Source organism: Pavona decussata, unplaced genomic scaffold (genome assembly GCF_977016875.1).
Source record: "Pavona decussata unplaced genomic scaffold, jaPavDecu1.1 SCAFFOLD_509, whole genome shotgun sequence".
Taxonomy (NCBI): Eukaryota; Metazoa; Cnidaria; class Anthozoa; order Scleractinia; family Agariciidae; genus Pavona; species Pavona decussata.
The window spans coordinates 1-67500 of NW_028145826.1; the positions used below are offsets into that span (position 1 = coordinate 1).

The 67500-nt window shown below is 38.2% G+C and overlaps 3 protein-coding genes and 2 pseudogenes across 4 annotated transcripts in view; 2 read left to right on the forward strand and 3 right to left on the reverse strand.

Moving 5' to 3' along the window:
* Positions 1-5: 5 nt before the first annotated feature.
* On the forward strand, positions 6-8564 carry LOC146450113 (A disintegrin and metalloproteinase with thrombospondin motifs 9-like; the record flags this gene model as incomplete). The annotated part of the gene is made up of 8 exons (XM_085100734.1): positions 6-162; positions 627-824; positions 1806-1982; positions 2454-2627; positions 3297-3495; positions 4276-4336; positions 5921-6092; positions 7404-8564. Coding segments are annotated over 8 exons (1251 nt in total), but the record flags the coding sequence as incomplete, so codon positions are not given.
* LOC146450114 (fibroblast growth factor 1-like) lies at positions 7583-13372 on the reverse strand. The gene is made up of 3 exons (XM_085100733.1): positions 11852-13372; positions 10683-10786; positions 7583-9649 (listed from the first exon to the last, which is right to left on the reverse strand). The coding sequence occupies exons 1-3, from the start codon at positions 11994-11996 to the stop codon at positions 9188-9190; spliced, it is 711 nt and encodes a 236-aa protein (XP_084956859.1). The 5' UTR covers positions 11997-13372; the 3' UTR covers positions 7583-9187.
* A 311-nt stretch (positions 13373-13683) lies between these two features.
* On the reverse strand, positions 13684-54020 carry LOC146450115 (uncharacterized). The gene is made up of 29 exons (XM_085100731.1): positions 53970-54020; positions 52234-52464; positions 51275-51438; positions 50387-50816; positions 42886-43151; positions 42048-42162; positions 40837-41100; positions 38322-38436; positions 36053-36457; positions 35473-35583; positions 34912-35022; positions 34218-34412; positions 33576-33692; positions 33103-33216; positions 32365-32478; positions 30701-30883; positions 30355-30468; positions 29238-29393; positions 28300-28413; positions 27602-27715; positions 26644-26757; positions 25956-26069; positions 24434-24547; positions 23841-24023; positions 23474-23587; positions 22776-22889; positions 21243-21425; positions 19158-19321; positions 13684-16459 (listed from the first exon to the last, which is right to left on the reverse strand). The coding sequence occupies exons 1-29, from the start codon at positions 54018-54020 to the stop codon at positions 16181-16183; spliced, it is 4863 nt and encodes a 1620-aa protein (XP_084956857.1). The 3' UTR covers positions 13684-16180.
* Positions 43540-45318, forward strand: LOC146450116 (uncharacterized; annotated as a pseudogene).
* A 9443-nt stretch (positions 54021-63463) lies between the features above and the next one.
* The window catches only part of LOC146450117 (von Willebrand factor D and EGF domain-containing protein-like), a 20781-nt pseudogene continuing 16744 nt past the window's right edge, over positions 63464-67500 (reverse strand). Inside the window, exons 3-6 of the transcript XR_014860392.1 lie at positions 67144-67430; positions 66283-66378; positions 64604-64921; positions 63464-63550 (exon numbers count right to left, since the gene is read on the reverse strand). The product of XR_014860392.1 is annotated as a von Willebrand factor D and EGF domain-containing protein-like (transcript). The remainder of the gene's footprint in view (positions 63551-64603; positions 64922-66282; positions 66379-67143; positions 67431-67500) is intronic.

Below are 67500 nucleotides of genomic sequence, written 5' to 3' on the forward strand. Positions count from 1 at the left end.
GGCAAACTGGTAACTGGAGTGACTGCTCAACGCCATGTGGCTCCGGAAAACAGACAAGAGATGTGTACTGTGCCAAGAGCGGCGGAGCAAAAGTGGACTCCAAGCTGTGCAAGAATACAAAACTGCCAGTTAATTCTCGAAAATGCTATGGAAAGCAATGTGGTAAATTCTTGATGTGTTAATCTATCAGAGACATAAATGTGTGCATTGTGGTGGGCAACATCACCTGTACGCTACGACGAACTAATAATGACAGTGTATATCACTTAGACAGTCATGCAATCATTCAGTTACTTGGCAGCGGCAAATAAATGAACTGTTGAATTAATCAGTAAATGAATGAATAAAAGCAAGACAAGCAGTCAGTCAGTCAGTCAGTCAGTCAGTCAGTCAGTCAGTCATTCAGTCAGGATGTTAGTCACTCAGTTAGTCAGTCTGAGCACAGATACACAGAGAAGAAGCAGAGAAAGTAGGATTCAGAGGCATGGATAAATGATTCAATCGATTCGCCAGTCACGCAGCTGATTATGAGCAACATGTAACACACCTCTTAATGTACTTATCGAGGGACTGCCTATCTCAACTTATTAATAAATGGAATTTTTTTTCCATGTGTCTTTGTCTAGAAAACTGTCCGATAGGTTGGCTTTCGTTCAACAGCGCTTGCTATCAAGTGAACTCACGAAGTAAAACCCTTCAGGATGCAACTGAATCGTGCCTTAATCAAGGAGCAGGAATTTTGTCCCTGAGAAGTCTGGAGGAAGAAAACTTCTTGCGAGCGGAACTGGAAAAGATCAATTTACATAACATGTTTTATTGGCTTGGTATGCAGCTTTATTGTTAACTGATTATGTAAATTATGTAAAGAAAGGCCTCAAGGCAGGTTCCACATAAGCAAGGATTTCGTAGCAATTTTGCATTCAACAAGTTGTATTTTCTCATGTATTCCGACGACATGTTGCAAGCTTTCCCGTGGCAAGTCTCTTTTTCAAAAACTGAGGGGTGAGATATTGAGCAAAGAGAGTTTGGTCGTTGACACAGGCTGTGTTTCAGTTATCAAGAACACTTGTCAAGAGAGCTTTGCGGTTATTTATGTGGGCCCTTTAAGTACTCATAAATGTTCAAAAACTGTCAAAGAAAGCTTGGCGTGCTCGACTACAAACGAAACTTTGTTGCGATCATCAAAGAAAACATATCAAACAAAATTAATATGAGAAGTGCAAGGACTACTGAGGAGGGAGTAAATGCAACAGGTAAATGCGTTTTAAAACAATATTTCGGCTGGCCAGAACAGCCTTCTTCAGGTTTAGCCTTGTTCAGGTTCAGTAACACCCAAACCTGTTCTGGCAAGCCGAAATATTGTTTTAAAATACATTTAACCAGTGTATCGGCTTTGCAGTAGTCCTTGCACTTCTCATGTTTACTTTTATCAAGTTTAGCCGATTAGATCTCTCCCGAGCTCCATGCAACGTTGACTTAAAGCAAGATCTTCGCCCTCGGTTATTGCAGTTTATTTGGTTGTTTATCAAGTAAGCTTCTCAGTCACGAACAAATGGAATTATGAAAAAAAATGTGGCCGAGGAAGGCTTTTTCCTGAGAAATCATTCTTGAATATTGACATAATTTTAACTGTCAAGCAAATCAGCCAATAAGAACCTCGGGGTTTTAATGGAAACGTGAAAATTTGCAAGACAGGAGTCTGATCTTCAAAGTGAGGGTAAAATCTCCACATTACTCTTCACTGAAATAAGTTAATGAGACGACAACAACATTATGGTTATTCTGATGAATTGTTTTCTTCGTAGGAGCAAAGTATAGCCCAAGCAAAGGCGATTTTTTCTGGCCAGATGATACAGTAGTAGATTACAACGCGTGGAATTCTGGAGAGCCTCGATTTGGGTTGGATTGTTCCTTGATGGTAAACAGGAAAGGATGGGGGACAGAACGATGCGATATGGAACGGAACTATATTTGCAAGAAAGGTATGTTAGTGTTAACACCAATCTGGTTCCCAGATTCCTCAGACTTTTTGGCCATCAGTTGGTCGCCAGGAGGGACTCTGGGGAAATCGAAAAAAAAAAAAAAACCGCAAATTGAACCGCGGGATTTCAGCGGTAAAACAATGTGAAAAGTAAATAGAAATGGAGAGCCGTTACGGTACAACCGATCAAGCAATTTATTCCCGTACCCCAGTCTCTGCAGACGACTAACCACTGGCCAAAGGGCTAAACGGGAGATTTTTTCAGTTTAGAATACTGTTACACGGTTAGTCTAGTATGATCACCTAGACTAGAGGAGACATAGCAAAACTGCCACAATCTTACTCTCTTCACCTCAAAGCAGCATATATTTTCAACTTGAATGGGGGCAATAGTTGCATAGAAGGCCGTTGGAAAGGCATCTAAAGTGCTTTAAGAGAAATAAAACCGATGTTTCTATGATTTACTGCACAGAATTGAAAAATTATAAAAGGACTGAGATCAGAGGGGAAACTGGAAAAGACAATTTTAAGTGGCACGCAGAGGACTGGAACGAGTGCCCTGTATCTTGTGGCGGAGGTCAGAGAAATAGGAAGACGTACTGCACTGATAAGAATAAAACAAAAGTGGACGAATCTTTGTGCAAAGGTATTTTGAAATTCTGCAGGTAATAAATGTTGTCAAGAATAGTCACTGTTTTCGATAATTAAACCCTTGTTTATTTGTCTCAATATTACCAACAGTCGCAAGAAAATTCCTCTAGCAATAGATATAAGATAATAAAAGCACTAACGGAAGCAACATGAAATGTCCTGTTGAAAATAAATTTGAAGTAAAAGTTAAAAGTAAAAGGTGGCCAATTTGAATAAGAAGGTATGAGCTTCATAGGCAGAGAGTTCACACTTCGTACAAACAAGCAGATTTTTAACTAAACGTAACCGCACAATTTGTAATGAAAAACGAAACAAGGATTACGCAGTGTTACTATCAGTGTGCTAACTCATTAAAAATAAAAATAAAAATAATAAATAAATAAATCAATCAATCAATAAATCAATTAATCAATCAATCAATAAATAAATAAATAAATAAATAAATAGCCCGTGAAAACATTCTTGAAGAGGCATATTTGGTACGATTTGGCAACACAAGAAAGTTCAAGCAAATTAAACCCTCCGGACCGACAGAACAATTGTATTAGAAATAATAATAATAATAATAATAATAATAATAATAATAATAATAATAATAATAATAATAATAATAATAAATATTATTATCATTAAATGCTTAAATCAAAATTATTCTCTTACATAGATGCTCCACTATTAGCTTGGAAGAACTGCAACATGAAACCATGCCCCTCTCAGTACAAATGGCATGCAGGAGACTGGGGAGAATGCAGTAAAACATGTGGAGGAGGAATTAAGCGGCGGGCGAAAATGTGTGCTGGGAACGACATGGTGTCTACTTCCTGGAAATTGTGCAAAGAGGATGCGCCAGTCACAAAGATGAAGTAAGGGAAGTTAGTATTAATCACATAGAGATTCACTAACCTGGGGCGTTACAACCACTGAGGAGACTTACTTGAGCTGGATGCTAGACAATGCCAGACAGGATTACCTGCCCCAGCTTGCCTTCTTTTCTTAACTAAGTGAACTTCTAAGAATGACACAAACCTTCCGCTGTCTTTCGACAGTGGAAACCCTAAAAGAGTTCCATGAATTTTCATGTAAATAAACATATGTATGCAATCACGAAGATCACGCACGCGTTTGATTGGCCCTTGCCAGCGATATATTGAAGGATAGTCACGTGGATGGTGGCAAAGAAGGAAAAGTCCCCCAGGGGTGGGGGTGGGGGGGGGGGTGGAAATAGCATGAATGGTCGAAATCGACCTCAAATTAGTCATTGTAAAACAAATGTATGTTTATATTTGTTGGGTCAAAAAGTTTACACTGAAAGAAAGATTACAAATCGTTTGTAATCTCCTAATCTGATTTTGAAATCAGGTGAGTTAATAAACGGATTTGTTTGAAAGCTTTGGCAGTTTATTAAAAAATCCCAGGCTACGTTTTAACAGTACCGTCGAGTAGGAAGTGTCTTGTTATCATATAAAAGAGATATTCCATTTATCTGGGCTTTTTTCCTTTCAGCCATGAAATCCCAGATCGGCAATTTTTTTTTTCTTTTCTCATTTTAGTTGACGTGTCTGTAAACTGTAACTAAACAGACTCACGGCGGATGTTTTAAAGTGGAAATTAAAATAGATTTGACACATTTGGTTCTAATTTAGATGCAATACCGAGCCCTGTCTAACAGCAAAGGCCCGTGTTTCATTAGGGTCTGATTGGAAGGTGAGTAGAACAAAAAATGTTAACAACTGCATCTACTAAGAACACGGTGCGCGTACATGTACCATCATAGTTATCGAGAATGTTCTATATGAAGGTAGATCCTGGAAAAAATGTTCGACTCGTCGTTTCGTTTTATATGGCGTTTCATCGTGTCTGCACGCCGATACTTCTAGTCGAGTCGTTGTTTTCCGAGTTCGACTCCGTCAAATGGCCAGTTCGACTCGGCGTTCTACGAAGTCGACTCATCACTTCGTGAGTTCGTCTCGTCATCTTGTCAGTTCGATTTGTCGGCTGGCCCTCTTCGACTCCTCGTTTAACGAGTTCGACTCATCACTGACCACATCGGTTTGTCGTCGTTTGTCGTTTTGCCGTTTCTTCGTTTCGTCATGGCGTTTCATCGTTTCGACTCGTCCACTCAGAGAGACTATAATTCGACGTACATTACATGAACTGCTACTTAATTCCATGCACTTATACATGACGTATTTATCCATAATTTGCTCTCTGCCGACTGAAAATGGATTCTTTGAAGAGATACCTACGCCACAGCATAGAATTTGTCTTGAATCGAGTGAATGATCGCTTTCATGAAAGTGAGAATGGAATTGGGTATCTAGTAACACACCTTGACAGAGTTTTGTATATTCTATCACGTGCATCTTCGTTATTTAACATTCCCCTTCAGCTGGAATGTTTGTTGTTATAGATAACATCATCCAATTCTGCGTCGGTTAGAGAACTGCGTTTTTCAAAGCGGAGTTGATAGTCAATGATACGTCGTCGGATCATCTTGGAAGATACGCAAAAAGTCGAGCAATTTGTTCAGGAGTAAAATTGTTCTCAAGGTATTGTTCCAGAAGTTCTCTAGGAGTGTCTATGATGGGACGACCCCTGCATCCTGTAAAGTTAAACAACCGCCTTTCTTATGAATTCTCATCACCACCAAGAACAACAAACATTCCAGCTGAGGGGGAATGTTAAACAACGAAGATGCACGTGCTAGAACATACAAAACTCTGTCAAGGTGTGTGTCAGTTCTAAAAAGGGGCCGAAACAATATGATCCATTTTACTTTTTAGCCTTAAAAGAAAAAAGAAAGCGCCACCTATTCTATTTTAAACGAGAGGTCCGTCCCACAGAAGAATTATCAAGGCACATAGAGTGGAAATATAACTGATAATTATAATAATAGAGTAATTATTATAATTATCATAAACTTATTTTACTTTTTAATGATTTCAGTTATATTTCCACTCTATGTACCTTAGTAATTCCTCTGTGGGACGGACCTCTCGTTTGAAATAGAATAGGTCGCGCTCTTATGTGTTTAACTAAAGCCGTACCAAGAGTATTCTCTACACTGAGACGGCTAGAAAGTGATGCACATCTGAACAGTAGTTAACATAATGGGCACTCCTTTAAAGAAGTCGAATATTATGGCATTAATCCTTTCAAGTATCATTTTATGAAAGTCAATTTTAGCAACATTAACAAAGTTATTCGAAAGTTTTAGCAAATTGGCTGGTTGTCAACTAATGAGCTTCCAATATGGTTCATTTTTTGTGCCTCTCTTTCTCCTCTCAGGTCACCTCATGGAGTAAATGCTCCAAAACGTGTGGTACTGGGCACCAGATCAGAGTGGTATATTGTTCCAACAGTGACAACAGGCCTTTAAAGGAGTCATCATGTAAAGGAAAAGCAAAGCCCATCGGAGTGAGGTCGTGCTTTGACAAGGCTAACTGTCCTCTAAAGAGAGGTTTGTTTTACTTTGAACCTTTTTCGTGGCAACGTGCGCTGATTTAAAACAAGGTTGATTAACTCAAGTGTACGACGTCACTAGTGTGCTAGACTGTGAATAGTCTTTTTCTACTCCCTAATTATGGCGAGCGCGCAATCTCTCCTCGTTCACTTTTGTAATTTGCATGATTTTACCTCTCATTAGTGCGCGCGTGATCTGAAAACTACGAGTACGGCTGGTGGAAGTCCAGAATGTGTGAAATGTCGATATGTGGTATATATTTAAATTAATACTCGGAAGGCTGTAATTTCTTTGGTTGCAAAAGATTTAAATTTTAGCACCATGGCCCTCTCTAAGGCCTCAATTAATTAAGACCCAAGCGATCTATTAAAATCACTGACCGCTTTGCTCCGCTGATGTTTTCAATTGCACAAAATACACTTTATGCAAAAAGGTATACATTGATGAGAAAGGAAGGGGACGAGGCAACCGATTTTGAGAAGTAAAAGAAATTACAATGCAAAGAAACATCCAAACCAGTCGCTCGGCACTTTAATCTGCCTAGCCATTATGCGTTGATTCGTACAGTGAGCCACAACAGTTAGAGCAAACCTGATCAATCTCCCAAATCGGCACTCTCAATTGGCCAGGGAAGCAACGAACGTTTTTGCCAGTAACTTAGCTCCACTGCTCACTAATATATAAACCACATGAAACCAACAATTCCTTGATTCGCTCTGACAAAGGGCTAATGCTCAAAACGCCAGCACACAAATCTCTTTATGGTGGTTAAATTCCTTTCATAAAACAGAAAACAGACAGTCGTCGCCCTTCCCCATGATCGTCGAAACGTCACAGTTTCCTTAGAAGCTAACCCTCTTACATTATACATGGCAGAAAACTAGGACACGCCTAACTTTGCGATGATACTAGTCTCACACACTATAGTCATTTGGTCTACAGTCTCCAAACCAAATCAAGTAACTAAATAGGCCATTTTCGTGATTTCTTCATTTCACTGCAACTAAGGTAGGAAATTCTTTTAATTTTTCCTTTTTCATTACATTTTATAAATCAGTTCAGATACAAACAAGAATAGCCAAAATTTCACAATCGATTAAAAATCAAAAGAGTTGCCTATCTTTACACCTTTGTCTGCTCGTAACCGAGGAAGTCTTGTTTAAAATACCTTAACATAAATTCAAAGACTCACTTTGAGAAAACAGACAAGTTTTGTGTATGAAGGGATGATCCCCTGTAACTCAGCCGAAAGAAAACCTTGTGAGATTTTTAGTGGCATTGAATCTAACGCAAAGACATTTTACAAAGTCCACAGGTGTTCTGATAAGCACGTGATGTGCAAAGTTTGGAGCAAGCAGGGAAGCTGCAAGACAAGCAAATGGGTCCGTTCAACATGTCGACGAAGATGCAAGACATGCTAAACGGCAGATCGGAACATCCTACGGAAATGATCTCCGAGAAGATTGACTACTGGTCGATTCACTGAAGTTGCGAGCTCACGTGAGAGAACTGCTGCAGTATTAAACAACAATACAATAATGAATGGAATAAGACTTTGGCGGTATTTGGTCTACGCCGTTTTACATGTAGAAAAAAATGCCATTTACCGAATACATAAAAATTCAGGAACATAATCCATACCTTTGTCAAGATGGAAGTGACAACCAATTTCTCCAAACTGACCCGCAAACTATTCTTTCAATTATAGAATCAGATGAGATCTGACGAACAATGTGTTGAAAGTGAGGTTGGAAATGAGAATAAACACTTGGGTCCGAAGTCCTGATTAGCTGTCCGGGAGAAACCTGGTCACTACCCCGGATTCACATCAAAATGAAAGTCAAAAAACATCGAATGTGACTGGACAACAATTTTGGAAAAGGCTTTTAGAACTGAGTGGTTAAATTGGTTAGTGTAGTTTACATCAAAATCAACAAGCATCGGAAACTTCGTTTTTATTATATACCAATTGTTTACACTTACATATCTGGACTTCGTCGAGTTTGCACTGACTTAACAGAGGTGATATAGTTCTACTGCATTTATAAAATTTGCAGTTTTCCTCAAAGAGGTAATAATATACACATTTTTCATTGCTATAACGTTGTTTTATTGTTCCGTTGTCGTAATGAAAAGGTTAAAAGGCTCTTGATTTACACTCCTGCCTAATATTAAAGTTGAAATGAGACTTAAACTGGAAATTTCGCTCATTAATGTCTCCACTTGGCCAGGACTATCGTCAACTTGCTTTACTTTAGATCATTCGGGTTTACTTCCATCAAGCTGAGATTTGATGGGCAGCTGGCCCAACGTCTCTCTCCGTACTGTTTCATTAAGTTTGGTTAACAAGACGGCATTAAGGACGTGGCCTCCTGGTACAGAGGTATTTTTGCACAGTTCATGACTATCCGCGGGAAAAGCAGATCTTAGTAAGGGCTACTGGAATCAAAAAAGGAAATAGGGGGTAACCACACGTCTTTCGTGGATTATTAAGCAACAATAATTCTAAAATGAAAAAAAAAAAGAAAAAAAAAAAAAAAAAAAAAACAAGGTATGGAATTTTTCCCAAAATTAAAGCGTAATTATGTCTAAAAGATGTCTTGTTACGCCTAATTTTCTTTTCGAGTTCCAATAATCCTTGTCAAGAACTCAGTGCTTTTCCCGAGTAGTTATAAACCGCTCAAAAACATTTTTGTTTTGGGCAGGCATCGCTTTTAAAGAAACCCGATATTCTCGGACCATCCCGAGGTGCGCAGAATATCTGTGAAGTAGCAAAAGGAAGCACCGTCCTAAAATACCTTTTCTGTCAAGCTTGAGTCCAATGTGAGTCAACTTGCGAATCCAATTGTCGTTAACACTCTGATGACCTGTGACTCCGTTTTGCCAGCGACTATCCGTCGTTAAGTGGCTCTGTAGATTATTCTCTTAATGATGATTTAGTACCATCATGGAGATTCAGTTGACTTAATTGTCATTTTAAAAATATCAATGCACTTTACAAGTCAGATACAGAAGCTTGCTTATATATGTTGTCAGATGTTCCACCCATTCTCTCTCTCATATTCCACCCAATATTGTCTCGCAGTTGGCGTTTAGACCGAGGTTGAGTTGTCTCCGGAACCAGTCCACTCTCCAGTTGATGCTGAACTACCAGAAATACCACACGAGGAACTTGGAGGACTAGGGGTGCTCGAAATAGTGTCTGACATGTTTCCGTTAAACTGGTAGGGGTGCATGATCCACACAACTTCAGACGAAGGAAGTCCAAAGTCTTTCTTTGTTTTCTTGTCTCTTCTTACATTTCCTTTGGTACTTTCCTTGTTAGAGGGGCAGTCATGTTCTTCTTCTTTATTTCCGCAATTCTTTATCGTTTTAACGATGAAGTGAAGTCTTGGTTCGTCGCTGTAAGATACTTTCTCGGCGCTTACTTTGCCATGTACATCCACCGACAAGTACCATCCTTTGCCATCCGTATCCGAATGACATGTGCGAAAGATATTGAAAAAGTTCTTACCAAAAAACTCACGGAATACACATTCCTTTCTTTCAGATTCCTTCGAATTTAAAAGAGAAAACAGAAGGTTAGCAGTCAGCAATTCTACAAAGTGGCAGAAGCTACTGAACTGAGCGCGCAGCAGCAGTAGCACAGTAAAACCCCAACATGTTCAGGGGACTGGGAAAATGTGTTCGTTGTAACTGAAATTCGTTATATTGGGGTTCTGTTCAATACATTGTACTTGTAACTAGGCTGAAGAATGTCGTTCGATATATCGGGTTCCTCGTTATATAGGGGTACCGACGAGCAGCTCCAGTAGTAGAAGTAGTAGTAGTAGTAGTAGCAGCAGCAGCAGCAGCAGCAGCAACAGTAGTAGTAATAGTAGTAGTAGTAGTAGTAGTAGTAGTAGTAGTAGTAGTAGTAGTAGTAGTAGTAGTAGTAGTAGTAGTAGTAGTAGTAGTAGTAGTAGTAGTAGTAGTAGTAGTAGTAGTAGTAGTAGTAGTAGTAGTAGTAGTAGTAGTAGTAGTAGTAGTAGTAGTAGTAGTAGTAGTAGTAGTAGTAGTAGTAGTAGTAGTAGTAGTAGTAGTAGTAGTAGTAGTAGTAGTAGTAGTAGTAGTAGTAGTAGTAGTAGTAGTAGTAGTAGTAGTAGTAGTAGTAGTAGTAGTAGTAGTAGTAGTAGTAGTAGTAGTAGTAGTAGTAGTAGTAGTAGTAGTAGTAGTAGTAGTAGTAGTAGTAGTAGTAGTAGTAGTAGTAGTAGTAGTAGTAGTAGTAGTAGTAGTAGTAGTAGTAGTAGTAGTAGTAGTAGTAGTGGTATTGGTGTTTACTAGCAGCAGCAGAAGTAATAAATTAAATCTTAAAAAACTGCAATGTTACAGGTTATTTGATGCCCGAGAGTGATCTCGGACAATTATTGGAGGGATTGCAATCGCACAAATAGAATGTACAATGCTACAAGCTGGCATATACAAAACAACTACGTTATTTTTTATTAACTTGCTGTTGATAGCGAGATAATTGAACAAAAAATCATATAACGATCAGATAACTGGGCATTTAATAACATAGGAGGAGAAGAGGAACAAAAATCTTACCGTCGCGAATATTTTTCCATTGCTGTCTACGGCGAGATACTTTTTAGCTTTAAGTCCCCAGATAGCAATGAGATCTGGGCCAACCGAGAGAAACTGCAAAACAGCTGCAAGGAATATGGATGGATGAGAGAAATAACTCTGCAGTTCAATTCCCACCGAGGTCGGAGATTTTTTCTGTACCTCGTGCGATCTCCCATTTCCTTAACAGGGGGAAATTCATGGGTTCACTTTCGCACTTTAACATACAGAGCAAAGCTAATTCTTTGATCCATCATTTACGTCCCTAGTGCTAGCGGCACAACATTTAGCTGAACCCTTTGCAGGAAAATCCCATAGAAATCACATAAATTCTTTCGACGGCTTTTCATCACCGATCTTTCCCATTTTGGAAATAATAATAATAATAATAATAATAATAATAATAATAATAATAATAATAATAATAATAATAATAATAATAATAATAATAATAATAAAAAGGCTGATAAAATAACTAATGTCAATCAAACTGAACGATAACACATTTAATCAAAGTTTCGCCGGTGGCAAAAATACTGCAGTGGTGAATTTATATCATTATAATTAAACGTCCACAAACAAAGCTCCAGAGAAAACAAGTTATGGAGATACGAGCTCGTCATTGAAACGCTTTCTCAAATAAGGCACTATTGTTTCAGAAATTGGTTTTGTTTTCACACGTCACTTTTGTTATGAAAAAACGTTTTTGTTTGGTTTCTATAGATGTGCACTCTATCCTTGTAAGATATTTTTCATACACGAATATGATTTATTGTTTAAGACAATAAAAACTGAGGAAACTTTTTTTCATCTCTACCCAGCCACGAACGGAAGTAAACTAGTCTGCTATAAAAGCCAACACACATTTCTTTTCCTGTTAACACCGTGGAAATTGCAACGTCCATGCCAAAAATTAGATAAATCTGAAATATTAAATTTTATTTTTATCTCTGCAGCTTTTGCGATGTTATTTGTTTCGTACTGACTGCGGCTTCATAGATGCGGTAACATGCAGAGAAAGCGACGACAACACGACTACAAACACACTCTTTAATCTATATCTACAGGCAATATCTGCGACCCAAAATATCCAAGAAACAATCTATACGATATTTATAATAATTACGCAATTGTGGAATATTTTTTCTCACCGTATAAACAGCTTTCGTCGCTCGTTCCCGTCACTTCTCCGGTTGAATTAATCGCGAGGTAAAATCCATTTTTCGCGTACAGTTGTCGCTTCCTTGTGTACTTTTGAAGAGAGGAGAATGTGAGCGTTGTTTTGGGACCAGCCATGGCAAGAGCATGTGAATCAATATATATTCTTTACTCTCCAGTCGCCATTACGATCTGCAAAGAAGATTCGCGAAGGACTCCATCGCAGACCCAAAGATTAAATAATGATAATTTGATGCATGCAAAATTGTTTTCGCTTCACGCCGTAGTAGCCAATAAACTTCGAGGGGCCGCAGTTATCTCTTCGGGAAGCAAAGTTTTTATTGTTAACGCGCCGTATGGTAAACCGCTTTTGTTTTAATTATGACCGGTTGTCACCGTTAAAACTTTCAGCTGATATTAAGAATGACGCACCTGCTCAATATAAACAGCTACTACGTAAGTCATCTAAATTTAAACAATTTCCTGATTTGAATATTGTTTGACGGACAAAACTCTTTTTTTAATGTTAATCAGAGGCACTCAACACTGAATCTGTTCAGGCCTTTGATATTGCCTCACAGATTCGACAAAATCTTATCTCAAAATTTCGTGAAACTGAAAAACTAATTTCTTTCGTTAGCGGAGTGAGTTAACTATCCCGATAAAATTGAGAAGTATGGTCAGTTAGCATTTTGGAAAAGCTAATAACAGCTCGTCGGTCAGTCTAGAAACAAGATGTCGCCTTCTAAAAATATCTGCGAACAGATTATACTTTAGTAGCTCATAAATTTAAAATGCCTTTATTAAAAGGCAGCCAAACGATCTGGGAGCACATGATACAAAATTTAAGTATTTTACTTCAATTGTCTCGTTAGCTACTCCTGATTAATTTATTTAAAGGTAAGTCATAACACTATTTTAAATTTTCGGCTGTAAAAATAAAATACTATGGTACAAAAATCTATGTGTGGTTGATTTAGGGAAAATATATCATTATTTTTCTCCTCTCTGTCACTACAAAAATGAATTATTGTGAGTGATATTAAAATATTTCACTGGAGGAGACTTAGTCCTTTTCAATTTATTAGCTGAAGAGCAGCAACGGGCCAAAAACGTCTTTAAATTGTGTATGGCTGAACTAGGCCAAAATAAATACTACGTGTAATTAAAAACTACTGTTGTTACTGTTGTTATTCTGTTTTTATCGTCGTTACTTTAGTTTTCACCTGCACGTACGCGTTGTAGAAATGTGGTTCTGTTTGGCCCAAACAGAAGTATACGAGCGATACAGTCGTCGGATGATAACCGCAGATGAATTGGAAGAGATTGCTTTGCTCTTTCGTACGAGTGCTCCATGGTTTCTAACTTTGAATTCAATGTTTTTGGGCATGGATTTTAAACCCTGGGTATCGTCGAATACGTTGTCATAAAAAATTTTATCTGCAGCATACCGGAACAATCGTTGACGTCCATGCAAAGTTGAACTCGAGTCAAGTTATTATGTCTGGTGTTGGGTAAGGGTTTCAGAGTCCGCCCCATCCCAAATTTCTTTTCAAAGCTTACGTTAGCTATAGTCGACTTAACCGGTACGTTCGACATGACTACGTTGCGAGTAATTGCACTGTACAGCGACTCCAATTCAAAAGTTAAACTTTGAATAATCCACCCAGCCAGGCTTGGCAGCGAATGTACAGCATAATTATGTTAACGTATTTCTGAACATGGTGGCAGCAGCTGATCAGTATTGGGTGTAAGTTTTTAAAAATCGTAAACCCTATACCATTCTACGTCATGCATTTCGACGTTCGCAGTTAAAAGAAACCTGTATAGTAAAATTCCTTTATTCAGCAAAAAAGCAATCTAACAAAGGCAGATAGAACTTCAACTAAAGTAGAAAATGACATAATAATGCATGCTGATTGACAATCTAGATATTATTCAACAGTTTCCAAAGTGAGACCTTAAAGATATTCATGACTTGAACTCGTCTAATACAGCCACCACTTTCGGTAATAAACCGATACTAAACTACCATTTGACTAGGTCACAGCTCTGCAAATTGCTAATATATATCGAAGGTCATCTAAATAACCAAATTCATTATTTATGGTTGATCATTAAATGATTATAAAACCATTGGCAATTACTATTGGTATCTTAAATCAAAAACATAATTGAATGTCACACTTTCCCTCTTGATAAAGATTCCTGAATTTCATCAAAATCTTATCCTACAACAATTTAAAAGCGATAGCGATATATTCAGTTTTTTTAAGAAAAGAGGATACTTCTGCGTATCTATTTCTTGCTTAATTGCTCTCTGATCGGGTACCTTATTGAAAACAAAAATCATCAAACACATAACTCACTATTACAAACTCCAAGCAAACATTGAATACCTCTTCGCAACATGTTTAGCAAAAACTATGAACCTAAACAAAAGCAGGAGGCAAAGCGCATTTAAAATTTCCCGTTAATTTATGTGGGGAGTTGGAAGAAGAGATAAAAATGAAACTAAACAACAAACAAACAAAAACAAAATAAAATGACAGCTACAAGAAAAGTATATGCCGAACCAGAGAAAGGATATGAATGGCCAACAGCTGCAGTTTGGAAAGATTTTCAATCAGTTTTTTAAAGAATATTTTTAAGAATACTTACATCACTATACCCATAACATTCCTACTGATCGTAAGGTTCACTAAGCACCTCAACATACACTGCACGGTTAAATTTCTGAGCTATCATTTGTGTCCTTATTGCTAGCGGCACAACATTCATTTGTACCCTTCACATTTACATTGCTACAATTACCACCATTGTCACCCACGACTTGTTCCCATTTTTCCTCGTAGCTCAGTCGATAGAGCACGGATGATTAAATCAGGAGGTTGTGGGTTCAATTAATTCCCGCCGAGGTGAAATATTTTTTCTTTGTATCTTGCGGTCTCGCATTTTCTTACTAGGGCTAACGCTCAGTAGGAATTTTGTGGGTTTATATAGCACTATGACAAACACTACAGAGTTAATTTTCTGATCCCTCGTTTGTGTCCGCCCTTAGTACTTGTGGCACAACATTCATTTGTACCCTACAAATGACGCTAAATTGACGTTATCGGTATTTGTAACTCATCATCCTTGCGTAAGGCATACACTTAAAAATACTTAACAACCTCACTTGTATTGAAGAAGAAAAACGTTAAGAATGTAGAAGATTTCCTTATCGAAGCATATGGCTTATGTATTACTCTATCTTTGGTACCTGAAAATGTATCAGGGAGACAGGTATGGTGCGGTGGTAAGAGCATTCGCCTCCCACCAATGTGGCCCGGGTTTGATTCCCGCCGTTGTCGTTTTCTCCGGGTTCTCCGGTTTTTTCTCCCTTCAAAAAATCCAACTCTTCCAAATTCCAATTCGATGCACGGAAAGATTTCAAACGCGTTTCTCAGCAAAAGGGATCTGTTTTTCTCTTTTATGGACTTTATTATAAACACCCTTTTCCAGTTTCCCTGTACTGTAGTGATGTATAAAAATTAATGTGGCTACAAATAAAGAAGAGCGTTTACTTAGATACTTAAACATGCAACTTCAAATGCTTGAAATATAGAGCCCCAAAATATGTTCAGCCTCTTTACTTACTCATAGGCTAGTTTATGTTGCAAAGAAATAATATAATGGCTTGCATCCTACCTTATGAAAGCGACTTTTTTGCAGCATTAATAGTAAAGTAGTATTTAAAAAAATCACATTCCACCGATTATATCGGTCTACGTGAAACACTAGATGCAGATGAGTAGATTTCCGAACAATTCTCCAAAGCCTCCTAAGTTTTTTCTTTATCCTTGAAAGTGACCGAGGCTGATTAGGCCCGGTAAACAAACCATAATGCTAATATACCGAGAAATAAAAATCATATAATGAAAAAAAAAAAAATCGCAAGAAAGAATCATTTTATGGTTACTCAGGTCGTTACAAATGGCCTATGGAGATACCAGCCTCCTCATTATATCTGGAAGTGAATTTCAGATTCGCGATGCCCATTTCCTGACGGAGTTGAGCCCGAGCTTAGTGGTTTTCGTTTTTTGGCACATAGGTTACATATATCGAACTGAGAAATGAGATAAGTGTTAACCGTTTTTTCCAAAGGGCCCTATTGGTTTGTCAACAGCAGTTTTCAAATATCACAACTGAGAGTAATTTTAACAACATGTTACATTGCACCACTGCTGCAGAGGCGGTTTTCTCTCGCTTTTCGAAAAAGAAAAGCTTTGAACAATGTTCGGAAAACAGACAAGCGCATCTACACGAGCTTTCAAACTGATTCATTCACCCTCTCTTAAGGGCTTTTCACAAACTGTTATTGGTTGGTAACCCGCGGTATCACATCTTACATCATTCCACTTCCTCAACCTGTATGTCCCAGACACCATCATCTCTGTGCACAGCTCGCGTCCTTGATCGTTGTTTGGTTCACCTTGAGACCAGTTGGAGTATCCGTCTAAGGGTGTGCCATCTACCCACTGGAATTCAGCTTTGGCGTGCTTTTTTCTCAGTCCGAGCCACATTTGCACTCTGGCCAGGTTTTTCTTCTTGAGATAAGCCTAGAATTGAGAAATAAAATTATTTGTTGCGAATTCGTTCTTAGGATTTTTACAGCGGTCATGTTGAAGGTACAGAACCATAAAATAATATTTGCAGACAATATTAATTGGCATTTATTTCCCAAACTGAAAAGCATCTATTGTTTGGTTGCCGTAAAATACCTCTATTGCAACGCAAGTAAATAGTTACTTTCTCATAAGGTACACTATCTCAAGTGGTTGTCATTCTTTCTTTCGTAATTCGCACATTTTTTTTTTGTTGTTCTTCATCCTATCAGTGTAACATGCAAACTTGATTAATATGTAACTAACTTAAAGTCGGGGAAGGGTTGACAGAGTTATAGGAAAGAGCCTAGCTGACAAAGTAAATTAAGCATATTGCTGACGGTTTTATTTGAAGAAAAAAATTACTGCGGTGAAAGTTAGGGACACTATGATTAATTGAAAAAATGCTGCAAATTAATTAAGGTTACCCTATACCTTCAGAGGTGTCTCGCGTTTAAGCGATGTAGCGCGTCCAGTTTAAACTGTAGATACCTAGACCCCTATATCAAATTAAAGCTTATAGAGCTGGCTATCAAACCATACCAAGAATTTTGAAATAAAATGAATTGTCAAATTTTTCACGATTTCTAAATGCGAGCGTCCGAATTACCTTTTTAAAGCTACAAGTCAAAGCGAATTTTGTTTTTCGCCGATTTGATTTGATCCTCAGTTTCCGGTTTTGTTGTTTATATGTGAAACTAGCTACTGTCCAAATTTAAAGGCAAACAAACAAATTCCTTTTGAGTTTTAACTCTTTGAAGTGGCTCCTCCAAGTGAAAAAAAAATTCGAGAAAACAGCGCTAAAACTTCGGCAATTTATTTTATTTCAAAATTCTTGGTTTAGTTTGATAGCCAGCACTATAAGCTTTAACTTGATGTAAGGGTTCAGGTATCTACAGTTTAAACTGGACGCGCTATATCGCTTGGACGCGAGACATCTCTGAAGACACCTCTGAAGGTATGGGGTAACCTTAAAAATCTCAGCAGGCATGCAGGGAGGCTTACCAGCTAGATACTCGCAAAAGCGTAGCCGAGGATTTGAAACATGGGGACAGCCATTAGATTAAGAAAAACAATAAATTAATTTCATTTAAGGTGGCTTACTACAGTTTTAATGGAGTATAAGGGCACAACTTTTAACTCTTTTAAAAAAGGTTCCAAGCTGTTTTTCCCTTCACTATTTACTGTTTGCTTAAGTCTTTTACGATTCTATATGAAATTTGAACAATTAAACGTCAACAAATAGCCAAAATGAGCTACCGAGTACCCAATGAGAGACTGGGCACTAGTAGGTTAAGTCACGTTTTTCTCAAATTCTACCTGTACGACCCCACCTGAAAATTTCAGGAATAAGAAATTGGGTCTGATTTAATATTCATGCAAAGTAAAATAAAAATCTGTAAGACAGTTTTTGTGCAAACTAGGAGAATGTGAAATCAAAAATAGCTCAAAATCTGTCTTACAGATTTTTCAAAAATTTTGGCTCCAAACGTGATTCACCCGAACAAATCAACGGTGAAAATTTCATCACAAGTTGTACAGTAAGTTTTCGAGCAATCCTTGATCAAAGACAGGTTTTTACAACCTCGGACGAGAATTGAATTGCGCGTGCCCTTTATTTAAGCGCGCGCTCATGTAACGCCATGTATCGCGTGCGAGAAGGTACTGTAAATTAGAGCTCTTTTACCGAATGTTTATCAAACTTTTTTGCCATATTTTTTTGGCCCTAGGCTTGATTACATGTTTGAACGGAGTTTTGAAACTATCGCTACATATACCAAAGAGATTTGACGCCTTTCAAGTGCTGAAGTGGTTTTTGTTACTTCTTGAGGTTACTTGCGTAATTTTTACACGCGCGACAAATACTGACGTGTGGCAGGCTATCATAGCGCGCGCGACTAAGTCTCAGAAAAACTGTAGTAAGCCACCTTAATATATAAAATTAATTTCCTTAAAATCCTCGAATATTGGTATATGGAATAACAGTCCGGTTAGTTATTGGTTATTATCTCCTATATAAGGAAAAATAAAGTACGGGTGCCTTGTTTTGGATGTTGGTCGAGTTCATGCCGTGTACGTTTGGCATGTACTAAAGTAAGGTCCTAGACTTGATACATCACTTTTTAAGTAAAGTAAATCGCCTTAAAACATCAGTATAATGCGTTATTAAATTACAATCCATCCTGTGTTTTACACGACATTGTTTTGTTGTATTTAGGGCCTTTAAAGGAGAGGCAAACTTTTATCGATAACTTTTAAGTTGTCGATAGCAAAAAGTTATCGATGAAAATCAAGTTATCGTCTACAAATGGTGAAAAATAAGTCGTTGACAACAATGTAGTTTTTCGTTTCAAAAGGAAAACTACTTTATATTTGTCAATACCAAACACGGCAGCTTTGTTATCGTCTGAATTCACATTCACCCTCCATCAATTACTTAAGTCTACTTAGCCATTTTTGCGCGATTTATCCATGCGCATTACAAGCTATTTTACAGTTTCCCTCAAAACATACAGGTTATCGACAACTAAACTTGTTGTGTATGCAAGCGCATTTCCGAACACTTATAGTTGTCGATTGAAAATAGTCGTCAATAACAATTTGTCTCGCCTGTGGAGGCCCTCTTAATATACTTAAATTATCTTAACTTTACCCTTGCAAGCTGGGTAGTGAATACATTTTCTTCCTCTGAGGAAATCGTCACCATATGCGAACTTAATCTCTGGCACCTTGCAAATGCGTCCTTCCATCTATGTGATGACAGTATTACCATGTAACAACGTTTCTTGTACTCAGTCCAAGGTGGAAAGCAGGTCTCTGTATTGAAGAAGTCAATAACATGGTTGACATAAATAGTGGATTTAGCTTCTTCCAGGCTTCCTCTAAATGGGCCTTTACTCGTAAAAGTATTCATGTAATATGTAAGATTTACGGAACTTGTCTGCACTGTTGTGTTGTGTGAATGGCATGTTCACTGTAACATTTGAGGACTTTTAAGGATCATTGGTGATAGTAAACAATAGTTTGGACCGCTCTTTGCGCATTAACACTCATGTTAATGAGAATTTTCATCGTGCACTTATTATCTATTTCATTTTCACAATATTTGAGCAAATGTTTTAATTTTTCCGAAATTTTTCTAGAAACAATTTGATGCGGTCGACTGGTGTTCATAGACTTTGATTTTACCATGACGACTAATTTTTGAAAGGTTATATGAAAAAATATCCCTAACATTAGTGACACCTTTTTGTTTTTGTAAAATCCCTTTAGATGTCACATGACGCACGTCATATGACGCTCTAGATAAATTAATCACTGATTATAATCCCCAATTTCTTAAGAGAAGCGTTGGCTTTAGGAGGCTACGATAAACCTGGTGTATATATTGTAGAGGTAAATTGGCCACCGTAAAGAGATTCGCTTGCTGTTTATATAATAAGCAGTCGAGCTTACGCTATTGGTGAGAGCATGGTAACGTGGAAAACAAGAATAAATTAATTGAATGAGAACCTTTCGTTGATTTCGTGGAGATTAAGAGTACCGATTTCGAAGATGAATTTTGTAAAGTCTTGCGGCTTTCATTGTTTTACCAGTCTGTGCCCCCCGGGGGGGGGGGGGGGATATTTGGGTTCAATTTTGCTGGGTATGTGCCGCTGGCCTCTCAGAGCCCCTGCCCCATTATAGTCTATTTTGTGGCCAGTTATAGACCCCATCTTAGTCACTTTTTGGGAAAATGTAATTTTTGCGATCCCAACTAAGTCACTTTCTATTAATGCATCTACTTTCAAGAACGGAATGTAATGCGAGGTGATTGTTACATTTAATAAACAACAACTTTCTGAACTTTTTAACCGAGACCATTTTCAATCCCTACTTAATATAATTTTCTTACCCCAAAAATCCAAAAATGTCCCCATTCTAGTAACTCTATTGAAAATGCAACGCCATTTTAGTCAATCCAGTCGTGAAAATGCGACCCCATCCAGCGGCACATCCCCATTAGCCTCTTATAACGAAGTACCCCCCCCCTGGGGGGAAGGGGGGGGGGGGTCTGTGCCATCTGTTTGTAACAGTGGTTAGGCAGATTAGTCAAGCGACTGGCTAAGATGATGATTATTGTCATTTCTGTTTTCAACATCTAGAAGATGTTTGTGAAATCGGTCACGTTTGCATAAAGTGCATTTATGCAATAAATAACATTAACAGAGGAGCATGTAAAACGATTAGTGATTTTAATAGATCGCTTTGGTCCCGAAATTCTGTTGACGTTGTGAATAAAAGAGGAAGCGTTGCACTATGTGCGTGCATTTAAAACTACCAGGTTGATTGTCGGATTTGAGTACGCTTCTGACTAGAAAGTTACCTATGAATTAAGGATACTAAATCAGTTTTTCATTTCAGCATTGAAGAACACACCGTTATGTTGACAACAAAATGAAAGGAAGACATAGCGATGGCACGTGAACCATCAGAGGAATCTAAACCGTTTCACAGCTAAAACTATCAATGAAATGTAAATTTAACTCGACTGGTTTGTCCAGTTAAATTCTTAGCAAAATCACTTACACGACTATCCAGCCGAAAACAACATGACATTCTGACCCTATGGTTTCGTCCTAATTGCAGCATAATGGCAGTTACCTCTTCTACCATCTCCTATACAATATTTTCTCAATAGGGACTTTCTATCAATTAAATAACATACCTGTAACAAAACGTTAAATGACATACTTACTTTCGCAGTAAAAGTTGGTTGCTGTCCATTTTCCTTCATTTGTACACTGCAGGGTATCGTTTCCAATTCCTTTATACCCAAGCTTGCATCCTAATTCAATTGTTTCACCTGGGAGGTATCTCTTATTTGGTCCTTCTGCTACTATGGCATGTTTGATAGTCATTTCAGGTAGAGTCCAGGTGGCTGGACAAGAAAACGGAACAATGTGAACTATGTATGCCTTTAGCCTTTTAACCTGGTGCGGGGAAAAGGAACTGTGCTGGCAATTGAAAATTTTCCTTTTTTTTTATAATTCCGTTTAGCTAATTATGATTAAAGGATGAGTACAATCCAGCAAATTGAACATGGTGGCTATGGGCCTTATCATGGTTTGCGACGCCATTTTGACGAGTAGGCAAACAGGCTTGAAATAACAAGTGTTTGTATGGAAATCTGATGTCAAATAATTTTCATAAAACATCGCTTCTGAAAAATTCAAGAATTGGAAACTTTTGGCACTAGGAAAAGGAGTTTAAGAAAAAAATTGGAGGGATTTAGCTGAGCCAGAAAGCGTCCAGTCGTGTCTTGAACTTTCCATACATTACACTGTATTTTTTTTTCCCGCGAACTATTTTTAGTGGCAGTCGCGGCTGGTTCGCTTAACATACAAATGTATGGAAAGTTCAAACCACGACCGGACGCTTTCTGGCACAGCTACATCCCTCCAATTTTTTCTTAAAATCCTTTTCCTAGTGCCAAAAGTTTCCAATTCAGTGATGTTTTATGAGAATTATTTCACATCAGATTTCCGCACAAACACTGTTATTTCAAGCCTGTTTGCCTACCCGTCAATATGGCGTCGAAAACCGTGATAATGCCTATTCAGCCCATCGGACGTAATTTACAACGCGGGACATAATCCGGTCATTCAACAAACCTCAAGGAAACATTTACGGGACCAATAAGAATACGTTTTGTAGTAGTTTCGAACTTATTTGATATCTAATCTTAGCTAATAAACATTTATAATGACGGCTGTTTTAAATTCTTTAAGCCGATTAAAGAATCTTACCTCGCAACTTGAAGTATGAGGATAGATGGTTGGGGTAAGTAGCTGAATAAAATTGTGCGCTCTCTTTAGACAGCTTAGGCCTTATTGGGCATTCCTATCTCGCAAATGTTCATTCGAAATGGTAAATAACAAGGATACCATTTTTTGTCCCATTCAGCTCCGACGTCAAACATTTTGGATAAACATTGATTATTTTAACAGTAACATGTCAAGTGTAGCCTCTTTGGATGACTCATCCCTCTTGTACATTGATATCACGCTTCATATCCCTCCCTCGATTTCACATCAATTACAATACGGTTTAGCAGATAACAGACGTGCCTAAATTTGTTTTCCTAGTGCCTGTCTAATGTACTTTAATTTGCTTCCTTTGATCTAACCTCTCCGTATTTAAGCTTGCAAATAAAAAAAAATTAAAAAAAAAAAACAAAGAAAAGGCTGAGAAAATAATTGAGAAAGGAAAGAAAAGCAACGAGTCCTACCAGTGTCGCAGTAGTCTCCTGTAAATTCCACTGGGCAGTTACACGAGTAACTGTTGATGCTGTCTACACACGTCCCACCGTTTTTACATGTGTGATTAACACAATCATCGATGTCTACAGAATTGACATGACATATCAGTACATTTTGCGAGATATGGCAGTAAAAGGGAAAGGTAATTAAGATTAGTCTAACCCAGTTTACGCTGGTGATTGTAAAAAGTCAGCAAGGTATCTTGACTCCTTATAGAAACATTATTTAAACTACCCCAATGTTCCTATCGCTTGCCTTGTGTTTAGTTATTTTTGGTACAACGAAACATTAATTGGCATGCGGGAATAAAAAAAAAATGACTTTATTTAAATGTCGAAGTATTAAGCACTATAGCGCTAATTAGGGACAGTTTTTTCAATGAAATAAACATACAAACTGAACATAACATTTGTTAAGAATCCCAGCTGGTGGAATTCAAACTAGTTGGCTGTTTACAAAGCATGATCTTGGATTTGAAGACGGGCCTACTGTGGAACAAATCCAAGTTGTCAAAGCGGGACTTGAACCCGGGGACAACAAGTTACAAGTCCGGCGCCACATAACCACTAGGTTACGCAGCCTTTCAGGGTAACGTCAATTTGCAGTGACAAATGAAGGGAGTGAATCTAAAATGAAAATGAAGTTCGGAGAGTTATGAAAGCATTACCGATCTCACAGCGATCTCCTGTGTATCCCACCAGACAGTTACATGAGTAACTATTGACCCCATCAACACACGATCCACCATTCTCACATGCATGATTAACACAGTCGTCGATGTCTGCAAGTAAATGCAATATTATCAGATTTTGAAAAGGGTTACAATAATTCTAAAATTTATGGCTAAAACCTGCATTTAGGTCAGTTTACACTTACATTCTTAGAAAAATTACTTGCACTACCATTCTGTCGAAATTCTGACAATATCTCAACTGCGGAACGGTAATTGTCTCTTGTACGATATCGCAAGAAGGAATTTCCGCCAGTTCAACAACATAAATGCAATATAAGTATGAACGCAGCGTGATACCTACTTTCACAGTAAAATTCGGTTGCTGTCCATTTTCCTTCATTTGTACACTGCAGGGTGTCGTGTTTAACTCCTTTATACCCAAGCTTACATCCTAAAACAATTCTTTCACCTGGGAGGTATCTCTTATTTGGTCCTTCTAGTATTATGGTATGTTTGGTTGTTATTCCAGGTAGCGTGCAGGTGGCTGGACAGAAAACGAAAGAAAGTTAGCACCCTGCGCATGCCTTTAGCCTTTAAAACTGTAACGGAGGAGTGAGAGGGAGGGGTGGGGTGGGGTAAATGTTTCCTCAAAAACAAGGGCAGTAGCGGACATGTTAGCATTTAAACTAGCAAAAGACAAAAAACAAATTAGTTCATGACTCACTATAAATTTATCTGGTATAAAATAGATATGTCATGCTATTGTTCAATTTTATCTACAGTTTCCAGAACAGCTACTGTTTAGGATATCTGTTTTATTAGAAGTTTTGACTTTTTTTTACTAAAAAAACGAAAAAAAAAAAACGACAACAACAACAACAACAACAAAACAAACAAACAAACAAACAAAAAACAGACAAAAAAAAAAAAACAAAGAAAAGCAATGAGTCCTACCAGTGTCGCAGTAGTCTCCTGTAAACTCCACGGGGCAGTTACACGAGTAACTGTTGATGCTGTCTACACACGTCTCACCGTTTTTACATGCGTGATTAACACAATCATCGATGTCTGCAGAATTGACATGACATATCAGTACATTTTGCAAGATATGGCAAGGAAAGCAAAGCTAGATTAGTATTAGCCAGTTTACATTGGTGATTGTAAAAAGGCTGCGATTGCTATAGATAATAGATATATTTTTTTCTATAAAGATATATAAATGCAACTTGCTCTTGATACGAGTTTCATAGTTCTGCTCTGACTGAACAGCGTCTTCCTTATTGTGGCTCAACCTTTCGTGCAAGGATGTCTGCGAAAATAATTTGCCTTCCAATAAATTGGTAACACGACTCAGAACAGTCTCTTACGAAATAAACAAACAAACAAACAAACAAACACACAAATAAAGGAAATTGGTAGAAGTCAGGTCCTCTTTTGACATTTCCATATTGTATTGCAAAAAAATTAACTAGAACATAACATAATACGAGTCAAGAATTTTGATCGTACTCGCTCTTGTTGGAATTTGAACGATTATAGTCAACCCGGCACGCATATATTTCTAACGAGCCTTGAAGAGTAATTATTAATGCTTCTATCTTTTGATCTATGTTGTAGTTATTTGGGCTACAACGAAATATTGACTAAGGTAACGCATCAATTTGCAGTGATTAACAAATGGAGGGACAAAATCTAAGGGACCAGTCATTATTTACCGCCTGATGCTGGGGGAGAGGGAGGGGGAGGGGGAGGGGGGGAGCGGAGGGCCCATTGGACGTTATTTACATCACGGGACATAATCCGGTCATTTAGCAAACCTCAAAGGAAACAGATTTAAGGGACCAATAAGAATAAACTTTGCTGTAGTTTCGAACTTATTTGTCGAGAATTTCACCTACACCTAGATTGATATCTAATCTTAGCTAATAAACATATAAAATGACGGCTGTTTTAAAATTCTTTTAACCGATTTAAAACAATCGTACTTGGCAATTTGAATAGATTTGGATAGATGGTTGGGGTAAGTGGCTAAATAAAACTGTGCGCTCTCTTTAGCCAGTTTAGACCTTATTGGGCAGTTCCTAGCTAGCAAATGTTCATTCGAAATGGTAAATAACAAGGATACCATTTTTTGTCTCATCTAGCACCAACATCCAAAATTTTGGATGAACATTGTTTATTTTAACAGTAACATGGCAAGTATAGCCTCCGTTGGATGACTCATCCCTCTTGTACATTGATATCACGCTTCATATCCTTCCCTCGATTTCACATCAGTTACACTATTGTTTCGCAGACAACAGACGTGCCTAAGTTCGTTTTCCTAGTGGCTGTCTAAGGTTCTTTGCTTTCTTTTAATCTAACCTCTCCGTATTCAAACTTGCAAACAAACAAACAAACAAACAAAAAAACAAAAAAAAGAAAAGAAAAGGCTAAGAAAATAATTGAGAAAGGAAAGAAAAGCAATGAGACTTACCAGTGTCGCAGTAGTCCCCTGTAAATTCCACTGGGCAGTTACACGAGTAACTGTTGATGCTGTCTACACACGTCCCACCGTTTTTACATGCGTGATTAACACAATCATCGACGTCTGCAAAATTTACATGACATGTCAGTACATTTTGCGAGATATGGCAATGAAAGCGAAGGCTAATAAAAATTAGTATAAACCAGTTTACGCTGGTGATTGTATAAAGGTAGCAAGGTATCTGGACTCCTTGTAGAAACATTTCTTATACTACCCCAACGTCCCTATCGCTTGCCTTGTGTTTAGTTATTTTTGGTACAACGAAACATTGACTGAGGTAATAAAAAAAAATTACTTTCTTTAAATGTCGAAGTATTAAGCATTGTAGCGCAAATTGGGGACAGTATTAATCAATGAAATAAACAATCTGAACATAACATTTGTTAAGAATCCCAACTGGTGGAATTCAAACTAATTGGCTATTTACAAAGCGTGATCTTGGATTTAAAACGGGGCTACTGTGGAACAAATCCAAGTTGTCAAAGCGGGACTTGAACCCGGGGACTACAAGTTACAAGTCCGGCGCCACATAACCACTAGGTTACGCTGCCTTTCAGGGTAACGTCAATTTGCAGTGACAAATGAAGGGAGGGAATCTAAAATGAAAATGAAGTTCGGAGAGTTATGAAAGCATTACCGATCTCACAGCGATCTCCTGTGTATCCCACCAGACAGTTACATGAGTAACTATTGACCCCATCAACACACGATCCACCATTCTCACATGCATGATTAACACAGTCGTCGATGTCTGCAAGTAAATGCAATATTATCAGATTTTGAAAAGGGTTACAATAATTCTAAAATTTATGGCTAAAACCTGCATTTAGGTCAGTTTACACTTACATTCTTAGAAAAATTACTTGCACTACCATTCTGTCGAAATTCTGACAATATCTCAACTGCGGAACGGTAATTATTTCTTGCACGATATAACAAGAAGGAATTTCCGCCAGTTCAATAGCATAAATTTAATATAAGTATGGACGCATCATGATACTTACTTTCGCAGGAGAAGTTAGTTACTGTCCACATTTTTTCATTTGTACACTGCAGGGTATCGTTTCCTATCCCTTTATACCCACGCTTGCATCCTAATACAATTCTTTCGCCTGGGAGGTATCTCTTATTTGATCCTTCTGCTATTATGGTATGTTTGGTAGTTATTCTAGGTAGCGTGCAGGTGGCTGGACAGAAAACGAAAGAAAGTTAGCACCCTGCGCATGCCTTTAGCCTTTAAGACTGTAAGGGAGGAATGAGAGGGAGAGGTGGGGTGGGGTAAATGTTCCCTCAAAAACAAGGGCAGAAGCAGACATGTAATAATTTCAATAAAGAAAAGACAAAAAACAAATTAGTTTTGACTCACTAAAAATTTATCTGGTATAAAATAGGTATGTCATGCCATTGTTCAATTTTATCTACAGTTTCAAGAACAGCTAAAGTTTACGATATCTGTTTTATTAGAAGTTTCGACTTTTGTTTTTGTTTTAAAGAAAAAAACAAAAACAAAAAAAAAAAGAAAGAAAGAAGGAAAACAGACAAACAACAACAACAACAACAACAACAAAAAAACAAAGAAAAGTAATGAGACTTACCAGTGTCGCAGTAGTCTCCTGTAAACTCCACGGGGCAGTTACACGAGTAACTGTTGATGCTGTCTACACACGTCCCACCGTTTTTACATGCGTGATTAACACAATCATCGATGTCTGCAGAATTGACATGACATATCAGTACATTTTGCGAGATATGGCAGTGAAAGGGAAAGGTAATTAAGATTAGTCTAACCCAGTTTACGCTGGTGATTGTAAAAGGTCAGCAAGGTATCTTGACTCCTTATAGAAACATTATTTAAACTACCCCAATGTTCCTATCGCTTGCCTTGTGTTTAGTTATTTTTGGTACAACGAAACATTAACTGGCATGCGGGAATAAAAAAAAATGACTTTATTTAAATGTCGAAGTATTAAGCACTATAGCGCTAATTGGGGACAGTATTATTCAATGAAATAAACATACAAACTGAACATAACATTTGTTAAGAATCCCAACTGGTGGAATTCAAACTAGTTGGCTATTTACAAAGCGTGATCTTGGATTTGAAGACGGGCCTACTGTGGAACAAATCCAAGTTGTCAAAGCGGGACTTGAACCCGGGGACTACAAGTTACAAGTCCGGCGCCACATAACCACTAGGTTACGCTGCCTTTCAGGGTAACGTCAATTTGCAGTGACAAATGAAGGGAGGGAATCTAAAATGAAAATGAAGTTCGGAGAGTTATGAAAGCATTACCGATCTCACAGCGATCTCCTGTGTATCCCACCAGACAGTTACATGAGTAACTATTGACCCCATCAACACACGATCCACCATTCTCACATGCATGATTAACACAGTCGTCGATGTCTGCAAGTAAATGCAATATTATCAGATTTTGAAAAGGGTTACAATAATTCTAAAATTTATGGCTAAAACCTGCATTTAGGTCAGTTTACACTTACATTCTTAGAAAAATTACTTGCACTACCATTCTGTCGAAATTCTGACAATATCGCAACTGCGGGACGGTAATTGTCTCTTGTACGATATCGCAAGAAGGAATTTCCGCCAGTTCAACAACATAAATGCAATATAAGTATGAACGCATCATGATACTTACTTTCGCAGGAGAAGTTGGTTGCTGTCCATTTTCCTTCATTTGTACACTGTAGGGTATCGTTTCCAATTCCTTTATACCCAAGCTTGCATCCTAATACAATTCTTTCACCTGGGAGGTATCTCTTATTTGGTCCTTCTAGTATTATGGTATGTTTGGTAGTTATTCCAGGTAGCGTGCAGGTGGCTGGACAGAAAACGAAAGAAAGTTAACCCCTGCGCATGCCTTTAGCCTTTAAAACTGTAAGGGAGGAGTGAGAGGGAGAGGTGGGGTGGGGTAAATGTTCCGTCATAAACAAGGGCAGTAGCAGACATGTTATAATTTTAATAAAGAAAAGACAAAAAAAAAAAAAACAAATTAGTTCATGACTCACTAAAAATTTATCTGGTTAAAAATAGGTATGTCATGCTATTGTTCAAATTTATCTACAGTTTCCAGAACAGCTACAGTTTAGGATATCTGTTTTATTGGAAGTTTTGACTTTTGTTTTTGTTTTAAAGAAAGAAAAAAAAAAAGAAAAGAAAGAAAACAGACAAAAAAAAAAAAAAAAACAAAGAAAAGTAATGAGACTTACCAGTGTCGCAGTAGTCTCCTGTAAACTCCACTGGGCATTTACACGAGTAACTGTTGATGCTGTCTACACACGTCCCACCGTTTTTACATGCGTGATTAACACAATCATCGATGTGTGCAGAATCAGCATGACATATCAGTACATTTTGCGAGGTATCTCAAGGAAAGCGAAGCTAGATTAGTGTAAGCCAGTTTATGCTGGTGATTGTAAAAAGGCCGCGATTGTTATAGATAATAGATATAAATATATATATATAAATGGAACTTGCTCTTGCTACGAGTTTCATAGTTCTGCTCTGACTGATCAGCGTCTTTCAAATTTATGCTCCTTTATTGTGGGTCAACCTTTCGTGCAAGGATGTCTGCGAAGATAATTTGCCTTCCGATAAATTGGTAACACGACTTAGAACATTCTCTTACGAAATAAACAAACAAACACACAAATCAATGAAATTGGTAGAAGTCTGGCTTTTTTGACATTTCCATATTTACTGCAAAAAATTAACTAGAGCATATAATGATACGAGTCAAGAGTTTTGATCGTACTCGCTCTTGTTAGATTTTGGACGATTATAGTCAACCCGGCACGGATATATTTTTAACGCGCCTTGATGAGTAATTATTAATGGTTCTATCTCTTGATCTATATGTTGTAGTTATTTTGGCTACAACGAAATATTGACTAAGGTAACGCATCAATTTGCAGTGATTAATTACAAATGGAGGGACAAAATCTAAGGGACCGGTCATTATTTACCGCCGGGTGCTGGGGGAGGGCGGGGGGGGGGGGGGAGAGGAAGGGGGCAGGATCTCTTGTCCGACAAAATATCAGTAACTTGTTTCCCCAATAGACTTTATAGCATTTTAATCATCCCCGTCAAAGATGCTGACGGCTTTCATGATCCCTCCCTCAAGTGACCACACTCCCTAACAGCCAACTCCCCCTCCCATTAATGTCCGTCAATTATGGCTGTTCCACCGTCCTGTTCTTCTAAAACAATGCAATACCCACCTAAATACAATCACCACCACCCCACCACCCCCACAAGCGATAAATAAAGAACAGGCCGTAAAGTAATAATGAAGGTCGGCGAGTTATGAATTACATTATGCATTACCGTTCTGACAGCGACCTCCTGTGTATCCCACTAGACAGTTACATGAGTAACTATTAACCCCATCAACACACGATCCACCATTCTCACATGCATGATTAACACAGTCGTCGATGTCTGCAAGTAAATGCAATATTATCAGATTGTGTTACAGCATTTCTTTAATTTGCGGCCGCTACCTGCGAATACAAATGTGAAACTTGGTAATTTTAACCTCACATTCTTATAAAAATTCTGACTACAACTACAAAGTTTTTAAATCACAACTGAACGGTAATTGTCAATAGACATTATTCTTCCGCCAGTTCGATGTCATAAATGTAATATAGGCATGAACGCACATACTTACTTTCACAGTAGAAGTTGGTTGCTGTCCATTTTCCTTCATTTGTGCACTGCAGGGTATCGTTTCCAATTCCTTTATACCCAAGCATGCATCCTAATACAATTTTTTCACCTGGGAAGTATCTCTTATTTGGTCCTTCTGCTACTATGGCATGTTTGATAGTCATTTCAGGTAGCGTGCAGGTGGCTGGACAAAACAAAAAAAGAGAAAAGAAAATTCAACTCACTGTGCATGCCTAAAGCTTCCAAAACTGGTAAGTGAAGAGGGAAGGGAGGGTTAGGATTATTACTATTGTTATAAAATGTGCCCTCAGTAACAAAACAAAAATGGAAACTAGATTTCACTTAACATTTATTTGGCATGATGTATGATATGTAGGTATTACATAATGTTCGCGTGACTTAATTAGGGACCTTAAGCAGCGACGACGACGACGTCAACGAGAACGTCAGAAAACAATAGCTTCAATTAGCAAAACACTGGCTCTGCACGTGCATTGTAAACTTTGGTACATGTCGTCCTCTGGAAAACAACAACGTGAAATGACCAAACTTAACGTTTTATTGAGAACGTGAACGCCTGATGATTAATTTTCCTTTCTCTTTCTGAACTTTAAAGGCGCCCCTACGACGTTAGCTACTCGATAGTTCGGCTACATTGCACAAACTGAGAGAGTATAAATCATAGCGAATTTATTCAGAAGCCGCGAAGGTAATTTTTTAAGTTTCGTTTTCGTCGGCGTCGTCGTCGTCTCTGCTTAAGGTCCCTAATGTTTCCACAACAACTACAGTTTAGGAGACCTATTTTATTATAAATTTTGACTTTTTTGTTTTTTTAGTTAGGTGTCCCCTATTAGTAGAGGGGACTTCTCCCCTCAGATACATCCCTTTTGTGACACAATAATAAAGTTATTATTATTATAATTATTATTATTATTATTATTGTTGTTGTTGTTGTTGTTATTATTATTATTATTATTATTATTATTATTAATATTATTATTATTGTTATTATTATTATTATTATTATTATTGTCAATGAAAAGCGTTTCCCTGCTCTGCCTGTATTTTCAGATTTTTGCAACATTTCAGTGTTTTTCTAGGCCGGTGTGTTACCAAGTAGAGGACCTTTTGTTCTGTTGTTTTCGCACCTGCCCAAGTGTTGGGTAAATCTGCAAATAGAGTTGGATTAATTTTGACGGTTCTCAAGGATAAGTAAAAACCCAGGAAGCGCAAATGTCTCATATTCTGGATGAATTCAGGCTGTGTCTCATTACTTATTCCTAAAACAACATATGTCAGGGATAGTCTCGTTGGAAGACCCATCGCTCTTATGTATATTTATGTTACTCTACATGTCGTTACACCTATTCATGTCTTGCTCATGTGTCAAGGATTAACCAAGCTAGAATATTGGTTAGAGAGAGCAGTTATGCTCCTATTAGCTTTATTTTTCCCGGTGGTTTTTTTTATGGAGGCAGACGCAGTTTACAGCTTTTTCGTTTTCCTGGTGGATGCCTATGGACCTTCCTTCCTTTTTAGCCTGCCTTCTGCCTATCCAAACTTACCAAAAAAAAAAAAAGAAACAACAACAACAACAACAACAACAAAACAAAAACAAAAAGCATAGAACAAGTTAATAAAGGATAGAAAAGTAATGAGTCCTACCAGTGTCGCAGTAGTCTCCTGTATACTCCACGGGGCAGTTACACGAGTAACTGTTGATGCTGTCTACACACGTCCCACCGTTTTTACATGCGTGATTAACGCAGTCATCGATGTCTGTGGAATTTACTTCACATATCAGTATATTTTGTAGGATGCAGCAGTGAAAGCGAGTGGTAAAGTACAAACCAGATTACGCTTATGCTGTTATTTACAGAGATAGAATAAAATTACAACTTGCTCTTGTCATTTGCTAACGAGTTCAAAGTTCTCACTCCTTCCACTGAACAACGTGTCCGAGATTTCATCCTCGCTTATGATATATCACAATTTCCGTACAGAGATGTCTATGAAAATAGTTTGCCCTCTGATACATTCATTTGGTGATAGGACTCAACTTAACTGTCTTTTACAAAATAAACAAACAAAAAAGCAAAGGAAAAATGAATAAATCTGGGTTTTCTGGCATTTACATATAGATATTACAAAAGAAAAATGGTTCCTATCCTATCGCAATTCAAGAGTTCAATTCTACTTACTCTTCTTGGATATTGGGTAACTCTAATGAACTCACTCCGATGGACTTAGTGTCAAAATACTTAAATGCTCCTATCGTTTTCCGTGTGTCTAGTTTATTTTATTACAGTGAGAGCGAAATATTGAGAGAAGTTGCAGAAAACGACAAACAGTGAAGGGAGATAATTTAAAGTAACAATGTTTCGCAAGTTATAAAAGCATTACCGATCTCACAGCGATCTCCTGTGTATCCCACCAGACAGTTACATGAGTAACCATTGACCCCATCAACACACGATCCACCATTCTCACATGCATGATTAACACAGTCGTCGATGTCTGAAATTAAATGCAATATTATCAGTTTTGAAAAAGGGTTGCGATTGAATGGACCAGAAACCTTTTCCCGCCGACGGATACAAAATCGTAATATTTCAGTTCTTACTACAAGGCCATTCTCATGTAACACAACACAAACAATGCGCTAAACGTATATAGACGACCACTTGGAAGGTCATGAATAATATTAATAAGCTAGCAATTTTACAATACGTTTGACTGTTTGCAGGTTCTTGCCTTCTCTTATATGTAAAGTTTGCACATCTGTTTTTCTTAATAGTTAACATTTGATATTTCTTGAATATGATTTTACTGACAAAGAAAAAAATATGCAAAAATGGTCTTTTGTGACCTCCTACCAATCTGACAAAATTGTCCAGTGTATCCTGCCAGGCAGTCACACGAGTAGCTGTTGATGCCATCCACGCACAATCCACCGATGGCGCATGCGTGATTAAAGCAGTCGTTGATTATGTCTATTATACAACAAATTAAAAAAAAATAAGGTAATTGGTCATAACAAGTATGTTCGAGGAGGAGCCACCCTGGGATAGGGCGGTTATCAAAGACCCTATCTATCTCATGAACATAAAGAACAAAATTTTATTGGCTTTCAAAATTGAATTGACACAGAAATATTCAGCTAGCAGGAGTCAGAATTGCTAGAATTACAAGAGAAGTGAGGTTTGAATCTCATTGTCTTTTTTTACTGCTGGATTGAGGGGTGGCTATGCAACAGAGACCCCATCTTTTGAAGTTGTACAAGGGGGGTACACGCGCTGTTTTGTGGTTTGGTGGGTCCTGCACGAATAAAGTAGTTGTGAAAACCTCCATAGGATTAAACGTTGAAACGTATAGTGGAAGAGCAAGTCATCATTGGCTAATATGCATTTAAAAACGTGTTCATTGAAATCCAGATTTGCAAATTAATGTCAGGCGTGATTCTTTTCTTTAATTAACGTTGATAGTGAAAATGCATACACGTGTATATGCAGTTTTACCTTTACAATTTCTTCCGTCGCCTGCAAAGCCCAATGGACAAGAACCACAGGAGATGGTGCCTCTGGTTTCCGAGCAAGGTACACCAGGGTAACAGGAATCGGCACCACAGCTTTTAATGATGACCTCACAATGCCGGCCTTTAAAGCCAACTTCACAAATACAACTGTAATTGTTCAATTGATCGATGCAACTCCCTGTATAGGAAACGTAGAGCTTATTTTACGGTTGCTTAATCATATTGTTACTCTCTCAGCTGAGCAATAATAAGCTAAAACATCCTAGTTGCCATTGATACATAACTAAATTGACGTAAGACGTCAGACCCTCAGGTGATCCTTATTACATCTTTGCGTCTCTCAGAAAATCAACAGCTGTTTACAGATGACCAAATCGTTACTCAGCCAGACACACCTAGGAGATTTTCTCTCAAAAAGGGTAAATCGCCTCAGAAATAATTCTGCCGGGGCTGCAGAATTAACTATAGACTGCAGATAGAGTTCTTCGTGTTATTCTAAGTTCAACTATTTACTCATCTAACTATGTGGGTGAACTACAAATGGTTTTCCTTGGGGGCTTTTTTCCCACGTTTTCGAAAGAACTTAAAAGAAAGAAAGAAAGAAAGAAAGAAAGAAAGAAAGAAAGAAAGAAAGAAAGAAAGAAACACAATAAATAAGCAAGAAACATCATACTAACCATGTTCACAAGGGAATGAACTACAATCATCTATGTCCACATCACACGTTTGTCCAGAGTAACCAGCTAAACATCTGCAGGTGTATCCCTGAACCTCGTCTATGCAATTTCCTGCCAGACAATAGAGTCAAACACTGAACATTAGCAAATGTTAATTGTTTCTTTTTTCCTAATGTGCTCCTCGTGTAACCAATATGTTCAGTTTGAATAGAAAAAGTCGGTCAAACAAAATTGGAACCAAATCAATAACATTATTGAAAAAAGAAAAGAAAAAAAAAAGATTTTTTTTTGCAAAATACTCCAAAATAGCTCTACAGTCTTAAGAATTTATATTGGGCGCCAAGAAGAAAAAATAAATTAACAAATAATGGAGACCTCCAATTTGCTAAAATTGAAACGTCCAACCAAAGCTGCCATCCAAGACAAGCAGCAGTGTACACATATAATTTCTCTAGTTTTAGCAGATAAAAAGACTAAGTACTCTATCAGAATGAATTTCTAATTCTCACGTCACATATGCTACGTTTATTTCAATTAGACGTCTTTATGATTCAAAAGTACCGTAGACACAGGGAGATGACTTGCAATAATCGATATCTGAGTCACAATGCCTTCCCTCAAATCCAGGATCACATACACACGTGTAGTTGTTAACGAGGTCGGTGCATCTTCCTGCAATAGTCAAAGTGAATCATGTCTTCTCTCAAACCCATTCGCACTGACGAAGGGCTGACGCTCAAAACGTCAGTACTCGAATCTCTTTACAGTGGCCAAGTTACCTTATAAACTCAGTTGATAAACCAAACATTCGTTCCCTGGTGATACCCCAACTATCTTAGAAAGCGAAAGGGGAGGGGGAGCTTATTTGAAAGGGGACGCTCATTTACTATTTTGGCCAAGACCATGGGCACTCATTCGGGAGATGGTGCTTATCTGAGTTCAAAAATATTAGAAATCTATGTTCCGCATTGCATCCGCGGACATATTGTCTCTCAAACCCAAGAACATCTTGTAACAGGCATTCAAAAAGACTTTTTTTCACGTGCACTGCAAAGGAAAAGTATTACGTACTCCAGTATATGATGCTAATTTTTAGCTTGAAAAAAAAAAAAAAAAAAAATCGGTCAATTGGCATACGCACCTCGTAAACAAGGGTGTGATTGGCACTCATCAATTTCATCTTCGCAACTATTCCCAGTGAACCCTGGTGCACAGCTGCATGAATAAAGGCCTTTTCCCCGAGGTTGGTGAGGTATGCATCTGCCTTTGTTTTTACACGGACATACATTGACCGTTATAGTTATCTTAAAAGTTGACGATGCTTTACATGCATCGGTGGCCTTGAAAAAGAACTTAGTTGTCTTGTTTGTTCTGACCCTCCAAATTAAAATGTTGTCTTTGATCAGTGCTTCTTTAGGACTTCCTTCAATGAGGGTGATGGTAACAGGCATTCCTTCCGGATCCGTCACGTTTAAAGGGAGTTCAAGTGTCTCATCGTATACAACATAGTACTTGGTTACCGAAGGAACTTTTGGCCTTTCATTCACTGAAAGAAAACACGTTAAACGTGTCGAACATGAGAAAAAACGTTTTAAATAGGTTTTTTTCTTGCCTTCTATACTTTTGCTGCCCGCCATATTTTGAATGCTTAGAAGACATGACTATTAATTCTTAACTGTAATAAAGTGGGCAAAAGTGAATCTTTGAGATTTAATGTTGTATGTGTGTATGTATGTATGTATGTATGTATGTATGTATGTATGTATGTATGTATGTATTTATACACGGAAAATCATCAGGTAAGCTTAAGTTAAAAACTAAAACTTATTACAACTGCTTTACAAGATTGCGGGGTGTGAATCCGATTTATCAGCTAACTTCTTGATATTTCGCTTAAAATGCCCAACGGATGGCCCCGCTGTAAGAAAAGCTTCGTTTCAAATAATTGGTGTTTGGTTTGGAAAGGGACAGCCTTCCTCAGAGTTTCTTAAGTTGTAACTAGAGTGACGCTAAGAGAAAAGACTTTGTAGATATTCCGGAACAAGGTCATTTATGGTCTTATACATCAACAAGGCTTTTTGGTTCTTTCGCCGAAGAGATAGCCTCTCCCAGTCGAGGGTGGAGAGAACGTGGTTTGAGTTCGTATCAAAAGGTTATTTAGTAATAACTCTGGCTGCACGATTCCGTAACTTTTGGAGCTCACCACTCAAACAGTCCCAAACGGGGCTGCAGTAATCAAGATGAGGCATAATTAAAGCGTTATAAATTTGGATTGCAGTTTCTTTGGATATCAAGGGCCGCGCACGTTTTAGGGCGCCTATAGCTGAAGAGACTTTCTTGCAAAACTCTTTAACGTGTTTACCGCAAGAGAGTTGGGCATCTATGGTAAGTCCCAAAGACTTGGTCTTATCGACTCTCTTGATAATTTGGTCATCAATTCTGATTTCTACATCGTCACATTGGGCAGACAGTCTTTGTCTTGATCCAATAATCATTAGTTCTGTTTTAGCAACCTTTAGACTAAGCTTGTTAGCTTTCAGCCAACAGCTAAGGTTATTTAATTCAGGGGTTAGAGCTAGCTTAAGCTCTGTGAATGACTTAGCAGCTAACGCAAGATTGGTGTCATTTGCAAACATTCTTGGTACGGTGCCCCGCGGGGAATTGGAAAGATCATTAATGTAAATTAAAAGTAACAAAGGACCCAATATGCTACCCTGGGACGCCACAACTGAGGGTACGAGCAGATGATAGTTTGCCACTGACATTACATTTCTGGGTTCGGCCACTTAAGTACGACGAGAACATGTGTATCATCAATCAGTGTTAGACTTAGAGGGAAGACCGCTGTTTCACTCAGGTTATTCCTTGCTTATCTATCTCCGGAAAGAGTCGGATTCTTACGGAATTTTAAAAATTGATAGCCCATTTGACCATCAAATTGTTCGGGGAGATTGTCAATGACACGGATCAAAAAATTAAACTGATTGTCTGAAGTAAGAAAATAAGGTTGTAATCTTAGGAAAGGTAAGAGGTACTCAGTTTCCTGGTGCTAATCGTTTTGGTACTTCTTATTGATAGCTTCACAATGAATTATTTATGGCATAATTTTAAGCTAACATGTATTGCAATATGCATCGAAGCTATTCATTTTTGGTCTTTTACATTTCTTAGCATTATTAACAAAAAAAATATATATTTAATTCAGCCTGACCGGTTCAATATATTTACCCACACCATAAAGCTGTTTATCCACATCTATCTAATGAAGGTGAAAATTGCGCCCAAAAATATTGAGGGTACTCAAGGGCTGAATTAGCTATCATGGCCTTTACCCCCCTAATCACCTGTAAATGCATTTACCTCAAATCTTGTACAACAAAAGTTTATGTGCATTGGTATGTAACAAATACCTCGTCGTTTAGACCATTGATTGGCATCAACTTCAGGAAGACATTGAAGACACCAGTTCCTTGGGTTTGGCTCATTTAGGGCGAAGCAATAACCATTAATGAAACATGTATTATTCTAAAGGCAAAGGACCGGAAAGAAAGAAATTAAGTGATGGTATTAGACCTGGAAGAAAATACTGGCCATCAAGAGAAATGAAATAAGGTAGAGTAACAGCCCACGAGAACTGAAAGATAACGGGTCATCTGTATTTATATGAAACCCTGCGGGCATTGCCATATTCTATGCTGTAAATGTCGCAACGATTAAGCATATTCTGTTCTTCAGAAATCGGCAGCCGCTCCAACCGGAGCGAACGACAATTTTAAAATTGTCATACTGGAGTAAGTTTTCTTTGTCTCAACGGTTAAAAGCAATTTGACGCGAATGGATGATCTCAACAGGTGAGAATGACTCAGATTCGCCTCAAATTGGAGACAGCCATTTGACAACATTTGAAAGGTTGGCTTAAACGAGCGATCTACATTTGGAATCTATGGGTGCAAGCTTTTCTTTTGCCTCGATGGACAAAGAACAACACGACTCAGAGGTCGATTTATTTACCTCAAGGGAGTAAAGATTTTGGCTCAACGGTCAAATTTTTTGCCTCAACGGGCGAAGGATACTGTAAATGATCTGTCTTAACGGGCGGAGAATAATGTCAGATCTGCTGCACTGCAACTTAGCTTCCTACGCAGACGCTCTTTGGGCTCGTCACTTATTCATTAGCTGCCAGATCTTTCCAATGTGCAATTTAAGTGACGTCATCACAGGCGTGGATATCCCGGATAGTAGAGAACTAACTGCGCTTGCTTTCCAATTTTACATCCAACGAGCTAACGCTCGCCAGCAACAAATACGTCGCATTTTAACACCCGTTTTGTTATTCGTTTCAGGTTGTGTTCACATTGATAGGATAGCGACGTTTGAATCATTTACATTTTGTGTCCACGAGTTACGCAGTCATTAACACGAACCCAATTGTATAAGAAATTTGATGTAATGTTTATAGCCTGGTGAATAAATGATATATTAAAATTCCAGTCAGTGACACAAACGTACTCGATGAACGGAAATCGCTATTCTCCCGAGAGGAGTCGAACCTATGTCCTGCCGATTACTAGTTCGGATGCTCTACCACTGAGCTACAGAAGAATAGTGGGAGCTAAGGCCGTTAAACTAGGTTCATGTGACAGACATCCCGCTTCGATGCTATGATTTGAATGCAATGGTTGGTACATGTAAAAGAGACGTGGTTATATATGTTTTCATTGACATTCAAATCCTAGCAGTGTGCGGGATGTCGATCGCTTCGTTCCACTTCAATGACCTAGCTTCAACGACTCTCCTGGATTTCTTTGGTGGGGCATCGTCGGAACTAGTAATCGGAAGGTCTTAGATTCTACTCCTGTTTGGAGAACTCGGTTTCCTCCTTTTTTTCAGTATGCTTATGTTACTGACTGAGAAAAGAAATCTAACACGCATCTAATCCACCAAGAGATCTAATCGAAAAAGATGGCGACTGGTACATTTAACCATTTACTCAATTGTGAGCGTATGAAAAGGCTAAAAGTGGTCAGAAAAGTACTAAAAAGTTCAAACATAGCATACACACGATTTATAGCAAAAGTAAGAATTCTGCGAAGAAATGTGGCTTTCTATATGCCTATTGGCTGTGTTAAGTTTGCAAGGTATTGAAGTGGAAATGCATCAGACAGCCGCCATATTTTCCCATACGGCTTTTTGTACCGAAGCCTCAATAAGTGCCTAAAACAGGGAGCTAAACCAGAGGGCAAATCACAATGAGGATGGTGTGAAAACAATAAATAAATAAATAAATAAATAAATAAATTAATTAATTAATTAATAAATAAATAAGCAAACAAACAAACAAACAAACAAACAAATAAATAAATAAATAAATAAAAAGATAAATAAATAAATAAATAAATGTATGAATGAATGAATGGATGAATAAATAAATAAATAAATAAATAAATAAATAAATAAGTAAATAAAACACCCATGATATTGGAATACAGTTGGACCTCTATTAAGCGGCCACCTATTAAGCGGCCACCCTCCATTAAGCGGCCAAAGTCCCGAATTACAGTCGGACCTCTATTGAGCGGCCACCCAGGGGACTTTGAAAACTGGCCGCTTAATAGAGGTTGGCCGTTGAATAGAGGTATCGAATACAGCACTTTACTGACAAAATAATACAGTTGGACCTCTATTAAGCGGCCACCCTCCATTAAGCGACCACTATCCAAAGTCCCGAATTATTCTGTATTCGATACCTCTATTCAACAGCCAACCTCTATTAAGCGGCCAGTTTTCAAAGTCCCCAGGGTGGCCGCTCAATAGAGGTCCGACTGTAGTTTCAACGAAATTCAAACAAATTTCGAAAACTACATCCAATATTTCCTTGCAGTCATGTGTATAAACAAAGCCCACAATGTCCCATGGCCTACTTGCCTTTTGGAAGCATCCTGTGGAAACAATGCACTCCATACAAACTGAATCGTATGATATTAGTTTTAGCTCCTGTTCACTTTTGTTGATGCCGTTGTTAGAGACGGATATTATCAGTCCAGCAGCTGGAGTTCCCTCAGTGTTTTCGTCAAAGCTCATGGGTAGAACGGGTGAATCCGGTAAAAAGCACTCCACGAGCACAAGGTCTGTCATGATCCCAGGGTATTTTGTTTCATTCTTGTTGGGTGTCCACGAACTATTGATAATCTAACATAACAGGCAAAGAAAAATTCTTATTTGGTGGTGGTTTCAACTTTAATCATCCGTTAACTTTGTTTCCTCAAAATCGATTATGTCATTCTCCTACAGTTCGACCTGGTCATCATCATCATCATCATCATCATCATCATCATCATCATCATCATCATTATCATCATCATTATTAATATTATTATTATTATTATTATTATTATTATTATTATTATTATTATTATTATTAAAAACGTTCGACAACGACGAGGACTATAAAGTCAGTTTGTTAGTTAGATAATGGATCCAATTCTTTAGCCTTTTTGAACATATATATGTTTTGTTTTTGTTTTGCACCGGCGTGCGGAGCTCAGAATCTCAAGTATCTCACGTCAAAAAATTATGTAAATCTCGGTAACTATTAACAATGAAGGGAACGGTGAATTTAATAAATTATTAGTGATGTTTCGCGACGTCACTGGAAACAGTTCATGGCAAAAATAGACTACCTTAGAGCTCAAAACATTTACGGGGGACTCTTGGTGAGTATTTGTATGCAATCAATCTCACTCAACGTCCTATAATGTCCGCAACCAAGTAAACATAAAATGCACTCTCGTCATACGGCAAACAATATCACCGCAATATGCTTTAGCCGCTAAAATTTGCCGATTACCCTCTGTGAAATTTGACTTCAGAAAGTATTACAGTGACTTAATTTGCAATTTTTCTTCTCTTTCCCTGACCCTTACCCAAAACGTTTTTTTTTTTTTTTTTTTCGTTTTAAACCCTACCCACGGAGTAAACGCATTAAGTAAAGACAAAGAAGCAACACTAAACTTCATTTCTTCATGATCACTTAAATTGCCCTGGAACTTTTCTTCTTTGGGACTGAAAGAATGCATCTGAGGCTAGACCTGCAAGGTGTTAGCATTAGAAAGATTCAAACATTATTGAAAGAGAACCTCAGTTTCTCTGATATGACATGTCAGGTTCGTTGAATTCAGGAAATCAGTCCCCAACACAGTAACCTTCTTGCATGGTCGTTGCCGTCTATCACACAAACCATTTCTTTGTAGTCTGTGAAGATAAAAGAATAGAGTAAAGAGAAAGAATAGACGGAAGCTAGCAGACATAACAAAGTAATATTTGTGAAAGAAATAGCTTGTACAAGTCACGAAAAGGCCGCCTAGTTTATTTTGCTGTGGGAGACATGCTGACTTAAATTAGACTCGATTGGCAGCCCCTGTTCGGGAAAATGAGCCAGCGCTCGGACCTGACTGAGGGAGGGCGGAAATCGAGCCTAACTTTTAACGACACTTGAATATAATTTAGTGATCTGTTGTAATTGGTCGGTAGTGCGTCTTTGAATTTTTCTTCCACATACAAGCTATGCTGCTTACTGCCGCCATTTTGAACATTTACTCCGGTCTAGTTCTGGCTGCCTGCTGAAACACCTCAAGGGTCGTTTGATATAGTCTATTTCAGAGAGAATGCAGTAAGCAGCTGTTGAAACGGAGGGCCATCGCGGGGACGAATGGAGGGAAAAAAGGACATATCAAATTAAGGACGCAAGACCACAGATCAGACGGTGGGATGATAATTTTATTCACGTGTAGATAATAGTCAGCTTTCTTCAAGAAAAATACTGCTCGGATTCCATTTTTCACACTTTTTCACACTGCTGATTGTAGCGTAGCGATGCATGGGAATTGAGTGTACAAATCTGTTTGTTTCTTTTTCTGTCATATAAATTGAGATGCCTTTATATTATTATTTTTTTTTAATTTTAGTAATACCAACCTTGAGATATGTGGTTTTTCATAAACCCATACAGAACAGTCCTTAGCTGTGTAATCCTTTTTACAAAGACAGGTGCCGTTAACACATCTTCCATTAAATGCGCAGTCATTGGGACAAAGGCGTTCAACAACTTCTTCCACTATAGGAGGTATGTTCACTTCAGTGACATCTGCTTCGTTAACTGTTATCTTTTCAGCTGCTGCGTCTTTGCATTCATACATCAACAGTGAAGCGGCACTGACTGCATAAGAGAAATCCCCTGTATACTGTAAAAGGTAACAGTTCAGTTCTCATCAATTTAACTGTAAGTGTAACTCCTGTAATCTTGCTCTGTTATATTTAAATAGAGAAAAAAATAGCCTTGAAATGGTTCTTATTTTTAAGTTCTTAGTTTTTAGTTTATTTGCCACATACAATTCAATTTCGTCATCATTCAGTGCAGGGATCCTATGAGGTTGCACAATCCAATCAATGCGAATCCTTTTCCGCTCTTCGGCGGACGTGTTTTGATCTAGCTCTGAGAATTTTCACTCGAAACTACAGGAATTTTCAAGTTTAAAGCAAAGAAGTAAAGGTAACATCCTTGTGATTGCGACAAAAGTCCACTGGACTTATTCTCTGCGGTAACACGGTCACAATAGACTGCAATCAGTCATGACCGAAACACATGGCGGCAATGGCGGCGCGAAAGTTTTCGACCAGTTGCTCATCGACACCTTTACTTGAGATCCTTCTGTCGTGGGCTCACAGAGCTCCGCAAGGGACAATATACAAACTATAGACAGTGGAAAGTCCGTTTCTCGAGAAAAGTCAGCGAGTGAAACTACCGCTAAAACCACGACAAATCGAACAGCCAGCTCGACGGCCAAAGGTCAGTTGGCGGATGTTTTCAGCGACAATCTTTGTCGTCGATGAACCAATTGATATCAACTATGACCACGGCGATTGAAACGTTCACTCAGGTGAGAACTTCTGACAAGAGAAAAAGAGATAAAATGAGTGTCGCGTTCCCAGTACCGCAGACACGGGGTGTTGTGTTCGCCAGGTCAACCACAGTGAAGTACACGGCAAGGGCAGCAAGACTAATGCGTTTATTAGGATCAGGCTGAGCCGTCTATTTACAACACTTGCGGTGAAAACTAAAAAGAATACAATTGTCTAAGTCTAAAGAAACGGAAAAACTACGAATTCACGCCGTAAAAAACGAAAGGAAAGAATACATGGATTTTTACAAGCGTAACTTACGTCTGATCTTGACTCCAGGGTTGAGAACAAGTTACTCCACGTTCTCTTAGAAACTCCGTTAGAAATAGCTCCGTGAACTCCTTACAGTTTGAAAACTCCTCGCAACTGAGAAACGTGCTTACAGAAAAAGGATCTCAATACATGTCTTTGACGTAAAGGAAATAATCATGAAAAAAGCTTTGTGCGGCTAGCCAAAAAACGGATATTCGGTAATCATGCAATCAATAAAACAAAGCTACAAACATAAGAGAACAAATAGTCCCTGAGTGTTTTTTAAGTGCATTGTTCTTGTCAGGAACGTGACAATGAGTGAATCGGAATCCAGCGATCATGATGATTCCACTGAACTTGGAATGGCGGGAAACCCGCCCGGCGACATTAGCTGCCAGGCCAACGACCTTCTGCAATCAACTGAGTCCTCAAGATACTGCTCAAAAGCAAACAAGGGGGAAGTTCTAGGAGAACTCTCCAAATTGTACGAAGGAACGGAAGGAACGGTAAGCAACCCAATAAATGCTAAATTAGCTTCGCTTGTTGACAAAATGGTCAAAACAAGCCTATCTGAAGAGAACATAAAAGAAAAACACGAGAAATACAACAGACCAGAAAACTGTGAAAATCTGATCAATACAAGAGTAAATTCAGAAACCTGGAGCAAGATCAGATCGAATACCAGATCGGGAGACCTGAAGATGCAAAAAACTTGGGACAGGTCTTCTGAAGAGTATGATTCCTATTGTCAAAATGTCTGACAAGTTACTGGAGTTGAAATCCAACTCCAAATCTGCATCTGAAAGCTATGTGTCTGAGTTTCTTCAACTCTAACTTGATTCTCTCGCTCTTATGGACACTCTTTTAATGAGGTCAATACAAAGAGGCGTGAACATATTAAACCAGACTTGAACGATCAGTTCAAACAACTTTGTGGCTCGCATATGCCAGTAACAAAACTGTTGTTTGGGGATTATTTGCCCAAGTCGGTAAAGGAAATATCTGAAACCAATACTGAAAGTGCGCATCAAGGTTTCGACGAAACCACCGACACATTATAACAAACAGCAGAAATGATCAAACTTTTCTCATCGCCCACACCATCAGAATCAGAAGCCCTTTTTATGGAAATATCAGGCGCCAGGGAAGAGATCACACCTGGACCTTAAAAAGAAGGGCAAACCAGATCAGCACTAACTGTTGCCAAACCTTGAAGACCACCTACATTTTCAGGTCAGTCTTACTAATGATATTGATTATAACAGTTCAGTTAATGTACCATATTTTGCTTGTTGACTGAAACAAGTTATCTCTGTATGGCAAACCATAACTTCTGACCATTTCATACTCATTTCTATAAAGGGAGTCAAAATTGAGTTTGTTGACTATCCAAAGCAGACCACGATTCCCAGATAATATAACTTTGATTCAACTGAGGTTGTTATCATTGACAAGCAAGTAGAAACGTGTTTTTGCAAACAGGACTTATTGAAACAACAACACATTGTGTAGGAGATTATATTTCAAACATATTCATTCGGCCAAAGAAAGATGGCTCATATCGTCCGATTCTAAATTTGAAAAACCGGAATCAGTTTGTACAATATCACCATTTCAAAATGGAAAACCTTAATAGTGCCATTACTTTAATGAGTCCAAATTGTTACATGGCCGGCATTGATCTGAATGATGCATTCTATTCTCTTCCTATAGACACAAATCACAGGAAATATCTCCGTTTCATATAAAAAAAAACAGTTGCTTCAGTTTACTCTTCCTGGTAATGGGTTAAGTAGTGCTCCAAGGATAGTCACCAAATTGATGAAACCAGCATATTCAACTTTACGTTGCAAAGATTTTGGGATATATCGATGATACATACCTTAAAGGTAGTACGTCAGTTCCATGATTGTGAGACAAATGTGTCTAGTACTGTCAAGCTATTCACAGACTTGGGCCTCACTTTAAACATGGCGAAGTCAGTCCTCATCCCAAGTCAGTTTATTACTTTTCTGGGTTTTGTATTAAATTCTGTTCAAATAACAGTATCTCTAACCCCTTTAAAAGCCATAAAGGTAAAATCAAAAGCAGTTGAACTGCTTCACAACCAGTCCCCCACAATACGAACTGTATCGGAAATGATTGGCCTTATGGTTGCAAGTTTCCCTGGGGTGATGTATGGACAAAGGCAATTTTGAAGCAAGCATGATTCTCTCAGACATGGCAAGATCTGACCTTCACAGGTGGATTGAAAATATTACTAACACATCGAACACTGCTACCCACGGTAATTGGCAAGTCACAGTCTATTCAGATGCATATCTGACTGGTTGGGGAAGAGTCTTCAACTCCATTACAACCGGGGGGCAGTGGACTGAGGATGAATCACAAAATCACATCAATTATCTTGAAATCTTGTCATGTTTTCTTACCTTGAAGGCATTCTGCTCACAAATTAAGAATTTGCACGTGAAAACTATGATCGATAATACTACTGCTATATAGTATATTAATAGCATGGAGGGGGGGGGGGGGGGGGGTCGAAGCCTCACATGTAATCAAATTACCCAGGAACTATGGGTATGGTGTGCCAACCATGGAATATAGCTGTCTGCAGTACACATCCCTGGAAAGGAAAATGTTTTAGCAGATAAAGAGTCCACGGGAAAACGTTCTGACACAAAGTGGAAACTCAATCCCGAACTGTTTGATTGTAAAGTAACACTTTGAGGCACTGTTTCAGTTGATCTTTTTCCCTCCAGGTTAAACTACCAGTTAAAACCTGGAGTCCAGATCCGGAGGCAATGGCTATTGACGCTTTCTCTCTTGATTGGAGGGAACAATATTTTTATGCTTTTCCTCCTTTTCCCCTAATAAACAGGGTACTTCAGAAAGTGGAACAGGACTAGGGCTAGGACATAATCATTGTACCAATGTGGAACACTCAAGTTTGGTTCCCATGTTTTCCCATGTTGCTACATCTTTTGGTAGACTTTCCAATTACTCTTCCAAAGAGACCAAGAACACTACTCCTTCCTTTCAACCGGGAAAAAGCACACCCTCTTCACAAGAAGCTCGCCCTTCTGGCGTGCAAATGATCAGGAATTCCCTCATAGCAAAATACATTTCGCAAAAAGCTGCCAAAGTCATATTGCAATCCTGGAGAGAGAGAGTACACATTTTAAACTCTTTTGCAGTTCAAGGGGTTTTGATCCATACAAAGCAACTCCAGCACAAGCTTTAGATTTCATGACAGACCTATTTAAACAAGGCCCGGACTATAGTTCTATGAACATAGTCAGGTCAGCCTTATCACAAGTATTACACAGCAATACCGTTGTTCCATTTGGAGAACTTCAAACTGTATAACAGTTTTTCAAAGGGGGTTTCCAGGAAAAACCCACGTTACCAAGATACTCTGTCACTTGTAATCCTGCTATATTGTTATCGTACTTAAAGACCTTATCACTAGTTAAAGAATTATATCTCAAAATGTTGACACACAAGACTATGGCTTAAGTGACACTTTTGTCAGCTTAGAAGTGTCAAACCCTTTATTTCTTGGACATTAGAAACATGGTCATAAACAGTTCAACTGTAAATTCTCAATTGGAGACAAACTAAAACAGACCAAACCTGGCAAGCATGTGCACGAGTTAGAGTTTCCGGCATATCCAGCAGACACTTGCCTTTGTGTTTTTGATGTTATGAAAGAGTATTTAGAACATACCAAGCCTCTGCGAGGGGACAGTACTAGTTTATGTGTTACCTATGTTAAGGTTACCGTGTACCTTCAGGGGTGGCTTCAGTTAAACGGATATAGCGCCTCTCAGTTACATCACAGATACCCAAAACACTATATCAAATTAAAGATTACAGAACTGGGTATTCAAATATTTCATTGCTTGTCCAAGAAAATAAATTCCCAGGGTTTCCGTAAAGTCGGAACTTGAAGGTCCAGGTCATCGTTCAAGAGTTTCAACTCAATGCAGTTATTATATTTTGGAAGTTTTTTTTTTTTTGCTCCGGGTCAGGATCCCAAAAGCTTAAAAACCGTGTCGGGGTTTTCCTTAATTCGATTTCGTTCAAAAGTTTCAAAACATTTTCAAAACTGCGAGAAAACCATGCGGAGTGAACGCATGGAAATGGCTTTCTAGGAAAGAATTTTTAGAATTATCGAATTCCCCCGACAAGTTTTTGTATGTTCAATATTTTTTTAGCATCTGGCAAAATTTTACTGAAATCGGCCAAATCGTTGTTGAGTTGTAACTCTTGAAAGTGTCCCCTGCAAGCTAAAATTAAAATTTGAGAAAACAGCGCTTGAAAAAAATTCTCGCTACACAAACAAGTACCGCCCCCTAACGCCTTTATGGAAAATAAGCCAATCATTTTGCAAGCTACTTTTTCTTCCGGTCACCTCCTATGAAAATTTTCTTGCATTTTTGCACCTATTCGCGTTCCAGAGTAATCAGCTCCTTCACCATTTTGTTGGATATCTGCAGTGTTGGTTGCACGCGCACGTCGATTTTGTAATCTGCAATGATTATGGGAAAAACAAAGCGGTGACTCATCAAGCAAAGCTGTTGGGCCGAAGCAGAAACGGAGGGTAAAATTATTAGCGCTACGGAGTTATCGGGGAACCACCGTAACTGCATGTATCGTCTCAGTCAAAACGAAAATTCTTGCTGCTCTTCAGTCGAAAAGCCGGCGAATAAATCTATTCGAGCGAAATATTGTTGAGAATAGCAAAGTTTCGAAATTGCTTATCAAAAGTTCGGGTGGAAATTAGTTTTGAATGAACGTCCCAAATTGTTAAATGCTGCAAACAGGAAACAAGTGTCCGTTTGACCCCTGAAAGAAAACGTTTAAACGGAACCGTTTAAAGAGCTGACTCCGTTTAACGCTTTGGAAATTACCGTAATACAGTAAGTCTTTGTGAAAACGCTACAAGCAAAAGCGGCGGCTTTCCCTTTCGCGACGGGTGACGTGAGAAAAGATCAAGACATAGGATATGATTCTTAGCGTTATTTTTCAATTGCTTTTTTGTTTTGTTTCCGCTTGCCGAGACTTTGAAGTTTTAAGCACCCGAACACAAGTGATCTGATAACGTTTAGCCGCAAATAAAAAAAAGGAAGCTCATGAAGCGCGATTCACGGACTCGCAAATTGAAACATTAACAAGCGCGTCTCCAAATATTCGCTTCGCTGGAAGATTTTAAGACCTTTACCTAATGCAAAGTGTAGCTTAAAGCTTTTGTCTTCTTTTATGTCAGTGTCGTACTCGAACAAACGCAAGTTTTTCCACTAAATACAGGATATTCGGAGTGCGAGAACGTGACGGATTCAAGAATATAGAACGGACGGTTCGCGCAAATATCGCAACGGGTGGTTACACCGGCAGCAATATGCTGTCAATCAAAGTAAAATTTAACTTCCGGTGGAAATCGCTTACGTCCCAATTTCTCGGCAAATACTCACTCTTTTTCGAAAAATCTTTTTTTGTTTGTAACTTCTTACTGGGAAGTTTATTTTTATCTAAAAAAATGAAAATCCAAACATCTTCTCTCTGAAGGTACATGGTAACTTTAAGCCATACAAAGCAGCAAGCAAACATACTATATCTCGGTGAATCAAGACCACCTTAGGACTTGCTCGAATTGACATTACTCGTTTCAAACCTCATAGTATCAGATCTTCATCAACCAATGCAGCTGCACTGGCTTTCAACTTCCCATGGGATCCCTACACTGAATGATGACGAAATAGAATTGCTAATTAAAAGAGACTTACCTGTAAGTTGAAGTTTGATGGTAATTCTTTGGAGTCATCATGAAGTGAAATCCCTTACACTTCATAATTTAATTCTCAATCAAGTTACAATGATTAATAAATTACATAAAAAAGGTCGAGTGCGGGATGACCTGTGGCACTGCGGTATTTCGGCGTACGTGGTGGAGCAGGTATGTACGGAAAAAAATGAGTGGCAGTTAATTTGTGCACAATGGCGCTACGAAAGTAGAGTCAAAATGGCGGGAGGAAGGTGCAACACGCCGGAAACAGACGGTCTTGGCGTGGACGGCTTGCTCCACTTGGATTTGAGCGTCCTATATGTACTAGGAGTACCGGAGGAGCTGTTTGATAATTAGAGTGAAAGCCTAAAATGAATAAATGAATAAATGCACGATGCATGGTATGCAAAATAATTTTTTATACATCATATATAATACTTTAGATCCACTTATCTCCTTAAGGTATCAAATTCATACCTTAATATCAGCTGAACAAATGTCAACTAGTGATTGCACATCTGTTCCTATGTTGTCACACAGCTTCCCCACTGTTGTATTTGCTATTTGTTCAGCACAATATATTGATGCTTCATCCGTTGATACCGAAATAGGCGATCTCTTCATTCTTTTGCCACTTTTTGTCTCTATAGGTTCCCCAAACAACTGAAAATCTTCTTCCGTTAATTCGTCCGAGCCCTCTACATCTCGAGCGGGGTCTCTGTTACACGTTTTCATTCGGTTAAATACATTTCGCTCAAATCTCATGGCTCTTGCCACCACTGGAATGCCTTCCACGCACTCTTTTACTCCATTATTTTCGTCACAACTGCAAGCTTCTTCAAAGTCTAAGGCACCAGTATATTGATCGGTGGGGTTGGGAAGACGAGAGAAATAACTAAGCCATTTCCTGAAAGAGATGGACATGTTAAGGTAAACATCTTTGAAAAGCCATATAGAAATATTATCAATTATTGTCTTCTCTCGTTACCGATTAAAAAGGAAAAGAAGGATGTTTAGACCATCATGTTATCACACTCCATTAGAGGTGTCGGAGGAATCATGAAGGACAATACAGAACCCATGATCATCACTCGATTCCCACGTCACATGCATTTAGCTCATATTTGGGGACACAAAAAGGAAAAAAAGGTTTGTGACAATCTAGATGTATCGTCATACCTTAAAGCTGTTAACATTAGTATGGTAAAAGAACACAGAATCATCCTGGCTTAGAAACAAACAAACATATCTTTACTACTCTTTGAATCAGAAGGTCGAAATTTACTAAGAATCCTAAATGATTTTTATTTGCCAAAAATAAATATGATTGCTTTATATATTTCCAAATAAGACATACAGTTTTACCTTTGATTGGAACCAAATGAATTGATATCTCCGTGCCGTGCTGGTTCATATGTACACAATCCCCCTTCGTCCTCAAAACGTTTTGTTCGAGGAGTGTAGATCATTACATTGATGCCGTAACCATTTCGCTCTAATTCCACTCTAATCCCGGATGGTACAACAACCTATAGGAATGGGGGTAATGAATTTAATTTTCCATAAACCAAGCGTTGTTTCAAATTTACATAACATATTAATTTATTCAGACATAAGCAGGAACGGAGGCCGAGGTTGCGGGAAATGGGAAACCTTATAGTAACTTCACCTCTTTTAAAGCTTGTAATTGTATCCTTTGGTTAACAAACGATAATTATCCCCATTTACGCTAAAGACCATCTCAAGAAATCTGCTCTGATCTTGGTGTTGAAAACTTAAGCCACTCAAGAAGAATGATGTCAAGGAGAATTTTCCCTCTCAAAAAGTCTAATTATTAAGTTGATGTATCCTAATTGTTATTTCGTAAGAACAACTTATTGCAATTAGTCTAACAATAGATAGAAATTAAAGCATCCTCGCTTAACAGAACGTCGTGAAAGTATCCATAGAAAGCTACATTCCTTGCCCCTTTTAGGCGTTGCTAATGGTGGAGATATCGTGATGAAATCAGTTAATTCCCACACTCCTTGGTTTATTCCGGTTCGAGACTGAATGTTTTAAATGTTGGTTTTCGGTTAGTTAACGTCATAGTTTATACTGACGATTGTTCCAAACCCACACCTAGAAAGAACCTAGCTTCATACCTAGTTAACGTTCCTTCCAGTGCTTACCCTTAGTACGTTTTCAGGACGATTACGTTTGGAATCACCTCTAGATTATGCTCCACCAGCTGTCATAATTTACTTTTCTTTTAATGTTAGCCACAAACTGAGATCACATTTTTTTTTCCGTTTCCTTATCCAAGGGCAGTACCTAATCTTTACCTCGTAATAAACATTGCTTCCTTTGATAAAGTGCTTCACATGTATTCCTGGAGCAAGACATTTTGTACCAGGCAATGAATATTGTATGGGGGTAGTGCTATCGTGAGTCAATTTTGCAGGGTTACCACAACAGCTGAGCTTGATAAAATCATTATGATCACGGATGATTACTCCACAAGTGCAAGTGGCAGTATCTGAAGGGCTGTTGCAATACCATTGTTTTGTTTGGACCTGAAAAGTAAATTCGTAAATAAACAAGCAAGACACAATCACATTTTCCAAGTAACATGACCGGACGAATAAGTGTGTCAATGGTTGAATGAATAACGCAAGGAAGCGAGGCAGCAAGGGAGCAAGAAGGCAATGAAGGAAGGAGAGAAAGAAGAAAGGAGGAAATGAAGGAATGAAGGAAGGAGGCAAATGAGCTCAAAGAAGTTGAAAACATGAGGAAACTTTAATAGCCCTGCTTGTCTCAATCACACTTGAATTTCAGGCGATGAATCTGACGTTACTAGACGGACTAAAAGCCTGAACTTAGCCAGTTATTTCAGGATATGATGAATGAAAGTATTAGCCTCATTAAGAACACGATTTCTTGCTTAAAAATTCACATAATGAAGACACTGTCTCCTCTGCATTTGATTGTTACAGTTTATTGCGAGATTATTAATCACGCAGACGAGAATAAAAACCCGTTCTATGCAATTCGGCTGATACACTTGTAATATATACCTGGATTTATGAAAACATAGCCCCCAGAAATTGGGCACATTTTGAGACCTTCTAGGCTGAACGAATATGCTAGTCAGCAACAAGACTACAATTAGGGTTTATCACAAGATTTTAAGAGCTCTCTCTGAGAAACTCGATTCAAAGGTGTACATGCATTCCCAGTCGAATTGGAATTTGGAAGTGTTGGTTTTGTGGATGGAGGAAAACCGGAGAACCTGGAGGAAAAACTCTAAGATATTTATTTTCTCAGCGAATACGCGGTGATGAGTAGCATGGTCTAAGCTTGTCAAAGCTACAGTTGAAGTATTACCGTATTTTCTCGATTCAACGCCGGACACCGATTAAACGCCCGCCTCGTTTAAACGCCGGGTTAAAACTGTTAATTTTCAAATAAACGCCGGGGGCGTTTGTTCGAAGTACCGGCGTTTATTTCCGTCGAGCCAACACGTACAGATATTCACTAGAAAAGCACTGCTATGACACCTACTGTTCGGTCTACTGTTTTTGTTATTTTAATAAATGCTTAACAAACAAGTCTGGCGCAACATTAACTGCGATGTATGCTGTACAACGAAACAAACTTGAAAACATATAGCAATGTTCACGTTCCTGTTGTTATGACTGAGGCACTCTCAGGTCTGTCAGGTCGGGTCCAAGGGAGAAATCGTCCCGCCTTGACAAACTGCGCAAGGGGTCTTAAAGAATGTGAAATAATAATTCAACGTAAAAAATGATGACAATTTTACTTCATTAATAAACACAGGACCACGATTAAATGCCGGCTTCAAATAAACGCCGGGTCCCTGAGACCAAGTTTTAAATAAACGCCGGGGGCGTTTAGTCGAGAAAATACGGTTTAATGGTCATTCAGCACTGCAAGTTTGAAACGAATAGTAATTATGCTTCGTTCGAGATTATTAAAAGTTGTTCCAGCTCGTAAAACATCGCTTGGCTGAATAAATCTGTCAGGAGGCTTTACTAGGATATCCTATCTTGCCACTTACCTCAAAATCTCTTTCTTTGTTATAGTACAAAAGATAATCTCCTAGTTCCATGAAATCGTAGTATGTATCACTGTTTAAGAAGTGCAAAACAAGATCATGACAAAAATATGGCTATCTTGATGCTCAAGGAAAACAACTCAATCAATCAATCAATCAATCAATCAATCAATCAATCAATCAATCAATCAATCAATCAATCAATCAATCAACCAATCAACCAGTCAATCAATCAGAAAAGAGTATTAAGAGCCACTGTCTGTAAATATCGAGAATCTGGCGTCAGTCGTGACATTTTCAATTTCTTCATATTTTGCCCAAATAACCACTATAGAGAGTTATTTTCGAAAATACTATTCAAAGGACCTAAAGCACTTTAGTTTTTTTTTCGAAATCTAAGAAAGTTCGAAAAACGCCATTTTGGCCTTCCAGCGGCATCGTAACTACAATAAAATTATGCATTTTCTTTTCGCTCGTGCAGATTAACGCAATAACAACTATCAATGTACTTTGGTTAACTCATAACAGATCTCTTGATCTCCCTGAATCACTAAATTATTTTGAGAAAGCCTTTGAAAACTGCTGGTTTTTGCTGTTACAATTACCTTAAATGCAGCGCTTTAGCGGAAAAGGTAATTTTAGCAAACTTTAACAGCAACGAAAGCCCACTGGTACATGTAATTCGAAGTTAAAACTAGTATGGTCTAAAAGCCCATTCTTTATCGTTTGTTGTATAAAAATTTCTAAGGCGGCCCGTAAAAAGTGTCCCGTCTAGAGACGGAAACATGAAGTGCACTTTCTGGAGTTTTGACCTTTTACGAAGCGAACATGAAGCATCCCTATTCCGAACGGAACCACACATTGTAAAATCTACCGATGGAAACCTGTTTCGAAATCCTGGATGCATTAAAACAGTCTTGTACTCAAAGCTACAATCCCTTTTGATTAAAAATATTATTATGTTAACTGGTTGAAAACAGGAGACGTGTAGTTCAAGCCGTGAAATATGTAATTCAACGCCGCGCCGAGCAGATACCTACAGTGCCGCGCACGTGTACACAACGCAAGATTGCTATTTCGTTCCGCTTTTATTTACCGTTAAAACTAATAGGAAGATCCTCAATAGGCATGTTGTCGTCTTCTTTCGTTTTTTCTTATCTCGAGATTTGTAAGCTTTGAAGAGAACAAGTCGCACGCCAACAAAACAAAACAAACAAACAGGATTCTAGTAATGCAATCAAATTCCAAGACAAATGCAAAAATACCTACAAATGCAGGCCCGATTTAGTATTCAGTTGATTAAGACAACCGCACATTATTTTATTTTATATTTCAGTAATGAGGCATAATGTGCATCAAATGACTATGTAGACAAAGTAAAAACAACTTTTCAGCAATGTCAAAGTACCATGGGAACTGAACTGTTAACAAGGTAAACAAAACAATTTCAACCTCACCGGTCTTTTTGCAATCCTTGAGAAAATGTAGTGAATCCCTTGCTTCTATACTAATGTATGGCAAAATTGCTTCTATATGTATATTTGGCAACCGGTAGGCTGCCAAAGGCTGTGATAAAATTTACACTGGAGCAGTGCAATAATCTTCCGTCAGGTACTTTTACTTTTATCAGTTTTATTAGCTTTTGTAGTTGCTCCGTAATAACGCCATATGGTCCAGATTTCTCCCTCTATAAAACGTTACAGAACGTCGTTTATGGCCGGATTGAAGTAGTTTTGTTGGCCTGTCCCAATAACTTTTGTTCTTTGTTCTCTAAGAGGCTTGCTAACGCGCACTTTTTTGGCCTTGTCGGGAGCGGTGTGTAAATACATGTATGCGACTTCGTTTGGTGATCAGGCTGTTCAGCTCCAGTTCAGAGAATCCAGCAACTATGAAATGCGTGACAATCTATCGTGCGGTGTATAAAGGACGTCCAAGGGCATCTCGCGTTTTGCTAAGAAAGGGCAGTAGGCGAATCCATTCGGTGCCCGACGGCTATGCCAAGCTGATGAGACCGAAACAGTTGGCTTCACAGGACTACACACTGAGAGCAAATGGGAGAGTCGTAATCTTCCAAGGGACCAACCGTTTTCACCTCTTACCATTTTTTGTTTGTTTGTTTGTTTGTTTGTTTTTGTGGTTCGCGGAGAGTTAGGGCAGGGGCCCGTTTCTCGAAAGACCCGGTAACTTAACGGGCCCGATAAGTATATTTTTAAATGTTTTTTCGCCGATTACACAGTGATTAATTAGTACATGGCACTTGGCAAATGTTTTCCTAGAATTATAAGATTTTAAAATTTAGTATTCAAAGCTAACAAAAATTGACTTCTGTTAAGAAACATTTATCACCAAAGACACTTATCGGGCCCGGTAAGTTACCGGAACGTTCGAGAAACGGGTCCCAGGATGCTGCATTTTTTTTTTTTTTTTTTTCAACTTTACTTTGGGAATAGGTTTTGTTTTTTTAGATCCTGAAAGAACCATTTGCATGTAAACACAGAAACCAAAGAAAACAAGGCCTTAGCAGGAGCTTTGCTGAAAGTTTTCCTTAATATGACTCAATGTGCGCGAGTTTTTCCACCTTTTAGTTCCAATGCCCACCGATACCCCCCTCCCCCCACCCCACCTCCCATGATCCCAATGGGCGCCTCCACTCAGTGATTTAAGCCCTAAAAACCGTGACAATGTGTAATCTGAACTTTACAATTATTTGACACATTACCTGCTCGGGAAAGCAGCAATTTTGATTCACTGTCCACTCCACAATCGTCGCTTACTGCCCTTTCTCGAGATGCCCTTGGACGTCCTTTATACACCGCGTGGTAGACTGTCACGCATTTCACAGTTGCTGGTGTCGCACAGGCACGAAGTCGAATATTTACCCACCCGGGGTAGTCAATCGATAATATCGATAATCGATAGCATTCGATAACAATCGATAAAAATCGATTAATTTTTCGAAATTCGATAAAAATCGATAAAATATTTCGTTGTGAGTAATCGATAATTATCGATTTTTGAATCAGGGCTATCGATTTTATCGAAACTGGATTATCGTTCCAATTTTCGAAACAGCAACACCTAAAGATATTAAAGACCTCGCAGAGACACTTTCTTTTCTACAAACTTTTAGTATTACTTAGCGTGTGTTGTATTTGAATGAAATCCGATATAGATCCCTGGTTGATTAGTCCACTGTTTTATTTATTTGCTGACGTAACACAATCGCACGCTCGTTGCTCTTTCACAGAGTAAAGATATAAACAAATCATCTAGACGCCCTCGGGCTCGTAATCTAAATTCTTCTTGTTCCCCACATTTCATAGGTTAAACGTGGTTTCAAAACCAACGGAACAAAGGAAGAGAAAAAATTTAGACGACAATCTTGAAGCCGAGAACCCGGAAAAGGAAAAATAATTTACGTTCGTAATCGAACCCGGTTAATCGAACAATAGAATCAGGAAGAAAATCATAATGCAGTCTCTTTGGTCTCTTGTACAGTGTTTGTCAACAAATCATTTCATTGCCGCCTTTGAAATCTACATTTACAGAGTCACAATCGAACGCTCCCTCAACAGAAACAGGATAATTTTTATCGATTCAATAACGATCGATGAATCCGATAAAATCGATAACATTAACACTTCGTCGGCGTGTGAGTATCGAATTTTATCGATTGACCGATAAAATCGATATCGTTTAAGGTCAATTTATCGATAGATATCGATTTATCGAATGATTTTCCGTTATCAATTTTTATCGATTGACTACCCCGGGTTACCCACCGCTCATGACAAGGCCATGACAGTGCCCGTTTGCCTCCCAGATAACAAAAATATTGGGACAGGCCAACAAAACTACTTCAATCCGGCCACCAACGACGTTTTGGAACGGTTTGTAGAGGGAGAAATCTGGACCATAATTGGCGTGATTGATCAACTATAAAAGTAACCGTTGCACTTGACGGAAGATTATTGCAATACTCCGGTGTAAATTGTATCAAAGCCTTTGTAGGAAACAAGTCTACCGGTTGCCAGTTGCCAGTTACCAGTTACCAGTTTGCTAACACTTTATATAGAAGCAAGTTTGTCATACATAACTATAGAAGCAAGGGATTCACTTCATTTTCTCAAGGATCGCAACAAGACCGGTGAGGTTGACATTGTTTTGTTTACAACTAAAAATTAATTAAGGCCTGTTTATAACAGTTGCTTATCCGCGGTATGTACTTTGACATTGCTGAAAAGTTGTTTTTACTTTGTCTACATAGTAATTTGATGTACATTATGCCTTATCACTGGAATATAAAATAAATGTGCGGTTGTCTTAATCAACTGAATACTATAAAATCGTGTCTGCATTTGTAGCTATTTTCATTTGTCTTGGAATTTGATCGCACTTCTAGAATCCTGTTTGTTTGTTTTGTTTTGCTTTGTTGGCGGGTGACGTGTTCTCTTCAGAGCTTAAAAATCTCGAGATAAGAATGAACGAAAGAAAACGACAACATGCATATTGGGGATCTTCTTATTAGTTTCAACGGTAGAATAATAGCAGAACGAAATGGCAATCTTGCATCGTGTACATGTGCGTGGTACTGTAGTCATGTCTGCAGGGCGCGGCGTTGAATTACATATTTCACGGCTTGAACTACACGTCTCCTGTTTTCCACATAATAATATTTTCAATCACAAGGGATTGTCGCTTTGAGTACAAGACTGTTTTAATGCATCCAGGATTTCGAAACAGGTTTCCATCGGTAGATTTTTCAATGTGTGGTTCCGTTCGGAATAGGGATGCTTCATGTTCGCTTCGTAAAAGGTCAAAATTCCAGAAAGTACATGTCATGTTTCCGTCTCTCGACGGGACACTTTTTACGGGCCGCCTTAGAAATTTTTATACAACAAACTATAAAGAATGGGCTTTCAGACCATACTAGTTTTAACTTCGAATAACATGTACCAGTGGGCTTTCGTTGCTGTTAAAGTTTGCTAAAATTACGTACCTTATCCGCTAAAGCGCTGCAACTAGGGTAATTGTAACAGCCAAAAACAAGCAGTTTTCAACAGCTTTCTCAAAATAATTTAGTGATTCAGGGAGCTTTCTTCGATTTCGAAAAAACTAAAGCGCTTCAGGTCCTTTGAATAGTATTTTTGAAAATAACTCACTATAGAGGTTATTTGGGCAAAATATGAAGAAATTGAAAATTTCACGACTGACGCCGGATTCTTGATATTTACAGACAGTGGCTCTTAATTTCTAAAGAAACTATGGTACTGTACGGATTACGCTTTTCACAGTCCCCCTTTTTTCCCCAGGGATTTTCGAGACTCTTACGCTTCGATCGAACTGCCGCCAGCTTGGTTTGTAAAAGCGAGCGAGAGAGAGTGTCTAAACTACCAAGGGGAGCGGGAGTGGGGAGGCAGCGGGAAAGATAGGAGACTGTAACAACTGGGTTCGAGATACGTGTCTAAACTTTGTTGCCTTGACTGACGGGATCAATTAAATATATTCTCCACGGAGATAAACGTGTCAAATTAGAGGAAATATGTTGCAGCGTTCCTGTTACAGTACAGTTTCTGTACCATTTCGAAACAAAGTGCAGTTGCGAAATAAAGTAAGATTGCGAAGTCTTCCAAGGGAATATAGCATGAGAGCACGCTGTACAGATAATTACAAAGTGAACACACGCAGAACACTCCCTTGACTCCTAAAAAAAGCAGTGCAGCTCACAGCAAAACCCGAATTCAGATACATGCCGTCCTTGTACATGTAAAATTTGTTTTAAAATTACAGTTGGTGACTTCGACAAGAAAAAACAAGTATACCCACTGCAAATGTGTTTGAGATTCCACAAAGAGTTCGATTTTCCAGCATTCCTCTACCCTATGTTGGCGTTGAAGATGGAAAATCTTCACGTGATTACTCGAAGTGTAGGCTAAAAACTTAAATCGCAACGAAAGCACCTTGTGCTAGATTATCAGGACGGCCTTAAATTGCAACCATAACAGTGCTTGCGACGAACCCCGGACCATCATCAACGTTTCAAGCGCTTTAACGTTGCTTCGTTGCTACTCAGTATTTGTGAAAAGTATTGCTTCATAAAGAGTGCATCGCCATGCCGTAGTCGCCATCTTGAATTACAACTGAAAAGCGCTCGAAAATGGACCGGGCCGAGCATGATTTTGACAAATGGTACGGAATTTTCCTGTCATTTCGGTCTGAGCATTTCCATCTTTTCCGGAAACGTTCCAGTAGAATGGCCTGAACCATTTTAACTTCCAACCAAAAAATTCCGGTTTTTGTTGTCAAATGGTAAACCGCCCCGTTGTTATTGTAAGTTGTTGTTGTTGTTGTTGTTGTTATGTGATGTAAATCGTAAAATCGTGCAATTTTTCTGATTTTAAAGGAAACTCCAGAGATACGTACCATTATATAGTGTCAATCTAAACTTTGTGGCTTTTATTGTTGTTTTATTGAGATGTCATTTTCTGGTATTTCTTTGTTTTCTTTTTTTTTTTCTCCATTTTTCCCAAGAAACTTTTGCTTCCCGCCGAAAAAAAATAGCTTAGCGACACCTGAGGCAATCGTTTTCCATATAAGGTCAAACTACGGTATATGAGCTGATAACCACGATTTAGTGAACTAATCAGAATGCTAGAAATGCATTATCCGGGGCTGAAAATTTAATAAAACCAAATATTCGCAATTAATCAGTTAGTCGAACGAAAAATCAATCAGTCAATCAATCAATCATTATTATTATTATTATTATTATTATTATTATTATTATTATTATTAATTTCTTTCTTTCATCCGTACTTCGTTGCAAAACAATGTTTCTTAGACATCAATTGAGGCGCGGTGTGAAAGAAATGTTTGAATCATTTGATAAACAAACCTCTCAAAAAATTGAGAAGGCTTAGGACAGCTTTGATGTCCACGGTGACAACTAAAACACCTCCCCCCAACACACACACACCTTCCCTAACCCCTCCCCCAACGCCAGATTGTTCTGATTCAGCGCGCGAGTAATCAAATTCACGTGAAAAGGTAGCAGGGGTTACCCAACGGCTCATTTCAGCGGATATCTGTTGACCGTCTAAATCACCTCAAAAATTTGAATTTGAAAATATGAAGAACTTCAGCGAAGCGTTAGCTCAGCATTTGGTAAAACTGGAAAACTATTTTTTTTTCTTTTTCTTTCTTTTACGGAAGGCGACGTATGCCCCTTAAAATGCGAAATAAGTCAAGCTAGCATTTTCGAAAAGCCAACAACGGCTGGCTAAATTCGTGGAATAAAATACTGTTTCTGCGACTTAAACTTTCAGCTTAAGCAGCCAAGAGGTGCTAAGCTTTACTTGACTTAACTCAACTTAATTTAACTTGACATACTTGCAATTGACTGTATATATACATGTCGTGTTTTGAATTTCTTTCTTTTTTACTGTAATATTACCATAATTCTTTCGCCAAAGGTAATGAATAAAGGTATTATTACATTATGAACAGTTCAAACCGAATCAACTTACACAAATATGGCCTTAAAAAAATTGAAAAAAGATATGACAACGTTAACATTTTAGGTGCTTTCCTTAAATCCTATTGATGATTGACTCTGAGGTAGGACACTTGCTGCTAAACCGATCATCGCATCATCATTATATATCACCATCATCAACATCTTCACCGTTAGTTTCATTGTTCTTTTGTAAGTGTTATAATTCTACCAATAAACGGAGTAGTATAGAATGCATTTTTGGGGTCTCTTTTTTTGAGGGGGAATAAATTAATGTCGATGATGTCATAGCCTATTGTCTTGATCTCATAAAAAAAAAATGCGGTGGATTCTCACTAACGTGACATTAATTATAAAAGGGACGATGCCACGCTTTATTTTAGCCTTACCAACAGCTTATTATTCTGTTTGACAGGTTTATAACGGCAGTCATGGTTATTATATTACACTTATTCCTTTATTTTTTCTGTATTCATGTAATAGGTGAAACTTACGTTATTTGGGGTCAACTCGCTTTTGGATATGAGATCGGAGATCTTGGATACCCCCTCTTTTTTTCACGATCCGTTAGCCACTAATTACTAAGCATGCAGTGACCCGAATCCAGAGCCTACATTTGCATACAAACTCTACGCAAAAAGCCCATGGGACAACCTATTTAACAATTTAACAATTTTGTTAACTATTTACAGTCGAACCAGGTCAAGCGTACCCCCCTAGACTCTATTAATGGATCGATTATTTGAAAATTGAACCCATAAAGGCTGGTTTCCATATGATCGCAGACCTTATTGCGATCTGCGATCATATGGAAACCAGCCTTTAGTCGTTTCAAAGAATGCATTCATTTATTCATTGTTAACGCGGATCAATGATCAAATTAAAATTCGAAGAACATAGATCCGCGCTAACAGTAAAAGCAATAGCCTGCAAAATTCAAACTACAGTACATTTGAAACAGCTCGTTCGTTCAAACTGTTCCTGCATGTGGTTGACACATTCATATAATTCGTTATGCAAATTTGGTCATGGCAAGAGCACAAAGTCAAGCGCTTGCAAATGAGTCGGGCTGAAAAATTCCAATTTATCTCTCATGTATAGCATTACCTACCTTGTAGCATGAAAAAGTTTGGTATATATTATTATTTCACCAGACTGTCCATCATACGTCGACGAATAGCGCAACACATGTGCTGCCATTGTCGAAGGTCAACTGAAATGAACATCTTTCACTGTGAGTTCGCATACTTTTCGCTAAATTAATTTGCATATACCTCAAAAAGAGAACCGTTTGTTATAAAAAAACGCTTCCAGTCCTTTTTCATTTTTTTTTTTTTGAATAACTAACGGAAAAAACGCAAGTGTACAAACGTAAAATGTTCATTTAGTGATCATTAGTGAGTTTAAATTTACGCGACAGGACCCACCGTGCCCGGTTTAAAATGGCGAATTTTCTTTCTGACAGTACGCGTTGACTGCTGTAAATCACGAGAAATCTGTTTTTTGGAAAATCCACTGTTATATAAATCAAGAATTGCCGTTCTGAATATATTGAGAGGGGTTTTTCCCGCGGGCTTTCTGGTTTTCTGGTTTCATGCATTATTTGGTTCGTATAATCCAATCAGAAATCTAATTTTGATTTGAATACTTGAAACGACTAACGGGTTCAATTTTCAAATAATAGATTCATTAATAGAATCTAGGGGGGTACGCTTGACCTGGTTCGACTGTAACAAAAACAATAGACAGCGTAAGTTAATAGACATGATTAGTTGAAACGCGACTAATAAATACTAATAAACAAGAGGCCTTAAACATGCATACTATACTACTAACCAGCCTTCGTTTAGGTCCTTGACAGCTGATGTAGAAAGTTAAACAATGTTTGGTATCTTTTTTGGTACCTTTTTATCCCTTAGGTTTCTCGGAACTAGGTAAGAGCATTATTTTAGCATTACTCGTGAATTTTTGACGTTATTCATTCCTACCTGCCATCTTTAAGCATGCGGTAGTGAGGATCTGTATAGGCCCTGCATGTGCTGATCACTTGATCTTTTTGAAATACCTTTACCTGGAAATTTAACCAAGGGTTGGTTATGGTTTTTGTGCTTAAAAGAAGAAAAAGAGGAAGAGGAAGAAGTATCTAGAAGCCTCCAGGCCAGGATCGGCTTGAAACTGCCTGCCTCATTTTCCCAGGTAGAATTACTAAATAAATTGATTTCTATTCGAATTCACCGGGGATTCAATACAAATGTGGGTCTCCTTTAAACAGGTCAAATGCGTTAACAACAAAGGCCTTAATTAAACAAGTTGGAAACAAGGCTTGCTCTGAGGAGCCTTTTAAAAAAAACCTTTGTTTAATCAGGGGTGACGATTAAAAAAGGCTCGGGAAATTATAAGAACTTTGACAAAAAACGCGCGTGAAATTATTTCCTAATTTCACGAGTATGCCATATTTGATTACCTTTTAATATCATGCGTGACAAATTACGCTCACAATCGTGGTCGGTTTCGTCTTCTTTAAACACGCAGACAAAAGACCGCTCGAGTACTTTATTCTACTGCTCAGGACGAACCGTCTCAGGGTTTTTCACAAGGCCATTTTTATCACACCAGTTCTCAAAAACCCTCACCCAGTTAATTTTGCTCTTTCGCGTATTTATGTTTTCTGCAGCGTCTTTTAAATGCCGTCACTTCTTTCATCCGTAACATCTTTAAAACTGGACGCCATCGTGGCATTGAGATTTTGGAAACGTTGCCATAGAAATTTTGTAATTTCACGTGTGAAATTATAAATTAACGATGGCATTTGTAACCCATGATATTACTGTTGTTGTTTCCTCTCTCATCAAAAAAATCCGGCCACGGATGCGAAATAGCACCACTGTTAGATAACCTTCGTCTTATTTTATACCTCGGGGCATGTTACAAATCGAAAATGAAGTTATACTGACTGGTGAATTATATATACATAGGAAGCAAGAAAAAATAAAGAACGAAAGAACAAACGGAGGAGGGAACGAAAGAAGGAAGAAAAAATAAAAGTAAACTAAAAACAGATGCAACAAGAACGGCAACATTACTATGTAAATGGCAGACAAAAAATATATTTTAAAATACATACCCAGACTGTCTCCAAACCGAAGAAGCCCCAAAACCAACTGTCGTGATTTTCGTCCATTAAAGGGGTGATAACTACATTTCTCTCGTTTCCATTGAAATCCGTACAAGTGACTCCAAACTTCACAGTAACTGGCGTAGTTCCTTGTAATTCAACGAAACACTGCTCTTTGTTCCTTAGCCACAACCCCTTAGGGTAAAAAAATTTCACCCTCAGGTACTCTCCTCTACGATTTGGCCTGACCGGTATTGTCGGAGTCAATGTCACGTCGGTGAAATAGGGCTCCTCGCATTCCCTTATTATGATCGTAGTAGGAGACACCTAAAGATTTTTTTTTAAAAAGTGGAACGAGTCATTTGGCTAAAGTCTTTAATTTCAAACCTATGTAGAATGACTTGTTTGGCAATACATAACAAAAGAAAAAGGCTATAAATATAAAGTGCCACCATACAATATTAGTTGGTTCTAATGCCGGAGAACTTATAGAATTGAAAATACTTTCGGAATCGACGTTTTGATTGAAAGTTCTTTTTTTTTTTTTAATTATTATGCTGTTGTTGTGGGTAAGGGATACATTTTTTTGCTTTCCGGACGAATTATTTTAAGCAGATACAATTCTAGCAGATTTTTTTAATCCCTTAGATTATAGAGTGTTTTGCACATGACGTAACGGCGGCCATGTCGGTGTCCCAAAACAAAGGAATGGCGGCCATGTTGGTGTCCCAAACTAAACCTCTGGGAATTGACTCCATTTTTATGCAAACACTTTCTTTTGTTTCAGTAAACCGATATGGCCGATAGTCACGTGAATGAAAACGCTCTATGCAATATATAATACAGAATGATGTAGTAATCAGTAAATGACACAAGCATACTCGAAAAAAAAAAAAAAAAAAACAGAAACAAAAGCAAAAACAAAAACGAGTGCTCCTATCGAATATCGAGTCGAACCTAAGACCTTCCGGTTACTAGTTCGGATTTCGGATGCTCTACCACTGACCTACAGGAGACTCGTGGGAGCTAAGGCCATTAACCTAGGTTCATGGGACCAACATCCTGCATACTGCTTATGATTGGAATGTCAATGTATGGCAAATGTACGATGGAAAGAAGGTGATGGAACATGTTAGGCCAGGCATACTCTGCATGTGTCATTTACTGATTAATACATCATTCTCATTTATTCACCAGGCTTAACAAATATCCCATCCCATTATTTCCAATGTATAATAGCTGTACAAGTTATGATTCCTCGTGTAGCTTGACGTCAAACTATTTTTCAGTGTAAAATAAAAACAGAAACAGTTCAACAAATGAAAAAGAAAAGACGCCAAAACAAGAGAAAGAAGCTATAAAAATTAGCAAAGTGCCAAATATTTTGAAGTATTTAATAATAAACTTAAAAAAAGGAAAGCATCAAACAAGAACACTTTTCTGTATCAAAATACCCGGAGAGCACTTTTAAAGATATGCTTTTGAATAATTTAGCATGTGTAACTGGGCCAATGCAAGGCATCGAAACAAAAAAATCAAATTTCTGGAATATGTAAGGAGGTCAGCTGGGGGAAGAAGTCGTACTGATCGGCGCGTGGTTCGGGTCTCTCTACTATCTCATGGATAAAAGAGAGAATTTTCAACCGATTTAAAGAATACAATTTCAACTTCTAATCCTCTGCACTTACTTTTATCCCAGCAAAAAATGGTTGTAAGACGCTCATTGCTTCGGACCAGGGATGTTCATCAAAGTTGGTGAACCTAGCTTTTACACTACATGATACCTGTTAAGGGAATCAATAAATCAATCAATAATCAATCAATTAGTCAGTCAGTCAGTTAATTAAAAGACCAATCTATCAATCTACAAAGTAGTCGCACTGATTAATTCAGTTTGAAACTTTGAGCAAAAAGCGCTTTTTAGAGTATAACTGCCACATCAAAAAAGAAAAGATAAGACCCCAGATTTAATTTGCATACTGTCGAACCTCCGCTAACGGACACCTCCCTTAGGCGGACACCTCTCGTAAGCAGACACTCGGTCATGCTCTCAGCTACATACAAACACTACATTTTTAACCTCCCTTAAGCGAACACTTTTTCTGGCCACAAGGGTGTCTGCTTACGAAAGGTTCAATTGTAACTTGCTTTCTTTAAGCGCTCAAATACTAGTGCTGAGGCGCATTGTACAGTGTACAAGGAAGATTTATCAAAGACATTTCACACAATTTGTCGATGCTTAATTAAATCTTGGTGAGTAAGTAGTGCTTAATATGCGCGAAAAAGGAAATCATAATCTTATCATTAAAATAATTTAAAACTTGGTGTCGACTACCTTGAATTTTTCACTAAATACCAGTTTTGTACTTAGGAAGGAAAAGCCCCCACCGCCTTATCCCAAAGAAAAAAAAAAGAGAGAGAAAAGATAAAAAAAGATGCCCATCTTCATGCCTTTTAACATTGGCAGTGTTTCCTAGATGCACAGTCGCCACAACACGAAAAGTATTTTTTTGTATATGTAGTACATGCATAAATTGCTATCATCTTACCCTTTGACCACGTTCATATTCGAAGGGTTTGAGACTAGAGCGGATTTGTTCTCCTGGACATGCGTCGGTGTTCTCGGCTGAGCCATTAGGCGGCAGACAGAAAGGTTTCTCTAAACGTAAGACTTTCCCCTCTGAGTTCCACTCAATCTGGTATGTCACATTTGTCCAATGGCTTACTCTTTTGTCAATGGGTACTATGCAAAGCAGGGAGACAAAATCATCTTCTTCGTTCTTGTATGTTATGGTGGGGCGCTTCAGGTAGCTACTGGAGAACTTCACTGGTCCGGCTAGTGAAAAGAAAACGACACGAGTAAAATCGAGTTTGTATTACACTTTATAGCTTAACCAATGATCTGC

What these genes read in the sequence shown, in the direction of transcription:
- LOC146450115 (XM_085100731.1), bottom strand. Translation starts at nt 54,020, where the DNA reads ATGGAACTAGGAGATTATCTTTTGTACTATAACAAAGAAAGAGATTTT. An exon ending in TCATTTGGTTCCAATCAAAG is followed by an intron (nt 50,817 to 51,274) that starts GTAAAACTGTAT and finishes CATCTCTTTCAG; the next exon opens with GAAATGGCTTAGTTATTTCT. An exon ending in GTCATATCAGAGAAACTGAG is followed by an intron (nt 41,101 to 42,047) that starts GTTCTCTTTCAA and finishes CTGTTATGTTAG; the next exon opens with ATTATCAATAGTTCGTGGAC.
- LOC146450114 (XM_085100733.1), bottom strand. Translation starts at nt 11,996, where the DNA reads ATGGCTGGTCCCAAAACAACGCTCACATTCTCCTCTCTTCAAAAGTAC. An exon ending in CGACGAAAGCTGTTTATACG is followed by an intron (nt 10,787 to 11,851) that starts GTGAGAAAAAAT and finishes TATTCCTTGCAG; the next exon opens with CTGTTTTGCAGTTTCTCTCG. An exon ending in ATGGAAAAATATTCGCGACG is followed by an intron (nt 9,650 to 10,682) that starts GTAAGATTTTTG and finishes TTAAATTCGAAG; the next exon opens with GAATCTGAAAGAAAGGAATG.